The sequence below is a fragment of the Panicum virgatum genome, chromosome 9K (assembly GCF_016808335.1).
Source record: "Panicum virgatum strain AP13 chromosome 9K, P.virgatum_v5, whole genome shotgun sequence".
Lineage (NCBI taxonomy): Eukaryota > Viridiplantae > Streptophyta > Magnoliopsida > Poales > Poaceae > Panicum > Panicum virgatum.
In genome coordinates, this window is record NC_053144.1 from 47,837,241 (window position 1) to 47,909,329 (window position 72,089).

The 72,089-nt window shown below is 46.4% G+C and overlaps 2 protein-coding genes, 1 long non-coding RNA gene and 1 pseudogene across 5 annotated transcripts; 3 read left to right on the top strand and 1 right to left on the bottom strand.

Moving 5' to 3' along the window:
- Positions 1-36,584: 36,584 nt before the first annotated feature.
- Positions 36,585-39,081, top strand: LOC120648740 (annotated as a pseudogene).
- A 2,558-nt stretch (positions 39,082-41,639) lies between these two features.
- Positions 41,640-42,310, bottom strand: LOC120648742 (defensin Tk-AMP-D6-like). The gene is made up of 2 exons (XM_039925416.1): positions 42,199-42,310; positions 41,640-41,924 (listed from the first exon to the last, which is right to left on the bottom strand). The coding sequence occupies exons 1-2, from the start codon at positions 42,266-42,268 to the stop codon at positions 41,740-41,742; spliced, it is 255 nt and encodes an 84-aa protein (XP_039781350.1). The 5' UTR covers positions 42,269-42,310; the 3' UTR covers positions 41,640-41,739.
- Positions 42,311-45,638: 3,328 nt separating this feature from the next.
- LOC120651825 lies at positions 45,639-52,108 on the top strand. Of its 2 annotated transcripts, XR_005666333.1 has the most exons (3): positions 45,639-46,000; positions 46,092-47,134; positions 47,611-52,108. It is a non-coding gene; the product is annotated as an uncharacterized LOC120651825 (long non-coding RNA). The 2 variants fall into 2 exon arrangements; XR_005666332.1 differs by having other exon boundaries at positions 45,643-46,000; positions 46,092-51,693.
- Positions 52,109-53,268: 1,160 nt separating this feature from the next.
- LOC120651826 lies at positions 53,269-55,618 on the top strand. Of its 2 annotated transcripts, none has more exons than XM_039929463.1 (6): positions 53,269-53,612; positions 53,750-53,826; positions 53,946-53,985; positions 54,185-54,338; positions 54,761-55,106; positions 55,193-55,618. In XM_039929463.1, the coding sequence occupies exons 1-6, from the start codon at positions 53,468-53,470 to the stop codon at positions 55,505-55,507; spliced, it is 1,077 nt and encodes a 358-aa protein (XP_039785397.1). In that variant the 5' UTR covers positions 53,269-53,467; the 3' UTR covers positions 55,508-55,618. The 2 variants fall into 2 exon arrangements, with proteins under 2 accessions (XP_039785397.1, XP_039785398.1); XM_039929464.1 differs by having other exon boundaries at positions 54,809-55,106.
- Positions 55,619-72,089: the final 16,471 nt, after the last annotated feature.

Sequence of the window (72,089 nt, forward strand, 5' to 3'; positions counted from 1 at the left end):
TTAATCAATCTAATACTCTAAAATACATGTATTTTGCCCCATGTGACCCTTTTGCCCTTCTATTTCTTATTCATCCCCCGTTCTTCCTTCCCTTCCGTCGAGACGCCTGGGCATGAGCGTCGCATGCTGGCCGCCGCTGGCTGCCCAAGCCTGGTCACATGGCGTCGCATGTTGGCCTTGGGTGGCTGGCCGGCCGCTGAGGATGGATTCGGATGTTTATTCGAATGTCAGATTTTTTGTCATTTTTCTTCGATTATGGACAAATAAGATATAGAATTTACTATGTAAATTCATAGCCTTATATTTAACATTGATCTTGTAAAGATTCATAAAAACTAAACCTCAAATTTACCATATATATTCTCAAATAATAGATATAAAAATTCGAATACGGATCGGATACGGATTCGAATCTTTTTTCACTTTTTTAATTGTAGGGAGCAAATAATACATAAAAAATCTATATAAAATTTTATTCTTATGTGTAATAATATGCTTGATAATATAAAAAAATTAGCATAAAATTTTAAACATATCTATTTTAAAATATCAAATTTGTTATAAGAATTCGAATGTCTAGATCCATTCTAAGCCGCCGCCTGCCCAAGTCTGGTCGCCACCTGGGCATGGCTGCGCATATTGTTCTTGGCTGGCGGCCGCCCGCCGCCCAAGCCTGCCAGACGCATGGGGCCGCCGCCCGCTAGGCACGCTGGTTTGCCGCCGCCTGGCCGTCTTGACGGAAGGGAAAGAGGAAACAGGAGATGAATCCGCCGCCTGGCCGTCTTGACAGAAGGGAAAGAGAAAACAGGAGATGAATCGATCCAACCCACGAGAAAACATTGCCAAGGGCAAAAGGGTCACATGGGGCAAAATACATGTATCTTAAAGTATTAGATTGAATAAAAGACCTCAAATGTCATGTATAACAAAGTGTCAATATTTCAAAGGTTATTTTAACAAAGTCAATATTTGGAATCTTATAATTGTGAAGCGCATTATTTCGAGTCCTATAATTATAATTTTCTCCTTTTCAGATGCCTTCACCTTCGGAGGGCCTTGAGAAGGTTTTCGCTTCTTTGAAGGTTGTTAGGGAACCTACTGTACCCCCGGATGGCAGGCAGCAACATCCGATCCCCTCTTTGCAGAGTTCGAAGGTCTCGTAAAGTTATTGTTGGTCTTGTTCAAGTTACTAGTGACCTCCGGTCCTCAACATAAAGCTAACCCTGCACGGAGAAACACGGAAAAAGTAGCCTTCGACAGGCCTTCACCGCCGATCAAAGGTTAACCTGTTGATGTTAAGGCACTTAAGAAGTCTAGTGTAACCTCCGACTTGTGCTAATCGGAGGTGGCAATCCCTAATGCCTCTCGTGGGCGAGAGCTGACTCCGACGGTCTCGAACCCTTGAAAAGTGATTGGCAGTCATCCTAAAAAATGTCTCCCCGAACGTCAGAGTTTAGCGCGAGGCCATTGTACCCTTTACCCCCTATATATGCGGGGGGGGGGGGGGGGGGTGTCATTTTCATGCTTCCACCTGTTGGGAACTTTCGGTTTTTGCATCCACGCTTGAGGTGTACGAGAATCAGATGAAAGCAGCCAGGAAGTCTGGTAGCATGGCTGCTAAACAGACCGCCAAGAACAAGGTTTCACAAATTCAAACGTGAGCTCACTCGAACAAAACTGGGCGAAAAATTGAATTGTTCGAAACAATTTACTGCTAGCTCAACCGGATCCTCCCGGTCCCGGACGGTGGTGATTGACATTTTCCCCGCTGATTTGCGTGCTCAACTGAAGGGAAGCTGAAGAATGTCCTGTGCGGCGCACCTTGTTTAGTGAACCGCATCAAGCTGTGCCGCGCGAGCACTAGCAGCTGCCGCAACAGTGCTCCGCCACTATCCAGGAAAGCGACGACGAAGAGGAGGGCGAAGCGCACGCGCGTCCTCTTGCTCTGCGCCGAGTCCGATCCAGAGGTGCGGGATAGCGGCCGACAGGGCTCCGTACCGTCGCTGGGCATGGACTACCCACCAAGGACGTGGTTGGCTGCGTTCATTGCTTTGCTCCGCTGCTCTGTCCAGGACGATTGCGCTGCGGCACACGGGAGATCCTTCTCCCGTGTCGCGCAGGCGCGCAGATATTTTTGCTCTGTTGCTTCATGGCTCGTGCAACTGCTTACTCGTTCTGTTCCAACTCATGTCAAGTTGCAACAATCCAAGATGCTAGCGAACCGCCCAAACCACGGCCCACGGCTATGCGTGTAACCGGCCGGCCGGCCGTGTCCTGTGTTCTACTTCTCTTTTTGGCGCCTGAGTCTTACTGAAGAGAAACTCTGTAGCATCCCTGTGTTAATCGTGGTGCTAATTATGTGTTTAACTCGATAATCATGGGCCTAAGCTTGGCTTTAGCGCTGATTAAGTTGCATAGTGTACTTCACCTTTAGCTGAGTTCAATCCCATTGTTCTCCCTGATCCGAGTTTCAAATCAACTTTTGACCAACATCAAAGTTGTAGATCTTTTCATCCTCTACAACTTCTATTTTGACCAAATTTTAAGTTTCTATAAGAAATTTTGAGTTTTGGGCTGTCAAAATTTGGTCAAATTTGAGTCAAACAAGTTCAGACTGAAAACTTAATGCCAAGCAGCAAGTGTGGTGGATGGCGCCTCTCGCCTCTCGCGAGAGCGGCGACCCCGATGGCGACGCCCCTCGTGCCGCCACCACCACCCACCGCCACCACCACCCACCGCCGCCCCCCTCCAGCCGCTGGTCTCCGCCGCCCGCCATCGACGCGCCCTGCACTGCCACCCGCACGCCTCCCCGCCGGCCTGCCACCATCTCGTGGCCTGCCCAGGCCGGGAGCACTGATGCAGGAAGTCCTCCTCCGTGACTTCTACGTCACGGCTGTTCCAGGTGCTGTCGCCCCCGTTTGCCACTGCTCATCTATCTGGATCACCCCCCCCCCCCTTACATGCCAGTTGTTTCACCTCCTCTTACATCTCGGTGTTGTCCTTCTCTTTCACGGCTCCCCCTGATCTCGTTAGGGTTGTGGTCGTTAGGTGTTTGGTCTTCTGTGCTAGAGTGTCTAACTGCAACGTCGCTAACTTCCTGGTTGCGCGTGGATACCTTGAGTTCAACAAGTTCCGGTTCTGCCTGCATAGTACTGAAGCACAAGCTCTGGCCATGGTGAACAAACTCAAGGAGGAAGAAGCCTGCAGTTACGCCGAGCCACCAACCTGCTCGGCGTAGGCCCCCAGACAGAAAGTCGTTTCCCAAGGAGCTGACTCCCCCCACCTCCGCTTTCGTGATGGCCCACTGTGTGTGGCTCGGCTTCCCCCCCGGGGGCAGATCTTGCAAGATCACGTCTTTACTGCCTCCTCCAAACCTACGCTGCTCCCCCCGTCTGCCGCCTCTATTGCGACAAGACGCGGCGCAGCGCCGCCTGTCTTGTCCGCATTCACCCCGCCCCACCCACCAAGCACCACCCCCGAATCCCCCTACCTCTCTGCACTGATTTCCCCTGGCCGCCGCGCCTCTCCACCCAGACGCCGCCCCACTCCCATCCCCCTCCGCCACCCCGGCTGCTTCCGCTGCCTCACTCTTGACCACAAGGTACGCGACTGCCGTGACCCTGTCCGCTGCCGCATCTGTCGCGGCTCCGGTCACCGCGGCTACTCGTGCCCCATGGCGTCCCGTCGGGAGCAAACCCCCTACCCCAAACGCCGCCCCACTATTCCCCTACCCACCTCCCGTGCGACGGTCAATGCCGTCCCTTTCACACCACGCAGCTCGCCGCCGCCGTCCGTGTGACGGAACCGCCAAATTAAAACTCTAATTAAGCGTAATGGCCGTCATTTGAACACATCGGGCGCATTAGCTTAACGGCTTAATTTGGCGATCCTTTCGCAACCCACGGCCCGATCGAAAAAACACCGGAAGTCCCACGCGAAGGAGGGCGCAGATGGTACAAGCACAACGTAATACTTAAAAATATGAACACCATATGAGTACCAAACATTAGGTTTTACAACCCGAGTTCAAATATACGAATAATCTACAAACTTTGCATAGTTTACAAACTTTACAGCCAATGTCCGGAAGTTTTAATAGACTATATCCTACAACTACACAAGCCTGCATAAGCCCTGATTAACCATGACCGGTCAAAAATTGAGGAGCTGCACACTTTGCCCTAAGGTGTGCAACCGACCACTCCCTAACCTATGGGTCTCAGTCTCGCTCCACCACCTCCCACCCCTCTGCATCCCGGCGGATGAACTTGATACAGCAGGGGCAGAAGTCAACTTCTGTCTGTCCTGAAAAATAATGGTGGCAACAAACCCTGAGTATACTAATACTCAGCAAGACTTACCCGACCATTGGGTATACTTAGCCCACATAACTAGACATGCAAAGCTTTTTGGCCGGTGGTTGGTTTTGCGGAAAAATGCAACTACAAGTGAGTCCTTATTTCCATGTTTTAGTTTCAATATAAAGTAATCAATTTACTAAGCTCCAATGTTTTGCAAATCTACAACAATCATGGTGAGCAAACCATTAGTTTAGATAATAGCAATCCACATCTCATCTCAATTTATTCCAATTCCTTACTACGATGTGACCAAGAGATCAAGGCCCTCATGACCGCGAGACACGGCGAATCGATCCGATTTAACCTTGCAAGGCGAACCTAACCAACACGGCACGCAAAAGCCCCGTCGGACCCCACGCACCAACCTTTCCCCTCCCCGCCTCGAACTACAGAACCGCCCCACCTACATATAGTCAGTCGAGCTCAACATGAGACCACCAAAAGTAAACATATGCATCCCATTTCTCCGCGACTACTCGACTCACCCTAAGGGGTGGTGATGAAGTTCTGTACTTTCGAAGCAAGACAGTACTCGGCTTGCCGGTTTCGACTACCTCCTACTCCCGGCATGCGGTTAGTATAATTCAATCCCTGATCAGCACAGCCGACAACGGAACGGTCCTTAATCAACACAGATGGGGCTATACCTTCCCCCATCCGGGCTCCCATCCCTTACCTTCCATCTTGGATATAATAAAGCACATACTGTAATATAAGGACATCCTATATCTCGCGAGTGACAGAATTATCACTCGACTTCTATCGAGCCCTATTAAGCATAGCAGTGCTAACGACCTATTCATACTAGTATGAGGCCTAGGAAAAACTAGGAATCATGCAACTAGGTTTCAACCAATTCCTAAACCTAATGCACAATATTAGAGACATATATATAGATGACATAATTTAAAATAGTAGGATGTGCACCGGGGATTGCCTTGGGTCTGCGGCTCAGTGCTAGGGTGAGATGGGCCTTGGACTTGCTCCCCACGATCCTCCTGCTGTGGGGCTTGCCCCTGCGGCTCCTGTGGCTCCGCAACCACCTCGTATACGACTCCTTCAGTGGCGGCGTCTATACGTATGCATATGATATGAGAATGTATGCAATATACTTTGAAACTTTGAAATAAACCTTAACCGATTACAAATACTACTAACCACACAACTCGACGTTCATAACTCTGCAAAACCGGAATATCCGGATTTAAATCCGGAATATCCGGATTCCCAAATCTGGAGTCTCCGGGCCTAAAACCGGAGTTTCCGGGACGACATTTCTGGAGTATCCGGAATAATACTCGGAGTTTCCGGGTTTGACACAACTTTTGCCCCCAAAACTGAAACTTTGATTGAGGCAAAACCAACCCACAAAATTCGAAATCCTTCTAGACCCTAGTAGAGTGATTCATAAGAAGATGATTGACCCAAAGGAAATCGCTTAACACATCCTAAAATGATCAAACCACTTAGCCCTAGCTTGGGTACGTTGAGGAAGCTTCCCTTGCAAGAAAAACTCGAAAACGAAACCGCCCCAAGGTGGAATACCTGGAGGAGATGATTCCCCACGCCGATAGAGGTTCCCTTTGCCTTGGAATCAACTTGAAATGGAAGATCTTGGGGTCTAGGGCTTAGGGAGGAAGGAGGACTAGTGAGGGAGAGAGAGAGCACGGGAGAGAGTGAGTAATGTTTTGTAACGTTTGGGAACAGCAAAAGGACCAAAACATGAGATATAAAGTTCCAGGTCCGGAGTATCCGGAAGAATATCCGGAGTATCCGGGTAAATCCGGAATTTCCGGATTCATACCCGGAGTATCCGGGTTCCGTTGGTTCCAGGATTTGAAATCGAGTTTTGAGTCGATTTGTGACTCAACTTGTAACCGAGAGAATTTGGTCACTAGTTAGCTAGTTAAACCCAAGTTTAACACATGGGTGTTACAATCTTCCCCCCAAAAAGAAATCTCGTCCCGAGATTTAATGGATGTGCTAAATTGAGGAAATGGAACTTGGTGAGTACCTTGATACATTTGTAACAATTCCGGATATTTAGACCAAATGAAGTCCTCCGTCTCCCAAGTAGCCTCTCGCTCGGAGTGATTACTCCAATGGACCTTATAAAAATTGCTGGTTTGATTCCGAGTAACCCGGGTCTTGTGATCAACAATCTTTACCGGATGCTCTGGATAAATAAGATCGGGCTCCAGCTGCAAATTTTCCGTATCAACAACCTCAGTTGGAACTCGGAGGCACTTCATGAGCTGGGATACATGGAAGATATTTTGGACCGCCGATAAATGTGGTGGAAGCTCCACTCGATATGCCACCGGCCCACAACGCTCAACGATAGGAAACGGCCCAACATAGCGGGGTGCTAGCTTTCCCCGTACTCTGAATCGTTGAACGCCCTTCATTGGAGACACCCGAAGGTAAACACGATCACCAACTTCAAATATCAGAGGCCATCATCTCTTATCTGCATAACATTTTGGCGGTATTGAGCGGCTATCAAATTTGCCTGTATAAGACGAACCTGGTCCTCAGCTTCGCTAACCATATCGGGTCCAAAGAAGTTCCGTTCACCGGCTACCGACCAGTTCAATGGAGTTCTACACGTCCGTCCATACAAGGCTTCAAAGGGTGCCATTTTGATACTTTCCTGATAGCTGTTGTTGTAAGAGAATTCAGCGAGGGGCAGGCACTCATCCCATTTCTTACTATAAGAGAGTACACAGGCCCGCAGCATATCTTCCAAAATCTGATTAATCCTCTCGGTTTGGCCATTGGTCTGAGGATGATATGCCGAACTGTGGATCAATTGTGTACCTAAAGCGGCATGGAACTGTTCCCAGAACCGTGCAATGAATTGTGCCCCACGATCTGAAATAATAGTCTTAGGAATCCCATGGAGACTCACAATACGGTCCAGATACAGTTGAGCATATTGCCTCGCCGTATAAGAAGTCTTTACCGGAAGGAAATGGGCTACCTTTGTGAGTCGATCAACGATTACCCAAATGGAATCATACCCTTTAGAGGTGTTGGGTAGACCGACAATAAAATCCATACTGATGTCTTCCCACTTTCCTGAAGGAATATTCAGAGGTTGAAGCATTCCGGCAGGTTTCAAATGGCTTGCTTTCACCCTCCGGCAAATGTCACATTCCGATACATACTTAGCAATTTCTCGCTTCATCCTCGTCCACCAAAACCTCTGTTTCAAATCTTGGTACATTTTATTGTTGCCCGGGTGGATAGAATACCTAGAGAGGTGAGCCTCATTAAGAATCTGCTTTCGAAGCTCTAAATCTTTAGGTACCACCAATCGATTTTTAAACCAGAGAACTCCCTCACTATCCTGATGGAAACATTGAACCCGATGATCATTTTTGCTAAGCCTCTGTCTGATCTTGCTCATGCCCACATCGTTTCTCTGAGCAGCAATAATTTGATCTCGAAGGGTTGGAGTGAGGGTAATGTTGGTAAGCGTACCCTTAGCTACCATAACTAGATTCAACTTCTCCATTTATTGGCATAGAGTTGCATGCACAGGTATTGCTGAGGTGCAGTTGCAATTCACTTTTCTACTTAATGCGTCTGCAACAACGTTGGCTTTGCCCGGGTGATAATGAATTTCCAGATCATAATCTTTAATCAGCTCTAACCACCGCCTCTGGCGCAAATTTAGCTCACTCTGGGTAAAGATGTACTTGAGACTCTTATGGTCGGAGTAGATATGTACTGGATTACCCAAGAGATAGTGACGCCAGATCTTCAAAGCGTGAACCACTGCGGCTAACTCCAAATCATGGGTGGCATAATTCTCTTCATGTCGCCTAAGGGCTCTGGAGGCATAGGCAATCACTCGTTGATCCTGCATAAGGACGCAGCCTAGGCCCGTACCTGATGCATTACAACAAGTATTAATGGCCGAATAATATCCGGCCAAGACAACCAGGGATGAGAACACAGCCGAGACCCATACCTGATGCATCACAATACACATCAAAAGGCCGGGTGATATCTGGCTGAGCGAGGACAGGGGCAGACGTCAGAAGCCTTCTCAAGGTCTGAAAGGCCTGCTCACAATTATTGTCCCAACTAAATCTCACCCCTTTCTTGAGTAACTCAGTCATGAGCCTAGCAATTTTAGAGAACTCTGGTACAAACTGGCGATAATATCCTGCTAGCCCAAGGAAACTCCGGATCTCTGAAACAGACTCTGGAGTCTTCCAATTCAGGACATCCTGAATCTTGCTAGGATCAACAGAAATCCTCTTGTCTGAGATGATGTGGCCCAAGAACTGGACTTCCGTGAGCCAGAAATCACATTTGCTGAATTTAGCGTACATCTTGTGTTCCCGCAGGCACTGAAGCACAATGCGGAGATGTTCTGCATGCTCCTCCTCATTCTTGGAAAACACAAGAATGTCGTCAATGAATACCACGACAAACTTATCTAGCTCGGGCATGAACACCGAGTTCATGAGATACATGAAATGAGCAGGGGCATTTGTCAGCCCGAAAGACATAACCAGATATTCATACAGCCCGTATCTGGTAGAAAAGGCCGTCTTAGGAATATCTTCTACTCGGATTTTGATCTGATGATAACCCGAGCGGAGATCAATCTTGGAAAACACCTTGGCCCCGAACAATTGATCAAACAGGATGTCAATTCGGGGAAGTGGATATTTATTCTTAATTGTGACGGCATTTAGAAGTCTATAGTCCACGCACAACCTGAGGCTTTGATCTTTCTTTTTAACGAAGAGTGCTGGACAGCCCCAGGGCGAAGTGCTAGGACGGATATAACCTTTATCGAGCATCTCTTGCAACTGCTTCTTTAATTCCGCCAGTTCATTGGGTGGCATCCGATAGGGTCTTCTAGAGATGGGTGCCGTGCCCGGTTGCAACTCAATGGTAAACTCCACATTTCGATCCGGTGGCATGCCAGGCAAATCATCCGGAAAAACATCCGGGTATTCACACACCACTGGTATATCGGCTAGGCTCTTGCCCTCGGTGTGGTGCACAACAGGAGTCATCGACTTATGATTCATCAAAGATAGTGTCATGGAACCATGAAGAGGAGAGTTTACGTACACCACATATGATGACGTATCTAGGAGAATCCCATGAAATTTCATCCAATTCATTCCAATAATAATGTCCACTTTCTGAGTTGGCAACATAATCAGATGAGTGTCAAAGATTTTTCCTTGGAATTGCAAAGGTACTTGTTTAACTGTTTGATTGGTTATTAATTGCCCTCCAGGTGAATGGATATTGTATGGAATCGACATATTTTCTATTTCCAATCCAAGTCTAGTAGCACAATCCTTGCTAATGAATGTGTGAGATGCCCCAGAATCAAATAATACCGTAACGGGTTGATCGTTTATGGAAAACGTACCCACCATCACTGGAGCTCCCTCTGGAATGCCCTCGAGGGTGGTGTAGTGCACTTGCCCGGGCTTGAAATGAGCCACGTTCTGCTTCTGGCTCAGCTGACTGGACTGCTGGCCCTGCTTTGGTGGCATCGGGCAGTTCCGTGCAAAGTGTCCCAGCTGCCCACAGTTGTAGCACGGGAATAAATTGGGGCGCATCCCCGGCTGCTGCATCCATACTTTCTGTTCATCCTGCTGAGGAACAGGAGTTCTGGTTGTCCCCTGTGATGATGTGTACTGAGGGGGGCCTGTATCCCCGCTGCTGCTGTGGCTGGTGATGAAAAGGGGCTCTATGTGGTCCCGACTGCACCAAGCGAAACCTCTGGGGAGTGCTGCTTGAAGATCCCGCTGTCGGCGCCTTTCTTTTCTTCTCTGCCTTGTGAGCTAGGTGGGCATCCTCCTGAATGATAGCCCCATTGACTAGCTCACTGAAAGTGTCAAACTTGACCATCGCCAGACGATCTTGGAGCTTACTGCTAAGCCCTTGCCGGAAACACGCCTGCTTCTTCTCATCAGTGTCTACATGGTACCCGGCATATTGTGACAAAGTGTTGAAGGCCTGAGAGTACTGTAGGACACTGCTGTTACCCTGTTTCAGGGCCAAGAACTCTGTGAGCTTCCTGCGAATGACCCCTGCAGGGATGTGATGTGCTCTAAAGGCGTTCTTGAACTCCGCCCAGCTGAATCGAGTGCCCGCCGGAAACATAGCCACATGATTGTCCCACCATGTGCGAGCAGGGCCCCTAAGCTGCTGAGCGGCAAATCCTGCCTTGTCCCCATCATTGTATGGGTGCAGGGTGAATTTGGACTCTATGGTCCGGAGCCCGCTGTCGGCTTCCAGCGGCTCATCAGCTTTGTGAAATAACGGAGGTTGGGTGCTCAGAAATTGCTCATATCCCGGAATAGGTGGCTGGTGGTGATGCTCGAGCTGCGGCGCTCTGCCCTGCGCCACAAGCTCACGGAGGAGTGCCGTCTGTTCATCGCGCCTAGTGAACATGGCCGCAATGGCCTGAGCCAACTCAGGAGGGTTCGGTGGCTCTCCCATTCTGCATTCAACCATGGTTGAATTAGTCCCAAAAATTTTGATTACAAACAATCAACCATGGAAGAAGGCAGAAAGCGCAATTTAAATCAAAAAGCCGAAAATCTTTTTGCAACTAAATCTGGACTATCCAGATTTTAACTCGGAATATCCGGTTACCCCTACCCGGAATATCCGAAACTATATCCAGAGTATCCGGATATTCATGTCACGTTTACATTGTTCCCACCCACTAAATGCAAGAATCCTTTTAAATCAATGAATGGCATGATGCACAATGCATGATCGTCCTACGGTAACCTCCCAGCCCCAACCCAACAATCTAGCTACAACTCTAACATTAGCTATATAGGGCTATTACGATTAACCCCCGCCCACACTACTAAATAACATTTTGCCTTAAGTCGAAGTTATATTTTTAAGTCGTAGAAACCCCAAAACTAGTCATGCTCGTACCACCCCCAGTGCGTTTCGGCTCTGATACCAGCTGTGACAGAACCGCCAAATTAAAACTCTAATTAAGCGTAATGGCCGTCTTTTGAACACATCGGGCGCATTAGCTTAACGGCTTAATTTGGCGATCCTTTCGCAACCCACGGCCCGGATCGAAACAACACCGGAAGTCCCACGCGAAGGAGGGCGCAGATGGTACAAGCACAACGTAATACTTAAAAATATGAACACCATATGAGTACCAAACATTAGGTTTTACAACCCGAGTTCAAATATACTGAATAATCTACAAACTTTGCATAGTTTACAAACTTTACAGCCAATGTCCGGAAGTTTTAATAGACTATATCCTACAACTACACTAGCCTGCATAAGCCCTGATTAACCATGACCGGTCAAAAATTGAGGAGCTGCACACTCTGCCCTAAGGTGTGCAACCGACCACTCCCTAACCTATGGGTCTCAGTCTCGCTCCACCACCTCCCACCCCTTTGCATCCCGGCGTATGAACTTGATACAGCAGGGGCAGAAGTCTACTTCTGTCTGTCCTGAAAAATAATGGTGGCAACAAACCCTGAGTATACTAATACTCAGCAAGGACTTACCCGACCATTGGGTATACTTAGCCCACATAACTAGACATGCAAAGCTTTTTGGCCGGTGGTTGGTTTTGCGGAAAAATGCAACTACAAGTGAGTCCTTATTTCCATGTTTTAGTTTCAATATAAAGTAATCAATTTACTAAGCTCCAATGTTTTGCAAATCTACAACAATCATGGTGAGCAAACCATTAGTTTAGATAATAGCAATCCACATCTCATCTCAATTTATTCCAATTCCTTACTACGATGTGACCAAGAGATCAAGGCCCTCATGACCGCGAGACCTGGCGAATCGATCCGATTTAACCTTGCAAGGGGAACCTAACCAACACGGCACGCAAAAGCCCCGTCGGACCCCACGCACCAACCTTTCCCCTCCCCGCCTCGAACTACAGAACCGCCCCACCTACATATAGTCAGTCGAGCTCAACGTGAGACCACCAAAAGTAAACATATGCATCTCATTTCTCCGCGACTACTCGACTCGCCCTAAGGGGTGGTGATGAAGTTCTGTTCTTTCGAAGCAAGGCAGTACTCGGCTTGCCGGTTTCGACTACCTCCTACTCCCGGCATGCGGTTAGTACAATTCAATCCCTGATCAGCACAGCCGACAACGGAACGGTCCTTAATCAACACAGATGGGGCTATACCTTCCCCCATCCGGGCTCCCATCCCTTACCTTCCATCTTGGATATAATAAAGCACATACTGTAATATAAGGACATCCTATATCTTGCGAGTGACAGAATTATCACTCGACTTCTATCGAGCCCTATTAAGCATAGCAGTGCTAACGACCTATTCATACTAGTATGAGGCCCAGGAAAAACTAGGAATCATGCAACTAGGTTTCAACCTAATTCCTAAACCTAATGCACAATATTAGAGACATATATATAGATGACATAATTTAAAATATTAGGATGTGCACCGGGGATTGCCTTGGGTCTGCGGCTCAGTGCTAGGGTGAGATGGGCCTTGGACTTGCTCCCCACGATCCTCCTGTTGTGGGGCTTGCCCTGCGGCTCCTGTGGCTCCGCAACCACCTCGTATACGACTCCTTCAGTGGCGGCGTCTATACGTATGCATATGATATGAGAATGTATGAAATATACTTTGAAACTTTGAAATAAACCTTAACCGATTACAAATACTACTAACCACACAACTCGACGTTCATAACTCTGCAAAACCGGAATATCCGGATTCCCAAATCCGGAGTCTCCGGGCCTAAAACCGGAGTTTCCGGGACGACATTTCCGGAGTATCCGGAATAATACTCGGAGTTTCCGGGTTTGACACAACTTTCGCCCCCAAAACTGAAACTTTGATTGAGGCAAAACCAACCCACAAAATTCGAAACCCTTCTAGACCCTAGTAGAGTGATTCATAAGAAGATGATTGACCCAAAGGAAATTGCTTAACACATCCTAAAACGATCAAACCACTTAGCCCTAGCTTGGGTACCTTGAGGAAGCTTCCCTTGCAAGAAAAACTCGAAAACGAAACCACCCCAAGGTGGAATACCTGGAGGAGATGATTCCCCACGCCGATAGAGGTTCCCTTTGCCTTGGAATCAATTTGAAATGGAAGATCTTGGGGTCTAGGCCTTAGGGAGGAAGGAGGACTAGTGAGGGAGAGAGAGAGAGCACGGGAGAGAGTGAGTAATGTTTTGTAACGTTTGGGAACAGCAAAAGGACCAAAACATGAGATATAAAGTTCCAGGTCCGGAGTATCCGGAAGAATATTCGGAGTATCCGGGTAAATCTGGAATTTCCGGATTCATACCCGGAGTATCCGGGTTCTGTTGGCTCCAGGATTTGAAATCGAGTTTTGAGTCGATTTGTGACTCAACTTGTAACCGAGAGAATTTGGTCACTAGTTAGCTAGTTAAACCCAAGTTTAACACATGGGTGTTACAGTCCGCCACGCCCACGCCCCCGCCTACCCTACTCAACCTCCCACCCTTCACCACCTCCTTCGACCCCCTGCACATGCTTGCCACCTCAAGTGATGGACCTGTCATCGGCTTCCAGGTGAAGCGCGAGCCTGCTGATGATGAGGGCCTGTACTTTCTGGGAGATCATTTTCAGGAGCCGGTGGACGCCGCGAAGGGCGCCCTCAGCGCGTCCCCTCGGCGCTATGTGCACCCCAAGGCGCGCGACATCCGGATGGTGGGCAACCGCGACCCCCCCCCCCCCCCCCCGCTGAGCAAGGGGAGCAGCTCTGCGGGCCGCGGCTGCTCACCACCGTCCCCTCCCCCGGCGCCGGAAGTCATTCCCAACTCCGAGCCAGCCGCTGAGGAAGACGACGAAGGAGAGAGTGAGGATGAGGTGGAGAGCGACGCTGACGGTGGCCCGGAGTACATGGAAGTCTGGGTCCCCGAGGGGGACTGGTCGCGTGCGGCCAAGTGCGTCTTCGTGCACCTGGAGGCGCGGAGCGCTGTCGCATCCCCAGGCCCCTTCCTCCGCGCGGCCATGCACTCCCTGGTCCCTGGTCTGCATTTCGAGATGACCCCTTCCTACCGCGGCGTGTTCCTTCTCCGCTTCCTCACTTGCGCTGCGCGCGAGGCTACCGTGAGTCTCCAACCTTTTGTGCACGAAGGGGTGGAGGTCCGCCTAGAACGGGTGGAAGACATGGAAGATCGCTTCGTCGGGGTCCCCGGGTGGCTTGCCCACGTCGTGGTCTGGAACTTCCCTGAAGAACACTGGGATGCCGAGCAGATCCGCGCGGTCTTTGGCAGTTTGGGCACCGTCGTGGAGATCGACCCGCTCAGCTTCCCCGACCCGGATCGCTCCTCCCTCCACCTGGTACTGGAGCTCAACAACCCCCATGTCCCGTACCGCCTCGGTGTACACCCTCCCAGCATGCATGGCGTTCTGGCCGCGCTCCCAGCAGTTCGACGAGGCTGGGAAATGGATTCCGTTCTTTGGGCCTCCTCCGGCTAGCGGTAATGGGCCGCACCTTGGCCCAGGGGCTACTGGCTTGCTGCCGCCCGCCCCACAAGTTTTCGGCCCACAACGCCCCCTGCACCGGCGCAATAGGGCCAACCGCCGCCGCTCCTCCCCTCCGCCTTCCTTGGCGCCGCGATCCTCTGCCATGGCTACATCAACCCCCTGCTGCCGCGCCTGCCGCAATTCGCCATAGTTCTTGCATGCATACCGCCACCACATGTAACACCCTAATTTAATTTTCAGATTTAATAATAAATTTAAATTGGTATTATTTAATTTTCTAAAATATAATTTGCTTAGCTTGCATTTAATCTAATTTCGTTCCACAAGTAATTAAAAATTTGTCTAAGTTCAACATGCTTGTGCATTCATGCTGGTGCATTGTTTTATTTGTTTGAGTGCTAGGGTTGGATTCAAATAGTTTGAGTGTGGTTTGAGTTTGTTTGAAAAAGAAGAAAGAAAAAGGAAAGAAGAAATCCAGCCCAGCAATCCTAAGCGGCCCGGCCCTTTTCCCAGCCTTTTCCTCCTCCTTCCCTTCCCAGCGCTGGCCCAGCGCCGCGGCCCAGCTGGCTCCTCCCCACGCCGGCCCAGTCCGCTCTCCCCCCCCCCCCCCCGCACCGCAATGCCCCGTTCCAGCCCAGCACCATCGCTCCCCCCCTCTCCCGCACCACGCGCTTGCCCCTCCTCTGCCTGACCCGCCGGCCCCGCTTGCCAGCCAGCGCAGCCGAGCGCGCCTCCTACCATGACCCGCTGTCCCCACCTGGCAGCCGCAACACCACAGCGCAGCGACCTTCGCCCGTGCCTAGGCGCACACGTCGGCGCCGTTCACCCGCGCCATCCTTTCCTTCCCTGTCGCTGACTGGCCTGGCCCACCTGTCGGCTTCATCTTCTCCACCTTCCTTCCTCCCAGCGCCCGGACTCCACTGCTCGCTGGACCACCGCAGGCCCGCCTCCCCGCTGCGCCGTGGACCGCCCCGGTCCTACAGGACCCACCAACCAACCGCCCCGTGCTCGCCCGCCTTCTAGAAGCTGCGCGCCGAGCCCGGGATCTCGCAGGGCAGCGGCTCGATCCGCTATCCCCGCACGGCACCAATCCCGGCCGCGATCCTCGCCGGCCCTTCCATCCAAGGCACGCACGCCCAAAACCCTGGTAGTCTCCTTTATTTGGCATTCCGCACCTCTCGGGGCCCTCACTACGCCACGCCAAAGCCGCCAGCAAGCCCCAGAGCCACCTCCGCCTCGCCATTGCTGGCACGGAGCTCTACGCCACCGCGGACCTGCTGCTCCGCCGCGCCATAACCCCGGAGAGCTACTGCAATCGCTTCGCCCCGGCGTCAGGAGCCTCCCCGATCCCTCTTTCTCCGACCCCGACCCCTGCAACGACCTTTTCGTGTGCAGCGTCGATCTCTGCCGCCGGAGCTCGACGCCTACGACTCTACGCGTCACCCCGACCAGATTCAAGCCTCGGTGAGCATCATGTCGGCCCCTCCTTTCTTTTTGTGCTGGATATCTAGGTTTGTAGCCCACGTCTGGCCTAAACTCGTGCACACCGGCGAGTCTCGCCATGCAGAGCCGTCGCCGCGGTTGGATCCGCCGCCCTAAGCAATGCCAGCCCCCGCCTTTGCCCTAGGTGGTTTACGCGTGTCGTATACTCCATTCCAGACCCCAGACCCGCTCGAATCCGCCTCGGGAAAGCAGAGCTCCGGCGGTGTTCCGCCGCCGCTCCCGCGCGCAAAGCCTCTGAGCCACCCGATTCAAGACCGACGGCCATGATTAGATCTAGATCCAGCTTATCTCTGAGCCACTAGATCTCGATCCAACGGCCTGGATCCAAGGATATCGGTTCGGCCTGGCTCTTTTTCTAAAGAGACCCCCGGTTTTGTCATTATCAACCCGCAGTCCACAATAGTGTAAAAGTATTTCCAGATAAGCCCTGAATTTATCGTTTTGAACCCTGAGCTTTTTAGATTTCAAACCCACCGTCCAGCCCTTGTTCTTTTGCGCGTTAGACCCCAGATTTAATGTTTAATTATGTTTTAGTCCTCGGTTTTGCCCAGAAACCCCCTGGAACTCCAGTTTTCTTACAAATAGGTCCCTGGAGCTTGTTTTTTTGCCTAGATTATGTGTTTTAGCTCCGTTTTAGGCGTTCTTTATGTCCACGCGATCGTTGTAACACGTAGAATAGTTTTAGACTAGTTTAGTGTGCTGTTTTTATGTATTGATGTACTGTTTCTTAGTGTTAGCCTTTGTTTGCATGTATGTTTATGTTGTGTGTTATTTTCGGCCATGTGTTCACGAGTAGACGTTGAACCATCTGAGGAGCCCCAGTACCAGTACCCAGAGCAGCATTCATTTTCAGATCAGTTTGAGCAGCAACAGGAACAGTTTGAGGAAGGCAAGTATAACATGAACAGCACCTATCACTTTAAACACTATTTCATATTGTATTTTAATATTGTATGCCTATAAGGACTTTCCTAGTCACTTTATATCTTTTATATATATCCTTTGGGTTGCATTTTAGTTAGTTGTGCTAGGTGCCGTGCTATAACACATAATGGTCCTTTTTAATTAATTTGATTAATGGTTTATGCAACTTAATTCTGAGAGTGGCCCGTTTGAGGGGTTCACGTCTCGTTAAAATTTGTTTTGTTAGAAACATGGTTTAGGGGGGCCAGCACGGTGCTTACTGCCTGGTTGGCCACTCTCCATAAGGACCGGTTCATAGAGCGACAACCTGGGACAACAGCGCTACCACAAGACTGGAATGGGACGGTCTTGGCTTACTAATTAGGTTATTTTGGTTCGGGAGTAACTTACCGACGGGGCATGGGGGTGGTGAGCTGCAATGGTGCCCAGGCTACGAGGCTTGGTCTGCGTACCCCTCGAGGTGGTTACCATCGTTGCGGAGCCTGATTCCTTAGCGGTTACACCTTACCAACGTGTCCTTTGTAACGGCCTCGTAGTGAGTTTGCTAGTCATCTCACCTAAGGAAGTGTGATGAACAACTAGCATAGCTCACGACTTGTGGGTAAAGATGTGCAACCTCTGCAGAGTGTAAAACTGGTATACTAGCCGTGCTCACGGTCATGAGCGGCCCAGATCCTCCTTTTGATTAGTGGGGATATCTCCTTCCGACGAGGGGGTGCCTCTCGGGGTTTTTTTTGAGCCTGGAACCTAAGTATACAAGTTGTAGTATCTGAACTCAACTCAACACAACACACTCACACCACACACACGCACACCTCTAGAGCCTACAACCTATACACACAACCAGCGTCCTTCTGGAGATCACCAAAGCCGCACAGAGCTTTGTAGACGATGGGCACGTCGTAGTCCCATTGTGGCGCCACGCGAGATGTCCAGGACCTGCAAAAAACAAATACGGGGAATAAACCCCCAGTGCGACACCCGGTGCTCTCTAGGGGAGTCGAACCCGGGTGGGTGCGCTCCACAACCGGAGCCGCCACCATCGCGCCACTCGCGCGTTCGTGGTGCCTCTCGGGGTTACCTTGGCTTGGTTCGGTTTGGTTCTCAGTAGTTCATGATTAATTTTGATTAATTACTATGTAACTGGGTTTATGGTAATTCATCAACTTATAGTAAATAGCTTTAATAAAATTTTGCCAAGACTTAAAAGCTAATGCAGTCAGTCAGCCAACCTTAGAGACTCATAGTTTGTGTTATACTTGTTGAGTACAAGTTGTGTACTCACTCTTGCCTCTTCTCTACTTTTTCCTCTTGGATACGCTATTGCTGCTCAGTTCCTGCCGAGGCGAGGGAGTTCACCCAGAGCTACCAGGAGTACGAGGACTTCTAGGCATTCGTCTCCCAGTCGACGTCCCTGTGGCGCCCTGCTCAGCTTCGGACAGTTTTATCGTATTTGTACTTCGCTTCCAGCTGTATCAGACATTTTTGTCATTAATGTAATAAATAACATTCGTACTCGCTTTATTATATCTTTTTACGTGATATGTGCTGTGATATATTGTTCATTCTGTTGTATATACGTGTGACTTGATCCTGGCACGTATATGATTGCTCGGTTTATGTCCTTTTATAAACCGGGTGTTACAGAGTGTTATCAGAGCCGTATCGACTGTAGGACGAAAGCCTAGATAGAACTGGTCGAGTTTTAAGTCTTCTTCTCTCCCAGCCTTGTCTGCTGAAACTATTTTGCTATTATATTCCTTGAATTCCAAGATTCTTACTCGTCTTACCTTGATTTCTCTCTATAGAATAGTTTCCATAGATTCTGGCCTGGAGTAAGTCGTCTGACCATCATAGGTATAAGCAAGATGACCCCTTTATAATAATACGATAGCACGTTCTGCGACGCGTTGTGTTAGTCGAGTCGTGTGTTAAACTCGACTAAAGTATGAACTTTTGTATGCTTGTTATTATGCTACATGTTTGATTTGGATTTTTGGTTGATTGCATAGTTTAGCTGTTGAACTTGTTCAAATGTAAATCGACTCTTAAGTTAAATTTAAATTAAGTAATAAAATTGAGTTAGATCGTTGGGGGTAAAACCATCCACTCTATCCTCTCTACCTTATCCTGCCTTGGGTTTCTTCTGTCTTGCTTGTTGAAAAGAAGGATAGCGCGAAGAGAAGGTGATATCCAGAGATTCACCGACGAGGACGTCGGTTTCTGTAAGGGGGTAGGGATGTGACACCCCGGCCTACAGATAGTACAGGAGAATTTGAGAATCTCTCATATGAGGCAGAAGAGTTATGCTATAGTTCCTTTTTCTCGAATTTATGTAACACCTATCTGGAGTTATCAGCAGTAATGCCTGTGCAGTGTTGTCTAAATAGGATAGAACCTTAAATAATGGAGTTTTTCTCTCTTCCTTGACCTTACCAATCTGTGTTTCCTCTTTGCCCCAGCTCAGATGTCGGCAGAACAAAAAGACCTTGGAGACAGTGCAATGGGTGATTGTGAGAAAACTTGCCCGTGTTGCCAATTCTATGGCGTTCCTTGTCGTCAAGTTCGTGCGACTGAAGATGAAGCCACAACTAGGAGGAACCAGAGGTTGTTCTCTAGTACAAAGAGGAAGAGGTCTCATCAAGAGCAGCTAGCAGAGGATTCCCTTTTCCTCGACAGTCCATCGGTCGATGAGCTACAGACCATCCAGAAGAGAAAGGATCCTGAGTGCTCTAGAGATACACAGGTCGAGAATCAAGCTCTCTATGATTATGTTGATGGGTTGACTATCACTATGAAGGTGATTCAGCCACGTGGCCGCAAGGAACCCAAAAGGCAAGCAGCAGAAGTAATGCAAGAGGTGATGTTAAGTTCACAGGGAGGTCAACCAAGTAGCGTCTTTCACCTCCACCGTAAGTGCTACAAATGCGGACAAAAAGGTCATTATGCCAAAAGTTGTCCACAGAAGCGCCTGTCACCGGTAGCACCAGTCCAGGACCTTTCACCAGTTCCGCGTACCAGTGGTGACGAGACCCACCTTATTTCCGGGAACTGCTCCAAGCAAGATGCCCAGAATGATCAGGATAAGCAACAGGTGATACCAGTGTGCAGTGATCTTACAAAGCATGAGCAATCCAAGAAGGGGCCAAAAGAGTACCTTCAGGGTAGAGTTCACCATGTGTCAGCAGAAACCATTCGAGATGATATTCCAGTCATTCTTGGCATGCTTCTAGTCAACTCATTCACAGCCTCAGTGTTGATAGACCCTCGTGCTACACATTCATTCATCAGCACGCAGTTTACTGCTAAGCATGGGATATTGAAGCTTCCCATGAAGAAGAGAATGGTCATCAAATCATCAGGGGCGGAACAGATCTCCAGTTACTTATGTCCTCGAGTCAGCATAAGGATAGGCGAGGCAACCTTCCCTGAGAACCTTATTGTAATGGAGTCAACAGGAATCGACATCATTCTTGGTCAAGATTGGTCAGATCGAAACAAACTTGTAATGCAGCCTACCAAAAGACGGGTAAAGGTCCAGACCTCGTCAGGAGAGCAGATTGAGCATGAGATTCAACATACTTCCAACTCAAGTCACGTGGGTATGAGAATCCAACTCTGAAGTGAGTAGAACTTAATTCCATCCTTGTTTCTCTTTGCTAGCCAGCCCAGAATCTCGGGATGAGATTCCTGTAAGGGGGTAGGATTTGTAACACCCTAATTTAATTTTCAGATTTAATAATAAATTTAAATTGGTTTTATTTAATTTTCTAGAATATAATTTGCTTAGCTTGCATTTAATCTAATTTCGTTCCACAAGTAATTAAAAATTTGTCTAAGTTCAACATGCTTGTGCATTCGTGCTGCTGCATTGTTTTATTTGTTTGAGTGCTAGGGTTGAATTCAAATAGTTTGAGTGTGGTTTGAGTTTGTTTGAAAAAGAAGAAAGAAAAAGGAAAGAAGAAATCCAGCCCAGCAATCCTAAGCGGCCCGGCCCTTTTCCCAGCCTTTTCCTCCTCCTTCCCTTCCAAGCGCTGGCCCAGCGCCGCGGCCCAGCTGGCTCCTCCCTACGCCGGCCCAGTCCGCTCTCCCCCCCTTACCGCAATGCCCCGCTCCAGCCATGCACCGTCGCTCCCCCCTCTCCCGCACCGCGCGCTTGCCCCTCCTCTGCCTGACCCGTCGGCCCCGCTTACCAGCCAGCGCAGCCGCGCGCGCCTCCTACCATGACCCGCTATCCCCACCTGGCAGCCGCAACAACACAGCGCCGCGACCTTCGCCCGCGCCCAGGCCCACACGTCGGCGCCGTTCACCCGCGCCATCCTTTCCTTCCCTGTCGCTGACTGGCCTGGCCCACCTATTGGCTTCATCTTCTCCACCTTCCTTCCTCCCAGTGCCCTGACTCCTCTGCTCGCTGGACCACCGCAGGCCCGCCTCCCCGCTGCGCCGTGGACCGCCCCGGTCCTACAGGACCCACCAACCAACCGCCCCGTGCTCGCCCGCCTTCTAGAAGCTGCGCGCCGAGCCCGGGATCTCGCAGGGCAGCGGCTCGATCCGCTATCCCCGCACGGCACCAATCTCGGCCGTGATCCTCGCCAGCCCTTCCATCCAAGGCACGCACGCCCAAAACCCCAGCAGCCTCCTTTATTTGGCGTTCCGCACCTCTCGGGGCCCTCACTACGCCACGCCGAAGCCGCCAGCAAGCCCCAGAGCCACCTCCGCCTCGCCATTGCTGGCACGGAGCTCTACGCCACCGCGGACCTGCTGCTCCACCGCGCCACAACCCCGGAGAGCTACTACAATCGCTTCGCCCCGGCGTCAGGAGCCTCCCCGATCCCTCTTTCTTCGACCCCGACCCCTGCAACGACCTTTTCGTGTGCAGCGTCGATCTCTGCCGCCGGAGCTCGACGCCTACGACTCTACGCGTCACCCCGACCAGATTCAAGCCTCGGTGAGCATCACGTCGGCCCCTCCTTTCTTTTTGTGCTGGATATCTAGGTTTGTAGCCCACGTCTGGCCTGACCTCGTGCACACCGGCGATTCTCGCCATGCAGAGCCGCCGCCGCGGTTGGATCCGCCGCCCTAAGCAACGCCAGCCCCCGCCTTTGCCCTAGGTGGTTTACGCGTGTCGTATACTCCATTCCAGACCCCAGCCCCGCTCGAATCTGCCTCGGGAAAGCAGAGCTCCGGCGGTGTTCCGCCGCCGCTCCCGCGCGCAAAGCCTCTCAGCCACCCGATTCAAGACCGACGGCCACGATTAGATCTAGATCCAGCTTATCTCTGAGCCACTAGATCTCGATCCAATGGCCTGGATCCAAGGATACCGGTTCGGCCTGGCTCTTTTTCTAAAGAGACCCCCGGTTTTGTCATTATCAACCCGCAGTCCACAATAGTGTAAAAGTATTTCCAGATAAGCCCAGAATTTATCATTTTGAACCCTGAGCTTTTTAGATTTCAAACCCGCCGTCCAGCCCCTGTTCTTTTGCGTGTTAGGCCCCAAATTTAATGTTTAATTATGTTTTAGTCCTCGGTTTTGCCCAGAAACCCCATGGAACTCTAGTTTTCTTACAAATAGGTCCCTGGAACTTGTTTTTGGCCTAGATTATGCGTTTTAGCTCCGTTTTAGGCGTTCATTATGTCCACGCGATCGTTGTAACGCATAGAATAGTTTTAGACTAGTTTAGTGTGCTGTTTTGATGTATTGATGTACTGTTTCTTAGTGTTAGCCTTTGTTTGCATGTATGTTTATGTTGTGTATTATTTTCGGCCATGTATTCGCGAGTAGACGTTGAACCATCTGAGGAGCCCCAGTACCAGTACCCGGAGCAGCATTCATTTTCAGATTAGTTTGAGCAGCAGTAGGAACAGTTTGAGGAAGGCAAGTATAACATGAACACCACCTATCACTTTAAACACTATTTCATACTGTATTTTAATATTGTATGCCTATAAGGACTTTACTAGCCACTTTATATCCTTTATATATATCCTTTGGATTGCATTTTGGTTAGTTGTGCTAGGTGCCGCGCTATTACACATAATGGTCCTTTTTAATTAATTTGATTAATGGTTTATACAACTTAATTCTGAGAGTGGCCCGTTTGAGGGGCTCACGTCTCGTTAAAATTTGTTTTGTTAGAAACATGGTTTAGGGGGGCCAGCACGGTGCTTACTGCCTAGTTGGCCACTCTCCATAAGGACCGATTCATAGAACGACAACCTGGGATAACAGCGCTACCACAAGACTGGAATGAGACGGTCTTGGCTTACTAATTAAGTCATTTTGGTTCGGGAGTAATTTACCGACGGGGCATGGGGGGTGGTGAGCTTCAATGGTGCCCAGGCTACGAGGCTTGGTTTGCGTACCCCTCGAGGTGGTTACCATCGTTGCGGGGCCTGATTCCTTAGCGGTTACACCTTACCAACGTGTCCTTTGTAACGGCCTCGTAGTGAGTTTGCTAGTCATCTCACCTAATGAAGTGTGATGAACAACTAGCGTAGCTCACGACTTGTGGGTAAAGATGTGCAACCTCTGCAGAGTGTAAAACTGGTATACTAGCCGTGCTCACGGTCATGAGCGGCCCAGATCCTCCTTTTGATTAGTGGGGTTATCTCCTTCCGACGAGGGGGGTGCCTCTCGGGGTTACCTTGGCTTGGTTCGGTTTGGTTCTCAGTAGTTCATGATTAATTTTGATTAATTACTATGTAACTGGGTTTATGGTAATTCATCAACTTGTAGTAAATAGTTTTAATAAAATTTTGCCAATACTTAAAAGCTAATGCAGTCAGTCAGCCAACCTTAGAGCCTCATAGTTTGTGTTATACTTGTTGAGTACAAGTTGTGTACTCACTCTTGCCTCTTCTCTACTTTTTCCTCTTGGATACGCTACTGCTGCTCAGTTCCTGCCGAGGCGAGGGAGTTCACCCAGAGCTACCAGGAGTACGAGGACTTCTAGGCATTCGTCTCCCAGTCGACGTCCCTGTGGCGCCCTGCTCAGCTTCGGACAGTTTTATCGTATTTGTACTTCGCTTCCGCTGTATCAGACATTTTTGTCATTAATGTAATAAATAACATTCGTACTCGCTTTATTATATCTTTTTACGTGATATGTGCTGTGATATATTATTCATTCTGTTGTATATACGTGTGACTTGATCCTGGCACGTATATGATTGCTCGGTTTATGTCCTTTTATAAACCGGGTGTTACACCACACCACCCCGCCGCCACCTACCGCGCCTCACCAGCGCTGCTGCTCACCGGGCACGCACCGCCGCCTGCGAGCTTCGGCCCACCAACACCTGTGGCGGCGCCATCACCCACCCCCACGCCTTCGTCCCCGCCGCATCACCCTGACGCCAACCTCCCACCCCAACCACCAAAAGTCCCTCGTGCTGCTGGCGGGGCCAGAAAGGGCCTGGTCGCCACACGCAGCAGCAAACACCTCACCACCAAAGACACTGGGCTTTACGTGCACTCATATGAGAAAGCATCTAAGCTCAAGGCGCTCCAGAACAGCCTTGCTCTGTGCTCCAAGCCCGTGCAGCTCCACGTCACCAAGAAGAACCTCCTTAAGAAGACCAAGAAACCGATCTCAGCTTCCGACCTGCTCAAGCTTGCTGATGCAGTTGGTCTGGGGGCGGCTACGGCAAATGCCCTGGACAGTGTGTTGGCCATCAGTGCTCGGATAAGCGCTGTGCTGGACGAGGTGCTTGCTGACAAGGAATGATTGAACTCAAGGTTCCTCGCGCGCGGACTGCTTTGACCACTAATGTTAGCAGTAGCGCTTGCCTCGCTTGGGACTTTTGGTTTCTTAGTAAGCTTATTTGTGTTGTCTGTAGCCTGTTGCTCCCGTGGAGCATGTCTATCGTGTTAGCTTTCCGGTGTCATGTTTGTCTGTTTACGTCTTCTCTGTTCTGTGCGCCCGCTGCGATGGGTAGCCTGTGGTCGTGCTCTCGGTGTACTCTCTGTTTCTATGGCTTCTAGCTCTATCAACTGGTCTTTTATCTCCTAGAATGTTAGAGGTTTAGGTGACGTTGACAAATGCAAGCTTGTCCGTGATACGCTTGCCTCTTCCAAACTGACGGTTGCCTGTATTCAGGAAACCAAACTCCGGGTGATCCCGGCTCACAAATCCCGTAGCTTCCTCCCCGCTAACCTCACCAACTTTCATGTAGCTGAATCCATTGGCTCTCGTGGGGGCATGGTGACGGCCTGGGACGCCAGGTCTCTAACTGCGTCCTCGTACATTGCTTGCCGGCACACGCTGACGACCTTCTTCTCGTCTGCTACCACCGACCACCGCTTTACCATCACGAATGTGTACACCCCCGCTGACCATAGGGACTCCCTCCTCTTTCTTGACGATCTGCGACATATCGCTGGTCAAGTTCAGGGGGATTGGCTTCTTGCAGGCGACTTTAACTTAACCAGGGGGAGTGAGGACAATAACAATGGGTCACTGAACCAACCTCTTGCCCAAGCCTTTAACGATCTGATCGATGAACTTGGCCTTCTCGACATCCTGCTGCTGGACCGACTCTTCACCTGGTCCAACCACCGGGCTTCTCCCACCCTTGCACGCCTTGATCACGTGTTCTTCAACAACTCTATGAGCCTAAGCTTCCCGAACTCCTCACTCACCTCCCTCCCAAAACCCACCTCTGATCATACACCAATCCTACTTACTATCAGCACCACTATTCCTAAACCAATCATCTTCTATTTTGAGAACAGGTGGCTCAAAGATCGTGACTTCCTGACTTCAGTCCTCCCAGCCTGGCATGGGCACGGGCGAGGTAACGTGGCCGGTGACATGGCATGTGCGCTAAAAGCAGTCCGGGGCGCGTCCAAGGCCTGGGCGCGGAGTAAGCGTGCACCACCCTCTCTCCACCAAAACTGCAAATTTGTCATCTATTTGTTTGATGTGCTCGAAGAGCCCCGTGTTCTATCTGTAGGGGAACAGCTCCTACGCTAAGAATGTCAGGAGAGGCTTGACCTCTCCCTGCGCGTACGCGCCGCATACTGGAAGCAGCGTGGCAAGCAACGTGCTGTACGTGAGGGCGACCCCAACACCCAGTTCTTCCACGCGCACGCCAGTCAACGCTTGCGCCGGAATCAAATCAAGGCGCTGTAAGTCGACGGCGTCGCGGTCACATCTCATGCAGCAAAGACGGCGGCGCTGACCACGCACCTCCGAGCCCTGCTTGGTGAGGAGCAAGCTACCACCTGGACCTTCTCCTTGGATGTCCTCTATGCTACGGCGGCCACTGTCAACGGCGAGCCTCTTGTTGCAGGCTTCACGGAGGCTGAGGCGCGCGCGGCTATGCGCGCGATGAACAAGAACAGCTCCCCTGGTCCGGATGGCTTTGGTCCCAGTTTCTACCTTGCAGCCTGGGACACAGTTGCCGGCACTGTTATGGAACTTGCACATGCCTTCCACAGAGAAGAGGCGGAGCTTGAACGGTTGAACCGTTCCTTTGTGGTCATGATCCCCAAGCACAACTCTGCCTATCGGGCAGGCGATTATCGCCCCATCTGTCTTCAAAACTGCTCACTGGAGATCATAGCAAAGATGCTGACAACCAGGCTGCAGGTAGAAATTCCGAGGATCATTGAAGTAGACCAGACTGGCTTCATCAAGGGGTGCTCCATCTCGGAGAACTTCATCTACGCCATGGAATTGGTGCAATGCTGCAACAAACGGAAGCTGCCGACCTTGGTCCTGAAACTCAACTTCGCCAAAGCCTTTGACTCAGTTAATTGGGATAGCCTGCAAAGGGTCATGGCGGTGCGCGGCTTCCCGCAGCTCTGGTGCCGATGGATTGCGGCATTCCTTTCTTCGTCCAAGTCAGCTGTGCTGGTCAATGGAACACCTGGGCCTTGGTTTCCCTGCAAGAGAGCCGTCCGACAGGGGGATCCACTCTCCCCATACCTATTTCTGCTTGTGGCTGATGTGCTGCAGCAGATGGTCAAACAGAATGCAGGCATCAGGCACCCTGCGGGAGACAATCTCCCTTACCCAGTGTTGCAATACGTCGACGACACCCTTGTGGTTCTACAGTCTGATCTTGCAAGCGCGTCTCGGCTGAAGGAAGTCCTGGACACTTTCTCAGTGGCAACTGGCCTCAAAATCAACTACAACAAGAGCACGATTGTGCCCATGCACACTGCACCTGGTGAAGTTGCAGACTTGGCCGCGCTACTTGGATGTCAGATTGGCAGCTTCCCCCAGGCTACAGCTCAATGCTTTCGCCCCGCTGATCAGCAAGTCCGACCAGTATTTGGCTGCATGGCAGTGCACACTACCGAACCTGATGGGCCGCGCGGTGTTGGTCAACAGCGTGTTGGACAGCCAACTGATCCATGCCATGTCGTCGCTTCTTCTCCCACAAGGCACACTTGACGCTCTGGACCGTCGCCGCCGAGCCTTCCTTTGGTCGGGCGAGGATCACGTCTCTGGTGCGCAGTGTCTGGTGTCCTGGGAACAAGCTTGCCAGCCAAAAGAGCAGGGAGGGTTGGGGATCAAGGATCTCGCCATGAACAACAAGTGTCTCTTCCTGAAATTACTCCATCGCCTGCACAACCCTAGAGACTCTGCCTGGGCAGCTTGGGTTCGGGGGAAAATTGACATTGTCACAATGCAAGGCGAGCTGGCGGGCGCGCACTGGCATGACATGGAGCAGCTACTTCCGATGTACCGAACTATCACAGTTTGCAAGGTTGGGGATGGTGCAGCCACGAACTTCTGGGGTGACCGATGGCTCTCAATCGGGCACCTGGCAGAACAGTTCCCCCTCCTCTTCTCGCATACTACCTCCACCGATGCGTCAGTTGCAAGCGTGCTCGGCGCTGGCATTGAGCACTTTCTTGTCCCACGTCTCACCACTGGAGCGCGGACGGAGCTTGCGGCCCTCGGAAACATTCTGCAAGAGGTGCAACTGAGCTCGGATGAGGACAGAAGACTGTCACCTATGCCCGGCATGGAAAATGGACTGCGTGCTGGGCCAGTCTACCAGCTCACTATGCAAGCAACTGGGGCTGATCAATGTGATTATGCCACTTTTGTTTGGAGGAACCGTGCCCTGCCGCGGGTGCAATTCTTCGCGTGGCTCCTGAAGCGTCAACGATTGAACTGCCGGACCAACCTGCGGGAAAAAAATATGCTTGATGACACCTCTTGCGAACTGTGTGCTTCTGGAGAGGAGGACTGTCATCACCTGATCCTCTCATGCCCATTTGCGAACCAGGCATGGCAAGCGCTAGGCATGGACGCAACGCTTGGCGATGTGGCGAAGCTCTAGGCCCTTCCTCGCCCGGCAACTATACCGACAAGGCACTTTGACAGCTTTGTTCTCCTAATCTGCTGGAACCTATGGAAGCATAGGAATGATGTGAACTTCAGGATTCTTCCCCCCTCACACAACAGACTCTGGGATGCCTGCCGGAATGAGGCCCGTGAGTGGAGCTGGAGATGGAGAAGAGAAGATTATACTATTTGTGATGCCTAGTGCACTGTGTTTTCTAATATGTAAACACCGAACTACAAATATGCTCCCCTAGTTTTTTCCCCTAACATTGCTATAACCAATCTGTAATAGCTGTTTGGCTTGCCAAAAGCCCATTAATGAAAATTCAGGTGGGGGATGCTCTCCTCCCCGGTGACCCTAAAAAAACAAGTTCAGACTTGCTTCCTCTGCTACCTGCTTCCACTGTGCTCGTACGCCGCCCATGCCGGCGACCGCCACACGTCGGCCGTCGGTGATCCTCGCACGCCGTGCGGACGCGTCCTTATCCGCTCACGATGCCAATCATTGCTCCCCCTCCCCTTCTTCTTCCTCGTGCTCGCGTCGCCGAGCCGAGCAGAGCTGCCGCCGGTGCCGCGCCGGCCACCCCACTCGCCGCTTCGCCTCGATTCAGTGCGCCCCTACCTTCCTCGCCTCACCCCGAAGCTCCGCTGCCCCTTCCCGAGCCCGTTTGAGCCGTTCCCCGGCCGAATCAGCCCCGGTGCCGCCGACCGTCATTGCAGCTCCGCAGGAGCTCCGTCCCCGCCCGTCGAGCCCCTCCCTCCGGTCCTCCTCCCCCCAAATTGACACCGTGGTGAGTTTCCCCACATCCCCCTCGACCTCCCCAGCCCCTTGACCGACCTCCACAGGCCACCCCCTCGCCGGAGACCGAGCTGCACCACCGCTTCCACCACTGCTCCGCCGCCGGGCCTCCTCCGGCCATCTCAGCCCCAACTGAGCCCACCTACAGGTAGCTCTCGCTTCCCTCATGCTTCTCCATCACTCCCCGGCCGCCGGCATGGCTTCCTCTCGCCGAATCGAGCTCCCGAGCACCTCCTCTGTTCCAACTCGCGTCAAGGACCTCGGTCTGGAATTCAAGCGAGTGTAGGAGGTTTTCTGCAATGTCACAGACTCATAGGAATAGTGTTTTAGGGACCAAATCGCTTGAAACTTGGAAAATCAGTAGAAAACAGTAGGAAAATGCAAAACCAATTTTGTTAGATTCATATTTTTATGCTCTATAAGATAGAACCATGAAATATATTGTTTGACAACTTTTTGGGTACAGTTTTATTTATGCTAGATAAATACTTTTGTAGCTTGTTAAATGCCCTAAATGGAGTTAGGAGCATGAGAAAAATATAAAACCAGTTGGGTTAGCTTTGTTTTGGTGTGTAGTGCTTAAGAAAAATATTTAACCTGCTGTTTGTTTAATGTTTCTATGATGTATTGATTTAATCATGAGTAATGCTTGTTTTAGCTTGTTTATTTAATATCTGCAGTTCTGGAAATCCAAAAATTATGAAATTTATGTAGTAGATTACTCTTTACATGCTTAGTTCATTGTAAAAATTTAGTGCCCAGAAGCTATGTGCATGTTTTAAATCTATTTTTGTTCTATTTGTCTTACTGGGGCTAAATTAAATGCTTCCTGTTATCAATAAATGTTGGTAAATTTCTGTTGCATGATTTATCAATGCCTTAACCTGCTGGTAAAGTTTTGCTACCAGGTTATGGATGCATGTCTAGTTTTTGCATTTGTTTAGCTACTAGCTCTAGCTTTTCCTTTTATGTTTATTGCTAAATAGTTCTTTTCTGCTTGGTTAATTTCAGCAATTTGTGTTGATCATATGTATATCATGTTAACCTGGTTAGAATATGGTTCATTTTATTTAACTTGCTTATGCATGCTTGTTAGTTAAACAAAGTCTCTAGTTAATAGTTATTGCTTTATAGGGTTGCTTGACTTTTCTAAATAAGTTTAGTAATGCTTTTGGAAATGAAACACTTTATTTATATATGCCACCTGCTGGCTGTGGTTTGTTGAGCTAATTAATTCTTGAAAATTTAATGTCTTGGTAGTAGATTAAGCAATTGAATCGGTGTGCCATGCTTGATGTGCTTGCTATCTTTTTATGGTACGCTGCTACCCAACTCTAGGTGCTTGTGTCTTTTCATGTGACCCTATACTTGCCATGTATGCCTTTAAATGCCTCATGCGTTGTTTTCCTTATGTTCATGCACTGGCATCGTTGCATATCATTTAGGTACGCTAGACGTACAATGTGTGGATGTGGAGCACGTGCTGACGGGACCGATCCACAAGACGGTGTTTGGTGAACGCATCCCGAAGAGGGAAGGACCAACTGGAGCAACCGAAGACCCGGCCTAAGGTCGGAAGGGCCCAAGGCCTTGTTAGTACTAACACTAGCTTAGTGTTGCTCCCAGGCAAGCTCCGAAGCATAACCCCTAATTTCAGTATTCATTGTTTATTTAAGTATTTGTGCATTTACGTTTCTAGGAGTTGATTGGAACCCTAGATGCATGATCCCTAGGTTCCCTCAGTTACTCTACTAGTATGTGAAGGTCGTTAGTACTGTCATGCTTAACTAGGATTCGGTAGAAGTCGAGTGATTTTCTGTCACTCGCGAGATATAGATTCTGGTTACTTATTGCAATGTTACTTAAGAATGAATCAATGAGGCAGGAAAAATAGAGACCAGGCGGAGATGAGTTTGGTTATGGATATGAAATGGATGGAAAGTAAGCCTCCCCCTGTGTCGATTGAGGACCGTACCATTGTTGGTCGTGCTGACCAAGTTTGAATAGTATTAACCATATGCCGGGAGTAGGAGGTAGTTGAAACCGGTAAACTAATTACCTGAATTGCAACGATACTTTGAATCGCGACCTGGTACTCTGGGAGTGGGATGATGGCGGGTGTTGGAGTGTATGTCGCCTCCGGGTTCTCTGGGAGTTCACCGTGAGGGACCCTTCACCCGGATTTTGGCAGGCGTGGTTCAGACGTCGGGTGATGATGGGAACAGTTGACATGTGTGGTCCGGTGTGGCTGCACGTGTCGTATGTGTTAGGTCCACCTTGTAAGGTTAAATCAGATCGATTCGCCGTCTCTCTCGGTTAAGAGAATCTTGGTCACTCTGTCGCATCGTAGTAACGAAATGGGAATGAGCATGGAATGAAAATGATTTGTTTGCGATATCATCGGAGGATTGCTCTGATCTTCTTCCCAAGATGCGCACCTGCGATCGTAATGTCTGATTAAGAACCGGAGCCCATGTAAGTAGTACATATATTTCCTTGCATCGCCGAGGCCTACGGCAAGACGACCCATTGTCACCAATATTATTCATCATTGCCATGGACCCTCTCCAACGAGTTCTTGACTTGGCGACGGCACAGGGATTGCTCCACCCAATCGGGGCCGATCCCATCAAACCTAGAACCAGCCAGCTATCTTTGTCCGGCCTCTTACACAAGATATGGTCAATCTCCAGAGTATCTTGCAATCCTTTGGGGAGGCAACTGGGCTATTCACAAACATGCAGAAATCCGAGTTATATCCGATACAGTGTGAGGCTACTGAACTGGCCGCAGTCACTTCAGCTTTCCCTGGAAGGATCTGTCAGTTTCCCTGCCGTTACCTAGGCCTTCCACTACGGATTGGCCGTACAAGGCGAGCCGATGAACAAATCCTCATTGACAAAATTGGGGCAAGACTGTCAGGATGGAAAGGAAGACTACTCACCAAGGCCGGCCGTATGACTCTGGTATCATCTGTCCTTTCATCCATCCCGACCTACCACCTCACAGTTTTCCCTCTATCCAAATGGGCAATCAAGCGTATTGACAGGATACGACGTAATTTCCTTTGGAGAGAAGATTCTGCAAGAGGTGGCCACTGCAAGGTTAATTGGATACGCGTCTGTCGGCCCAAAAAGCTAGGGGCCTTGGTATTCCAGACCTCGCCAATTTCGCAAGAGCACTCAGACTTCATTGGTTATGGCTAAAATGGACAGACAACCAAAGACAATGGTCAGGGTTCCCAGTTACAGTCACACAGACGGAGCTCGAGCTCTTCAGAACGTGCACCTCCATCACAATCGGCAATGGTGAGAGCACAAGTTTTTGGAAAGATAGATGGCTCAATGGACAAGCACCCAAGGATATTGCGCCTCTGTGTTATGCTTTGGCGTGGAGGAAAAATCAGAATGCTGCTCGTAGCTTGCAGCACAAAACCTGGATGCGGGGCTTACAACGCATCAATACTACCGAAGCTCTCCACCAGTTCATAACCCTTTGGGAGAAACTTCGCCTTATTCAGCTGACCCAACAACCTGATCAAATCAAGTGGCGTTTCACGGCGGACAGCAACTACTCATCCGGCTCAGCATATGCAGTCCAATTTAAGGGATCCCATCCGGACTTCACTTGGTCCAGGATCTGGAAACTGAAGGTGGAGAACAAATGCAAGTTTTTCCTCTGGTTGCTCCTCCAATGGAAAATCATGACAGCAGACCGCATCATCAGTAGAGGTGGACAAGCAAATCCCATCTGCCAACTGTGCAGAATAAGACCCGAGACTATATTACACCTTGCTGCCAATTGCTCTCACACACAGTCAATTTGGTCAATGGTCTTGCAGCAAACAGGACACCAAATCCTCATGGGGACAACCTCAGATATCAAGACCTGGTGGTCCAATCTGATATCCGACTCATCCGACCGGAATCAAACCATCACATACACCATCTGGAACATTTGGAAAGAAAGATGCCGGCGCTTCTACGACAACAAGGCCCTAACAGCTCCACAATTGACCGGCCTGATACGCCAAGATGTTGCTGCGCTTCAATTAGCGCTTCAAGCTCCTGCTGTAAATTAATCATGTACATGGGTGTGCAGCCTCCTTTGGGCTGCCGTTTTTCCTTTTCCTTTTACCTTTTGCAACCTGGCACGCCTAGGTTTCTCTTGTAAATACTAATGCTGCTTTCTACTATAATGAAAAGGCAGAACACCTGCTATTGTCCTCAAAAAATATATTTCCTTTTTTTCAACCTGGTCTTCATCCTTTTTAATGGCTCTTATTTTTTGATGGAATTTCTATTGGCACTAGCATAGACACACGTGCGATGTACACGTGATTTAAAAAAATCTAATTAGCTTTTAATTCAAAAATATATTCAATTGCATATTAACTAAACTAATATTCAAACTAAATCTCAAAAATATGTATCACGATAGATGTCACTGCTATCTGGTAGCTTAAGTCGATACGAACCAATTGCAACAAAAACAGAGCTAAAACAATTAAGTGGTTGAGGTTTAAATAAAGATATTGGAATAGGGATTTAAATGTTATTAACTCTATACATTAGAGGTCAGCTGGAGATTTCACAAGACACATTGAATAATGCTCGCGAATTAGGAAAAATCTTGAGTTACTTATGCAAACAGTCCTGGATTGGATCTCAAGCTTTTACATCTTTATAGGGGTTTTGTAAAACTACCAAGACTCACACTATAGGATTCTATTTTAGATTTTTTTAGGGGCCTATTTGCAAGGCCTCCTCCCGCACCACTATAGAAAAAATATAGTTAAAGTAACCACCTAAATATGTGTCTAAATTATCCACCTCTGTCATTATAAAAAAGAATCTAAAGTGACCCCCTAATTTTCATGTAAATTACCCACCTATGTCACTATAAAAATAATGCAAATTCCTTAAATTTATATATAAATTATCCATTTATGTCACTATTAAAGTTGAAGTAACATCTAAATCTGAATTTAAATTATGTAATTACAACAAAATATTAAAATGCACCAATATAAAATTCTAAATTACTATTTCTATCATTATAAATATATTATTTATGTTATTATTTATATAAAATACTACCCACAATATGTGTCGCCATGTATTCATGTATGATGCAAGAGATAAAGAATATCAATCTATAAACAAATAGTTCAATTAAATATATATCAAACACACATGGAGGTGAGAGGTGAGATGAAAAATGAAATCTACTGCAACTTGATAATGATAAATATTTATTTAAGAGTATGTGTCAAAATATTTAATACATGAAAGATGACTTGAGGTAGATAATTATAATCATTAGCTATGATCTTTATTTCTATATTATTTCTAATTAGCCTATGCGGGAGCATGGGTTGATAGGCTAGTGTAAACTAATGTACACCACTCCTAAATATTTAGAATGATATTGACCATATATGCCTCTATATGAATATATTATTTCCCAATTTCGTACATTCCACAATATATATTTACCCTCCTATGTTTGTCTGATCCCTTCAGGATGACAGTGATCGATGAGAAGGGGAGATTGCCTAGGTTTTAGAGATTTACTCTGGCCAAGAATCATTCTGCAATCCTGCAATACTGTCATATATATTGTACACTTCAAACTTGACCCATTTCCACTTCGGGCACTTTGTGCCATCCAGCAATGCTGTCATGCTGGAACACTATGTGCCTTTCAACAGTTCTTCTATTCTTAAACATCAAATTTGGACAATTTCCACTTCCACCTGTTCCTTTTTTATTATGTCTAGGTCACTGAGAAACTAGTGAATACTGTGAACGGTGGCCTCGTGGCTTACAAAGAGTTTCACTCAGTTAAGCGTTGGAGCTGTCAGACTCAGATGAACATGGACTCGATGTCAGAGATCACAACTCGGCCAAAAACGTTTTCACGATGATAACAGCTATCCACTGTTCTCAATCTTACAATACAAGTGCAAATGTCACCTATGGCTGAGACTACAACGTAAACTTCTAACGGCGACAAGATGACCGCAATTCGCAAGAGACTAACAAGATCACAACTTTTGTCACTGCTACATGCAGCGGGACCGCTAGACCGGACGATCGACCAGAACTGGCAATAGTCATCACATACACGGCGTTGAATCTCTGGAAAGAGAGAAATCGCCAGCGTCTTCGATCACCACTGCAAGGATGCTGTTTTGTCAGTCAAGCGATCGAGCGAGAAGTGGAAATGGCCCTAATGGCCATGGAAGCCACCCATCAGTCAGAGTAAAAAATTTTTGTTGCTAGGCGATTCGTCATTTTACCGATGCTGCGATTAGTCAATTTTTTATTAATCTTAGACCTGGGTTTCATGTCTGCTTCTTTCCTTGGATGGTCTGTAACTTTATGCTTCTCGGTGCAGTTTGCAGTTGATGTAATATTCCATTGCGATGACCACTCGATATGCTGGTTGGATCGTGGATGCTTCTGCTGCGTCCTTACTCCTATAGTATTACGTTATCTTTGGTTTTGTAGCTATCGGAGACCTAGCTTTTGTATTACATGATAAAAATGTCCTTCTCAGATGATGATGCCTTGAGGCATAATGCCTTCTTGATACTCTCTTTCAGTTCGAGTTGTTTATTATTGCGTCATCCTATGAGATGCACAGATGAAGTGCTAGTCACTCTCAACGCAGTAACACTAGATAAGCTATTTGCAGATTGCAGTTGATAGTCTTCAGGTTTTTACCCGGTCACAGTCAAGATATACCAGCATCTGATTGCACCAGACTTGGCTGAAAAATTCAGCTCGATGTAACCTTGGACAGTTCGTCGGTACATCCATGTTTTTTAGTCAATATGATTTTCACAGTTATTTCTATGCGTAGCTTTATATAGATTATAGAACAAAAAAAATGCATTGATCTTCTGGACTGGATTATGATCAATAACTAAAGTTTGAGTCATTTTCACAATGCATTTTCCCCCTCTTAGTAACACTGAGAAACTAAAAAAAATTCCTTTGCTGAATAAGGCATATAATCAGTCGAGGCACGAAACTCATGAGAACAAAGCGATCAAAGAAAAGTTCAAGCCGGCCAAGGATGATCTTCTTGTCACTACTCCCTACGCAACGCTTCAGTACATACTATAAATACTGAACCCTCGTCCCTTACGTTCTCGCAACGGCACGTACAGGAAACCTTGAACGATGAAGGTTTACACCTTATCCTGCTTCCTCCTCAGCACTCTTGCACTGGCACTGGCAGCACGGCCTGACGCAGGCAGCCTCGATGCAGCCACGATAGCCGTGCAAGAGCTCGACCGTGTTCTGTCTCTGCCGGGGCAGCCGACGTACTCGCCTGCATTATTCAAGCAGTACTCCGGGTACGTCACGACGGATGAGTACCTAGGCAAGGCACTGTTCTACTGGTTCTTCGAGGCCACGGAAAAGCCTGACGAGAAGCCACTGGTCCTGTGGCTGAATGGAGGTTACTGACATCTGATTTGTTTCTTTTAAAATAGTGAAAATTCAGACTCTGTAATTTGAAGATTTTCAAGTGATATGTGTTCTTGCTTTGTTCAGGGCCTGGCTGCTCTTCCATTGGGTTTGGACAGTCGCAGGAGCTTGGGCCATTCCTGGTGAAGAAAGATGTGCCTGAGCTTGAGCTAAACCCGTATGCTTGGAATCAAGGCATGTCAGAATTGACGGAACTAACCTGTGTCATAGTCTTGTCTTTGATTGTAACAATGGAAGTGTAACTGTCTGATGGTATTTCAGCTGCAAATATGCTGTTCCTGGACTCCCCAGCGGGCGTTGGATTTTCGTACACGAACACGCCCTTTGAAAAAGATCCACCGGGAGACAATTCCACAGGTATGTTTCTGATTCTGACTGATTTTTCTGTTAACTGTAAAACACACAAGAAAGCAAGAAACACGACCGATGACTGAATCGCTGTCTGCACCTACTGCAGCACACGGTTCGTACACTTTCCTTGTCAGGTGGTTCCAGAGGTTCCCCCAGCACAAAGCGAAGGAATTCTACATAGCCGGAGAGAGCTACGCAGGTGCAGCTAACTCATTATATCATACTTAACTGAACGATTTCTATTTGCTCGCAGGGGTCCTTCAGGACTTCAGCTCTTGCGCATTTGGTTGGTTTCATTTGCTTTTCTGCTTTGTAGGACACTACATTCCCCAGCTGGCAAACGTCATCCTGGAGGAGAACAAGAAGGCCTCCAAGGAAAATTACATCAACTTCAAAGGCATCCTGGTATGCACTACGCAGTGTCTGAGGCTTCTGAACCACTTAGAAATCCCTGGATTTTTTCTTCAGAAGCAAAATGCTGACCGCTAGCATTCATCTGCCTGAACTCGGGTACCAGATCGGGAACGCCTACATGGACGGGGACACTGACCTCTGGGGCATCGTTGACTCCGCGTGGCACCACGCCATCATCTCGGACAACCTCTACAGCGACTTCAAGAAGAACTGCGACTTCAGCTTGGTCGAGCTGTCCCCGGAGTGCGACGCGGCCATCGGCCAGTTCACCGCCCTCTACAAGATCATCGACATCTACAGCTTGTACACCGATTGGTGCGAGCTCGGGTACCCGGATTTCAACACGTCGTCCTCGGCGCAGATCCGGCGGACCAGCGGCGGCCGTGTAAGCGCCCTGGCCTTCAGCACCAGCTTGAGTTGCAGTCCCTGTTTTTTTTATAAAAAAAATCATCTCAGTACCCTGTGTCTGATTGATCTATGGTTTCCTTTCGTGCTGTGCGAATGATCAGCTCGATCTTATGAAGATGCCGATGGGGTACGACCCGTGCACGCAGACGTACGCGACCGAGTATTTCAATCGCAAGGATGTGCAGAAGGCTCTGCACGCAGATATCAGAGGCGCGCCGCATCCCTTCTCGCTTTGCCGGTATCTGTTACTGCAGAGGGTTTACCTGGATTCAGAAGCATGTTTTATGGTGACAGCTCGATCGTAATGAATCTTTTGTTTTCTTTCAGTAACTCGATCAGCAACGCATGGAAAGACTCCGACCTGACAGTGGTTCCAGTAGTCAAGAAGCTGGTGGAGGCAGGGCTCCGGATATGGATTTTCAGGTAAAATTTCTCTGTATCTGAAACACAACCCGGAGTAGTGTTTAGCCAATGAAAATAAGCACTTGTCTGGAACATGATCTAGATCCGCTGTAGTTTAACTCTCTCTCTCTCTCTCTCTCTTGTTCCTTTGTGACGAGCAGCGGCGACACGGACGCGAGAATCCCTACGACGTCGACCCGGTACACTCTGAAGAAGCTCGGCCTGCCCGTCGAAGAGGACTGGTCGCCGTGGTTCCATCGCAAGCAGGTAAAAACTAACACTCGCAGATCCTCTGAACAGGTCCAGCACCTTCTGATGACTCGGTCCCTAAAATAGAAAACACGCATGCGTTTCGCAATTTGAAAGTGACAAGATGATGTTTGCCAAATCATTCCATGTCACTGTCTCGCACATCACTGATCCGGTATGCTGCTGTTCTGATCCGGCGTTGTGTCTTTTGTAGGTTGGCGGGTGGAGCGTGGTGTACGACGGCCTGACATTTGTCACCGTGAGAGGGGCCGGACACATGGTCCCGTCCACGCAGCCTGCGCAGGCGCTCGAGCTCTTCAGGCACTTCCTGGCCAACACCAACCTGCCCTCCAAGCCGTTCTAGAAAATGTTACTAGTTATTTTTCAAAAAAAAAAATGTTACTAGTTGTTTTTCCTCAAGGAACACGTACGCTCCTGAATAAACAAACAACGGTGATCATCGGTGCGTGGGTATCGTGAAGATTGAAATCTCAAATCTCTGTTATGTACACTGTATCTCTGTGTGTGTTCTTGGAAATTGGAATGAAACAGTGCTGTGATAGTGTGCCTTGAAAGAAAAAGACATCCTTTTCAGTCGTTCGAACACGACCGAAGTCCCAGATTTTACCAAGAAGAGCTGTCACGCAAACGTTACAGAAGGCCTGCTGCAGCCCACGTTTTCTTACGGTACATTGTACACCGTTCCGGCGAAGAAAAAAAATGCAGAGCAAAATATCCCGCTGCAAATACAAAATCCAGAATGTTTTCATTGTCATCGCACAAGCTGTATAGCTATGGGGTGCGCTTTTATCAGTAGATCCAGTTTCGAGATTTAACAGTATTTCTCGTTGCACGTCGAGTTTCAGTTGTTTAATTTTGTTTTCTTTTAGTCGAAATATATGGTTATTACGGCTTAACAAATCAGTTTCAGCAGAGACCAAGCCAACATTTCACCAAATGTTAGATCTTCTCTCATTATAGAAATCTAATCACACAAGCTGTCAAGCAGCAAATGGCCTCTCACTTGGCCTTTTATTCGTTCTAACCCCGGCCGGAGGCCGCCGCGGGCCCTCCGGCCTCCGTTCAGGCCGCGGTCGTCGCGCACGGCTTCCGGCAGAAGCAGCGGCGGATGAAGCCGCGGCACCTGCCGCCGCCGGTGAAGCCGTCCTTCCGGCACACGCTCGCGCAGCGGCTGGACCTGAAGCACAGCCCCGGAACCCCCTGGTCCGCGCCAAGCACACTCCTTCGCCTGAACCGGCGCCGCCATCTCTGGACGCACGGCAACAACACGCGACAACGTTAGCCACCAAGACAATGGCACCGTGCGATTGGTGCTGATGCAGCTTTCTTAGCTAGAGCCTCAGAGAATGCGCTTACCGGCGGCCATGACGATCAGGAGCAGGAGCAGGAGGAAGCTGGCGGTGGGAAGATTCTCCCGTGAAGGCGCCATCGATCGATAGATGTGTTCAGGCGCTAAAGAAGAATTGTTAAACAGATAATATGAGTGAAAGCCGATCGAAGGCGCAGGCGCGGCCGGGCGAGTGTGATTGATGGCAATATATTGGATCTGATGGAGAGAAGTATTAATGACGAAAACCACTGAGGAGGATTCCCCAAATCTTTTTAAACATTTATTTATCAATAATTAATCTTTTTCCCTTTGAGGAATGGTATTTCAGATCTTCCGGGGACAGGAAAATTAAATTAGCTCCCAAACCTCAATTAAAAACATGCAAACTTTATACCAGCATATATAGCATGATTTTAAATGCACGCACCATACTCCCTCCGTCCTAAAATGTAGGGCATTCTAGAGTTTAAATTTTGTACTCAAATGTAAGACATTCTATGTTGAGAATGGATTAAACCATATTAATTGTGCATCGTTTTCAGGTATTTTCCAATAGAAATACGTGATACAGCCATGTGGGGGGAGGTGCATGGGAAAGAGCATTCTACTTTAGTTAGCACATATTTAGTTATCGAAATAGAGTCTCAATGCTTAATAATTAGGGGTAGAAGAGTCTTTTCTTCATCTCCATAATGTGTTGGAAAAATCCTAGAATGACCTACATTTCAAGACGGAGGGAATAGATATTTTTTTATTGCACAGCTCTCTTAAATTACAGATATTTTTTAGATAAAGGATAGAGTGTCTATCCGGCTTCATTCATCTCAAGAGATGAAATCAAGCCACATTATTACAAGACTCAAGTTCTCGTCATGTCACACGCGCCATAGACCGAAGTCGTAGCACAAAGCAAACCAACAAGCACACTAAAGTTCACATCTTTGAGAAAGTAAATCAAGCTGACAAAATCCCAAGAGAGAAACCAATTTCCACGGGAAAATCGCAAATTGGATTGGATTCTCTGAGCTTGACTTGGCTGGTGCCATAGAACGTTGAACCGGTCTTAATGAGAGTTTTAAAATGAGTTTTATGGATATTAAATATTATGTTGTATCAACAATTTTGCTAACATGATAGAATAATTATAAGGATAGAGAGGTGGAATAGTTTTATACGACGAAAAAATAGTTTCATTCCCATGACAATCATTGCCTCGGTTGCCAAATTCATACTTTTGGTAACTTTACAATTTATAATAAAATTTTACATTGAGACTGACCTTAGAAGTAGAGCTTTTGATGACGTGTCACGCACAAAATCGGCGGTGGATGAGCATGCTGCCGCCCCGACCACGGGCGTTGGTGAGAATAGAAAACTGTTACAAGCAGAATTTGATCTCTCCATGACCGATTGACTGCGCACATGACGCGTGTTCTGCATCAACAGGCTAGATCATAGAGCTCTACACTTGCATCAACCGGTGAAAATGGAATTCAATTCTGATATTTAATTTGCGAGTTACCTTTTTCCGGTTTAGATCGCAGTCTTTTTTAGAAATGTTTAGATTGCAGTTTGAGTCAACTAAAATTTAGCGCTTCCCTTTATTACCACGACCGGATTTTCTGCAAGAAAACCCGTGGGCACAAGACCCCAATAATACATTTCTTGTGTTCATTCTAACGAGGCCGCGCACGGCGTGATGCAAAAGCATAGAAAATAGAGGCCGCGGCACTTGCCGCCGGAGTAGGCGCTGCTCTCCTTGAGGCACTTGTCGTTGCAGCGATCCGAGTTGAAGCACCACCCCTTGAACGTCTTGCTCTGTGACAGGCACTCCCCCGCCTGAACCGGCCCCATCTCTGCAGGCACGATGCGAGCACACGATTCGAGCACATCAACGGTTAGCTAAACCTTGGGATGGACGATGACCTCTTACATTATACTTCCTCCGTTTGAATTGTAGGTTATTTTGATAAAATTAGATACATAGTTTCTGCTATCAAGATGTGTAGTAAAAATTCAACAGTTTTTTTATCTAGATGTGTAGTAAAAATTATGTATTTATATTTATCAAAACGATCGGCATTGTAGTACATTTTGAAATGGAGGAAGGTATCTAAGAAGTGCACGTACCGGCAGCCACGATGAGCAGAAGGAGGAGGACGACGGCTGCCGAGAGCTTCCTCTGTGAAGCCTCCATCATCGATTGGTTGTGCGTCCAATGGGGGGAAGAAAAGAATGTGCAGAGGAGATGGGTGAAAAAGCCTCCGTGTTACAGTGTGGGGAGAGGTATTTATTCCTCCATCTCATAATTACAAACTACCGAGAATACCCCTAGCCATTCAGAATATACCCGAAATATTTTATATTCTAAGGTCATTTTACAGTTTTGAGTGTACTAATACAAATTGAACTTTTCCTTGTACCTGACACTTTCCTTGTAACCCGACAAGGCCTTCACGCATTCCTTGTAGTTGTAGGTGCTATGACCTTTGGCCACAGCCAGATCCCACATGCCTTCTTTAGCTTCGGAGGTGAAAGCCTCGACGGGTAGTCGTCTTAGTCTTTCATCCACCACGACGGCCGGCACAATGTGTCACCTTTCAACCTGCGAACAGCAGTACAGAGAAAAGCATACGTTTACGGTTATCCTTCAGCCCGGAGATTACGCCTAGCCTCCTTCAGACTTTAGAAGACCATCATAACCGTACCTTGAACACAATCACATCTGGAACCGGAAGATGAGGAATTAAATAAAGTGAAGAGAATGAAACGCTTAATCATCTGAGAGGGCACTCCAAATATCTACCGATCTATTTTAGTGTTTCCACTAGAGCAACTCCAGCAGACTCTCTAAATAAACCCCGTCTTAAATTTAGAGGTGGAATAAAAAAAACTCTAGCATACTCTCTACTAAAGCCCCCATTTTGCGGAGGCTTCCAAATCTCTTCATCCACCCTGTATTCTTGAAGGGTCTCTATGGAGTCTCTATCCACAGACAAATGGGCCTCACTCTTTAGATTAAAAGAAGAGAGTGAGATTTAGAGGTCACTGCTGGAGTTTTGGTTAAAAAACTAGCCCTAAAAAATAGAGGAAGCCTTTACTCAGAAAGTAGGGAGTCTGATTTGAGGCCCATTGTTGGTATGCTCTTACTGCTTAAAATGCAAGGTAACAAATAAGTTTTAGCTTTTTATTTTTATTCCATCTCTCAATTGCTGCTACGGATATATGCCAGTTTTCCTGGTTATAACTGATCGACACATGATCTTACTGTTACTTCCCTTGTTCTTTTACAAGACGTATTTCGTGTCATTAGGACAAGATTTCCCAAAGGTTACCTTTTTGTGTGTTTATTTATGTGATATAAAAATATATTCACAAGAAACTATTTTCAAGTATGAATCTAATGGTATTCATTTTGTTTCCCAAGAATTATTATGTCCTAACAAATTAAAATAAACCTCACAATTCCATAGCATGGGTGGACGGATATAGTGGCGTCAGATGTTGTGTCGAAAAATCTCATGACAACGTTAGATTTGGGTCAACTCAGAGTGGTTCTCGGTGAGAGGTTGAAAGATATTCATGGACAACGATATCAGGACGATCTTTAGGGGCACGTCTATGGCCACACAACTGCTCATGGATGAAGTTCATGGATCTAAAAATACACATTCAGATTTTATGGACCTAAGTGACAAATTACAAGTTTATAGACCCAAAAATGCACTTTTGGAATTTATGGACTTATACTTTCAAAGTTTATGGACCAAGTGATACAAATTCCAAGTTGATGGACCTAAAAAATGCACGAGTTTGTGGAACTAAAAGACACACCATTATAAGTTTATGGACCTCTGCTGCATTTTACTCATTAAAGATTTGTATGGAGACTGCATGTCATATCCTTTCATGGCTCGCGAGAAAAAGAAAGATGAATCCTTGAAATTCTAAAACAAATCATAAACATTACCATCTTTAACAACCATTAAATCTTTAATGACATACTCTAATCATCATTGATAATATAATAACCATTAAATCTGATATATTTTTCTAAAAAGTTAGCCATACCTGCCATTATGAATAATTATATAAAGTAATCATCTAAATTTGCATGTAAATTACTCATCTTTAACATTACTAAAAATAATGCAATCCCTAAATATGTGCAGACTTTTAGGTGGTTTTTAGTGTCTTTATAGACGAGTTAAACCAATTCATTAAGTTACGGTACAGTTGTGGCCTCGTTATTTCCATCTATTTGAATTCTGATTATACAAGTATCTTTCAATTGTTTTCAACAACAATGAAGGAATAAGAATGCAAAAATGAATTATAGTCCATTACATCAACAAGAACAGCGAGGGTTTTGTGAAACAACTGGTCATGTTCTTTACTTACCACTCCTTGAAACAATTAAAAAAATTCACCAAGATTAGGCCCACCATTACTCTCACAAAGGTCCACTTACCAGGTCAAAGGTTTGACAAATAAAAAGAAGATGTGGTCCCACAAAATTGATAGAAGGAAAATATTTTCACCAAAATCCTAATACTTTTTACACCAAGCACTTTCATCTATCCATACCTTATACCCATATATATTGCACATTGGCACACAATTTACTTTCCTTTGTGTGTGCATTCACCCATAATTCGCGTCATTATTTATTTTGGAAGGATAAGAATAGATATCATTGTTTTATGGAAGGAAAAGAAACACATGTATTGTTTCTGGAAGGAAAAATAAATTACATCGTTGCTTGATGGAAAAAAATTAAATGTGTCAGAAATAATATAATTAACTACAAATTAAGCCATTGCGTGGGCTGCTGGCGCGACCAGCCTCTTGGCCCCTCTTCCCTCTCCGCGCCTCTGGTGATCCAGCCAATGGCCTATGGGAGCGGGTACCTGCCTCCTTAGTGGTAGTGCTATAGATCGAGTTATTCTTCTAGACTCTAGAGTTTAGGTCTTCTCGTGCTGAGGTTTTCGGTGTGTGGGTTTTGGTGCTCCCTTCACTTCTACGGCGGTAGTGAGGGTGTAGGATGGCTTTGGTTTCTCAGTGGCAGACCCATCCAACAAAGATGGTGGTAACTGTAGCAATGTTAACAACTTCCATAGTAATTCAGCATGGATATTTATGTGTCATGACATGACGGCAACAGAGAGGCCAAGGCTGTGTTGCCGTCGTGGGATAAGGTTCTATAGACTTTTCCCTGTTTGTCTTGGCTCGATCGTTTGCGATGAATGTGACCATCGTGTGAGACTTCTAATATTTGTTTTGACAGTTGAATTGGTTGAAAGCAGTCTGTCAATTTAGACCGTTAATTAAATGTTTATGCCAGATATATTCAAATGACAGTCATTACATTTAATTTGAGTTGTAAATTATCAATTTTGCCACAACAATAGCCTAGTGAGACGGGACCTTCACATTCCTGTTCTTCCTCCTGTGGGGGTGAAGTTTTGGCCAATCCTCATTCACGGGCTTAGATTCAGATCTCTATCTCTTCTCTATCTCTATCACCATCGTACGTCCCACCCTTCGTACGTCGCCTCTCACGTCGAACGTCCCCCCCCCCCCCCCCCCCCCCCTCCCCGGCCGCCGCTACGTCCCTGCAGCCAGCCACGCTGTCCCGGCTGCCGATCCGCGTCCCCGGCCGCGACGCCGCTTCGTTCCCGGCTGCTGGTCTGCCCCATCCCCGGCGGATCCGAGCCGTCCGCGCCGTCTCGGCCGCTCCGTCCCCGGCGCTGTCCTCGCCTGGCTGCCGCTCCATCCCCGGCGCCGCACCACTGCTCCGTCCAAGCCGCCGATCCGCATCCCCGACCACCGTCACTGCCGTCCATGCCGCGCTGCCGCTCCATCCCTGGTGGATCCACGCCGGCCCGGCCGCCGATCTGCGTCCCCGGATCACCACTGCGTGCCGCCAATGGTACACCCCTCTGCACTCCAGCAAACCCCGACAGATTTTGGTCTTGAGATGATGGATTCGGATTTGTTTTGATTCTTGTTGGCGTGTGTAGGTCGAGGCTTCTGGCGATGGTCCAACGACCTCAACGTGCAGCTGGCACAAGTTAGTAAGCTGCTATCCGTCAATGATGAGTTTCAGATCGATGGTACGATTTTTCCAGAAATGCTTTGCTTCTGAGCAACTTGATTCATTTAGTTTCTCATGTGCAAGGACCATCCGTCATTTGTGTTGTATGAATATTTGAATTGTAAGTCCTGCTGATAGTAGTAGAGGCAAGTGGATCTTTTGTAAGTGATCAATTAGCTTTGCATTAGACCTGTTATTATTTCGCTGAAAAATTGCTATAACAATTATTAAATTATGAATCAGTTGGCTCATATCAGTTAAACTAGCAAGGTGGCCCGCGCAAATAGCGCGGGTAGCTAGTTTTTTTTTTCTAATCTCTATATTTTTCGATAATGTCGTTGTAATTCGTTTTCCAAATAGTTCAAATTGAGGGTCATCTATATCATTTTACATCATTTATATTTTATGAAATATTTTTGGAACATGAATTTAAGAGAAAATAGAATCTCTTATGTACAAACATATATTTTTATATTTTCATTCTCAAGCTTTAATATTATATGTATGAATATTTTTAAAATTTTTGATTGGCGGTGTATACCAGTAAAAGCAAGTAGTCTTCTTTCTTTTCTTTATTCTTCAATTGCTGATTCCAAAAGCTCGATGTATATGACTATTTCATCTTTTTTGCGTCACTTGTCGTCCATACGCGGTCTACAAATTTAGTATTACTGCTGGTAAGGTACAAACTTCTCCTTTATGCTCACCACTCTTACACTGTTCGGCCGACTGCAAGCTGTTTGGGCTGAATTCGGCTGGGCTGACACAGCCCAGCTGTTCGGCTGGAAGACAGCAGCCGTTCGGCTGGCCAACTTGCCAATTAGTAGCCTCGATCGCCGTCCGTCGCTCGCTCACTCAGTCCGGATCCAAAATGGAGTTCACGGCTCGCTCACACAGTCCACGGCGGAATCAGCAAGCTGACTGCTCATTGACTACGACGGGCTACAACACCTCCAATCCAGACCAGTCGTAAGTTGACCAGCCGAACGCAGAGTCTGTATATTCGTCATCACCCTCTTAGAATTCGAGAAATTTTAAATTTTTTTCTCCTTTGTTCTCATCATAGTTGTTCCATATAAGATACTACTGTTAAGCTGTGCTTCTCCACAGCCACTCCAATGATTTTTCATGGTTGTTATTAGCACGCTCTCTAAATTGCACAATGATGGTCTGTATGGTAGGTTTCAAAACCTTCAAAAATAGTTTTAGCTTTGGTTTCATTTATAAAACTACTTTTTTGAGTCGAAGTTATTTTTTTAAAAAATATTTAGCAAATCAGCTTCTTAATGATAATTTGGTAATTCTAAGAATATTTTAGAGCTAAAGGAAAGAGGATAAGTGGATGAAGCCGCTTTTTAGCTGTTTCGCTCTTTTGTAAGTTATTTTTGGCAATCCATGTGGGCTTATTGTGTGAAGCCGTTTAATCTTTTTAACTTATTTGGTAGGATTTCATCTGATGTTAAAGAAGTCCAGTCAAATACACCCTAACAATCACAAGGATTACTTGTGATATCATCAACAGCACTGGTGTTTGAGACATTACCAATATGAACGCCATGGTTGAGCCTCGACTTAGCTACTGATCTATGACGATTGATTCGTAATGTATTTCAAACTATATTGTAGAGTAAAGCTTGATGTTAGAAGGTAGTAATTACTATAGCGTAGTTGATGTACTCCACGATACTGGACAATTGGTGAAGCAAGCAGTACACATACACAAATGGACATGTGCTTTTATTTAACTAATTTGCTTCCAAATATTAATGGAAATAAAACATCATTTTTCATTATATATTTTGTAATATAATCATATATTCATTTGATATTTACATGGAATTTATATTTTTAATTCCTTTCAAATTCAAGTAAAATAGTACAATTTTTCTATTTTTAGTTTTCAAGTTAACCCATATATTAAATATATTTATAGAACTTTTTGCATTAACCTAAACCATTAGATGATTATAAAAGTAACATTGTAAATATTTATCTATTATCTTGACGATTCAACCCATACTTTTGAATGTAGCTTAAATAAATTTTCTCTATATGGATTATTCACACATGTCATTTTCTTTCCCAACTTAAAATAAATCAAAATATCTATTTTTATTATTTTATTTCCAAATCTAGTTCTTTATTAATTGTAGTTCACAAATACTTTTATGTAGACATTTTTTCCTAAAATTCATATACAAATTAACTGCTTTTTTATTATTTTTATTCTAGATTTAACTATTTATAAATTAAATTTGATATGAAGTATTTAGTGAATTTGTAGTTTCTTCTTAACTTTAAATTTGTTATTTATTAGTTATATTTGACATATACAATTTATTAAACTATTTTCCTTCCTAATCGGTATACAAACTAACTACTGATATATTATTTTTTAAAATACAAAATTTACTCATTAGTCATATTAAAGATGGTCTCTTCAGTCAATTGCTAATATTTTTATATTTTTTGTTTGTACTCTTTTGTCAATTGCTATTTTCATTTTTTAGTTCCTAATTTAGCTATTGGATATTCTAATATTATTTTTCATGGACTCTTTGGTCAAGCTGTTTCTATTTTTTAATTTTCGAATTTAGCTATTTAGTAAACATATTTGGCAATTATTATGGTATTTGATATAGATTATTTGTGTTAGCCTAAACAGGTAGATCTTTATAAATGCAATGGTATAAATTTTTAGTTTTCTAGAATAACATGCGAGTTTTAATACATTTTAGCAAATGTGGTGGCTTTCTTTTAACGGTCCATCGGTCCCTCGGCACTGTAGCCGAGAAGGACAGACGATCTTGGGCGGGATGGCTGGGTCAACCTTGACGACCTGCGGTGGCTTTCTTTTAACGGTCCCTCGGCACCACAACCGAGGAGGATAGACGATCTTGGGCGGGATGGTTGGGTCGACCTTGAAGACTTGTGGTGGCTTTCTTGTAACGGTCCCTCAGTCCCTCGGCACCGTAGCCGAGGAGGACAGACGATCTTGGACGGGATGGCCGGGTCGACCTTAACGACCTGTGGTGGCTTTCTTTTAACGGATCCTCAGTCCCTCGGCATCATGGCCGAGGAGGACAGACGATCTTGGGCGGGATGGCCGGGTCAACCATAACGACCTGGGTCAGATCGACAATAATGCTCGCTAAAGCTGGACACACCTAAGAGGTCACGCAGCGGGTTACCGGATGGTGCCTTCATGCCGCATCCCGGGGGCCAAGGTCACTGGCATTGAGCTGCACATGTTGTTGTGCTTGAATGCGCAGTAGCAACGTCAGCACCACCATGTCGTGGGCGGCGAAGCCCTCTACCGCTCTACGTGCTTGCCAACTTTCTCCATCCTGCTGCATCTCTGTGGACGCAGAGATGCCATCGTCAGCAGCCGTTTTGCAGCACGCGATTATTGTTTTTCAATGAACAAATAACACATTGGTTTACGTACCCATACATAGGTCTCGTGGCCTAAGATTATTCTCCGAATGCTGGCGCCACCTATATTTTTTTTTAACTTGCTGGCACCACCTAGGGATAAGGTGAGAATGAAGAAAACTCGGATTGATCATGAGCTGCGGCCACTGGGAATTGGGCACCATCTTTACATTAGCCTGCCAGTGCCAGAGGTGATGCAGGTGTGGCAAAGCGTGGTGAAGATGATCCTAATGCATACTCCTGTCTCGTACGCTCTCGGTGGATGGACGACGATCTCCTCAATGGGTGCTAATTATTTTTATTTTTAAATTCCGAATTTAGCTATTAGCTATTCTAATCGTATTCATTATGGACTCTTTGGTCAAGTATTTTTTTTAAATCCCGAATTTAGATAGTTACTTGTCATATTTGTTAAGGACTCTTTAGGTTAGTCTATACTGTTAGATCTTCATAAAATCCAATGGTCCAATTTTTTCTTTTTTCTAGATTAATGTGGGAATTTCTAACCTCTCTCGGCGAACGTGGTGATGAGAATGAAGAAAACTCGGATTGATCATGAGCTGCGGCCACTGGGAATTGGGCACCATCTTTACATTAGCCTGCCAGTGCCAGAGGTGATGCAGGTGTGGCAAAGCGTGGTGAAGATGATCCTAATGCATACTCCTATCTCGTACGCTCTCGGTGGATGGACGATGATCTCCTCAATGGGAGCTAATTATTTTTATTTTTAAATTCCGAATTTAGCTATTAGCTATTCTAATCATATTCATTATGGACTCTTTGGTCAAGTATTTTTTTAAAATTCCGAATTTAGATAGTTACTTGTCATATTTGTTAAGGACTCTTTAGGTTAGTCTAGACCGTTAGATCTTCATAAAATCCAATGGTCCAATTTTTTCTCTTTTCTAGATTAATGTAGCAATTTCTAACCTCTCTCGGCGAATGTGGTGACTTCTTCTAACACTCAAATATTTATATAATAGATACATTTTCTTCACCATGAGCATGACTGGGAACATGGAGCCTTGGTTTTTGACAATGCATGTCTTAGAATTCAGATAGTTGACTTCCATCATTTGATTTGTCGAACTACTTTTGGAATGCAAGTCCCGCTCATAGTAGAGACAACTTGATCTTTATTGCATTCAGTCAGCAATCAATTAGCTTTGCATTTCAGATTTCAGATTGTATGTCAACATTCTTATTCAATTCCTACTGGTGTGCTGAAACAAGCATGGGTCATGGGTGTCATGCCCATAGCTACAAGCTAAGATTCAGGTGGGATTATTGATGTTTACTGCACCTACATGGCTTGCGCTTCCGTTGTAATATATAATAATTGGCATTTGAATGTCGTTTACTTCTATACTATTATTATGCACCTACATATGGCTTGTGCTTTCATTTGAATGTCATTTTTAGAATGGAGCAGTAATCAGCTACTTCAATACTATAATTGGCATTCTTACTCTGATTCAGTTGAAGGGAGTGACATAATTTATTAACATATCCTTTCTTATATTGATTTGCTGACATGATATGCCAATCAATGTTTGCATGTAGGCACCACATCTTTACGGCTACATAATACATAATTTTGTTGCTGGACAACACCTCACTGTTTAATTGTGGTTATATTTCATATCCTCGATACTGAATTATTCCAGAGGGGAGCGAGCTTTCAGTTGAGGGATAAACATGCCAAGATGCAGGAAGTGGTCTCGGTGCTAGAACCTATGTAAGTCAACAAGTAACGTCCACTTATGTCATCTCCCAGTCTTAGATTTTTGGTATTGATCATCCTGGGAGATTTCTGGTGATCCCCTTTAGTTGTTAAGTTTGACCGCAACTACACAGTTCAATTGAATATGAAGAGGGAACTATAGGATTTAGGGAACAATCTGTAACTGACTTTGATCGAAGCCTTTGCAAAATATAAAAGCCTTGGAACTTGGAAGAGTCGGGTTCAGTTTAGTTCAAAATCCAATATAAATGTACATGTTTGTGGAATTCTATGTATGTGTGAGATGTGTACAATATCCTATTTGTAATGTAGGAGATTTCAATAGATGGAGACTATATGGTTGAGCCCAGGTATGCATGCTTGCCTTCTTACCTATCAAACCAAGTAACAATGAGAATTATAGAAGCATGCATTTATGTCACTTAGATTGAATAAGATTACCATGTTAGGCTCTTTTGTGTAATTTGATTGGTCAAGGTTGTTATATATTTTGCCCGTTGCAACGCACGGGCACGAACCTAGTGAGTTCAAAGGCTTCAACGTAACAAAGTTTGGTGTCTCTCACTGGTGGTTGAGGACTTGGCTCCGATCTGATTCTTGCTTTCCATGGCATCAATTGGAGAAGTGATGGTGAAGATGAGTAAAAGATTTAGATGTATTTCCTATGCATTTTACTTAGTCTTTTGAAGTTATTCATGTAAGAAGTATGTACTTCACCAAGTTTTAATATAAGTCTCCATTCGTGAAAAATACTATTTGAATTACCAAGGGATGCTATACATAACTTTTCTCCGGTTTCAAGTAATGTTTGCTTGAAATTAACCGAAATGATGATGTCACACTCTAATAAATAGCACTCTGTGTATGACGAAGTCTTACAAGACAGCTATTTTATTGCTCAGTGTTATACAACGGATGTAGACACAATTTCATCTTCTAGGTACTAAAATGAGTTTTTAAAGTTGGAAGATTTTGTTTGAAACCGACTGTCAAATCTTTGTCTCATACTTGTTGGAACAGTTGCATAAAGAGTGTGCGGCCTATCTAATTTTTTCGTTTTTTTATAGTACCGATATTTCTCATCAAGAATTAAAAACATGCATTGCAAACTAACTCTTACTGGTAGTTCAAATGTAAGAAAGTACTAAGCCTATTAAAGGCCGATATTTATACTCGCAAAAAAAGGCCGATATTTCGAGTTCGTTCTAGGACCCTTCAAACTGTAGAGCCGACACTGACGACAAGGCCAGGAGCATAAAGAATCGCAGGGCCGTATAGGCCGCAGGCCATGATGCGCCGCATGATCCGTTCGCTTTGCCCTCTGCCTGACTGCATGCCATGATGATGACAAAGAGAAACGAACTGGCGCCGTACCGGCTCTACCCATCGTGCTGCGTGTGGACTGTGGAGACGTTGGACTCAATTCAGGAACTCAACACGTACGTGCACACATACTCGAGCCCTCGCAGCACTGTACTGGTTTTCGGACTCGACCAAGCCATCACCGCTGCACCATGCTATTGGTTTGTTACTTTGTTCCTGACAGAACATCTGAACATGTACTTAATTGCTTTCTTCAGTAAAAGTACATTTGCGTCCGTCTAGTTTATTTGACCTTAGTTCACAAAATTCGTTATGGATAGCCAGATAGGCAGGATAGATTATCCAGAGGTATCGTTTAGTGATTAGCTAATCTCGGACCACTACTACTAATGCAAACTGTGCTACAAAAAGCCGGACAGGCCAGGTGAGTGTCAGTGAGGCAGTGCGCGCAGGGCTTTCCTCCCGTTCTTCGTGTCCTGTCCTCGCTTGGGGTCAACGCCCCTGCTCCAGCTCCATGATCACACCTGGCCTCCTCCGGCAAACGGCATGATCGCCTCTGAGGACGCCTGCGCAGCTCCTTTGTCCCCAACCTCTTGTCTCTTCCTGCACTGGCGCCGCATGCCTCCTCCCAGCTCTCACCTCGTCGTGCTCCCAAGAACGAATTGCGCGATGCAGAGCCGGCTATTTATTGGCCGCCGCCGTATCTCGTGGATAGTTGGGGTAGCCACCAAGCAGCAAGCACATTCAGTCAGTCATCGGTCATCTGTAGTGTGCAGCTGCTGCTGTTCTGAAGGCTGACGATGGAGAGAGCAATGGCGCCCGGGAGGGAGAGGGTTGAGGGCGCGGTGAGGCCGTACAACCGGTCCAAGGTGCCTCGCCTGAGATGGACGCCTGACCTCCACCGCCGCTTTGTCCACGCCATACACAGGCTTGGAGGCCAACACAGTACTGCATTTCCTCTTCGATCTTTATTTGCTATGTTTCGACTCTGCATGCAGTTTGGCACAGCTACCTGTTTTCTGAATTCTGATAGTAACTTCGTTTGCATTTTGCGTGTGATCGATTCGCGTGCTTCAATTCAGAGGCCACGCCCAAGCGAGTCCTGCAGCTGATGGGCGTGGGAGGCCTCACCATATCCCATGTCAAGAGCCATCTGCAGGTATCCAAGACACTTCAATTTGTGCCTTTTACCGAGCTTAGTTCGCAGATTTCAGTTCTTCACTGATAGGGTGATACACTAGTTTTTTTCACTGATACCTCGACCTTGCACTTGGACAGATGTACAGGAACATGAGAACTGACTATCTGGACATAAAAGGTTCTCTGACGAGAGCTCCACTTTTATCTAATCATGCATACTACATACGAATGAATACGATTAATCATTGTCAAGCAAAGAAATGGAAGTCATATTTAAAAGGAGTCCGGCACTTCTCTTTTCCTTTCCAGGCATGCATGCAGCAACGAGCTCAAGTCTTACCATTTTGTTTTCTCCCATGAATTATTCTTGTGGCCAGAGATGCAGCAAGTAGTGGATCCGGCGCAAATGTTTGCCGGAGGCGTTCGAGTTTGGACAGATATGGCGGAGCAAGATCATCAGGGCTACTATTGCTGGTGCTGCTGCTATTCTCAAAAGGAATCGCTGCTGCTGCACGACCTGCAACTGAAAAGGTCGCACCCTTTTCCCTTTTATTGTTGTGTACTCATGCATGTTTGTTTCGGCCATCTCTCCCAGGCTCATTTCATTAGTCACGTCAGGAACTATTTCATTGGCTTTTCACATGGTGATAGGCTGGTAGCATTATGCAGTAGCAGTTCACGTTGGCACGTTGCGAAAACAGTGCATTCCTTTTGCATGCTCAGAGAGGTTCCTGCAATCCTACCTAGGTTAGGTTAGTTTAAAAGCTTCATGCAAATCTTGGTGGCTTGCATAGTTCCAAGTGAGAAACTTCAGAGATGCGTATGCGTATGTAACGAGTTATTTTGGTCACATCATAGTAAAATCTTCCTTGGGGCCTGCTGGTAAGTAAAAGCTTGAGAACATATCTTCCTTGGAGCCATCGAGCAACGAGAGCTAATACCATTTCGAACAGGGTTATCACTAAGCCTGAAGCCCCTGAAGAAACATGTCCCCCCTGCAGATCTATATCTCAGATGGACACCACACAGAAGGCACGCCTTCAGGTCCAACTCCAAGGAACACGTCGTGATGGGGACGTGTCGTCCTTCGGCATGCGCGGCGGTCTTTCAGATTACCACCACCAAGCAGGCGTAGGCTACCACTGCTGCGCGCGTGCCATGGTGCACGGCGGGCAGCAGCTTCGCTCCCGGGCATGGCGGTGCCCCACTCCCACTCCCACAGTCGCCGCAGATAATGGTGGCGAACAGCACGCCGCCCCTGCTCCCGGCACGCTGCCCGGACCGCTGCGCTTCCTGCAGGTGAGGCGCGGTGCCACCCCGGAAAAGAACTGGGCCAGGAGTTCGCTCTAATTTGTGTTTACTCTTCATTTTTTTTTCGGGAACAGGAAGGAGAATCGATGTGCGCCCACAGTTCGACCGCGCCGAACAACAGATGGCCGACGGCCGTGAAGAAACGCGGCGGCGAGGGCCGCGAGTCCTCGCCGCCGCTCTCCTTGACGCTGGACTCTGGGTTTTGCGGCAGCAGGGACGAAGACGGCAGCGGCCGGCGCGACAGCCAAGGCAGCAGCTCCGCTTCCTCCGCGCCGACGGGTTCTGCTGGCCGCGGTTGCTCGGGACAGCACAGCGGGCGGGGTAGGATCAGCTTGGACCTCTCGCTGTCCATGCCCATGTACACCCAGACTCGGAACCAGAGCTACTAGTATGGGGGAGGGGGGAGAACGTGCGGGTAAAGAAAGGGAGTTTTGTTACGGTGCTTGAGAGGAACCAGTGGTTCTTTCCCGCAAAAAAAATATCTGGATCGTTAATTTTAACAACGCATATTTTATTTTAATTAGGGTAGTTTAGTCATTAGCATGTCGACCTTGTAGACCCGTTGCCCCGCCGGCCATGGCGTAGCGGCATGCCGGCATCGTCTCGCCCACCAGCACCCTCGTCGACTCCTCCGCGCTGCACGGGGACGCCCGGTGCGCTGCTGCGGTCACGAGGGAGTGGAACAGGGAAGCAGAGCGGATCAAGGCAGGGGGAGGAGGGTCAGACCAGTGGCGGAGCCAGGATTAAAATCTACTTGTGGCGAACCTACCACTACTCATTTGTATAAAAAAACATAACCACCAACTTTGCAAATATGGTACAGCAACATATGCAAGTAGGATTTAATTAATATATTGTTCGATCCCATAATCCAACTCTCACCTTTTAATCTTTTCCCAATCCTGCTGCTATTTGAAATTGGGTGTCGCCGACGGTTACCAGTGACTGCAGCACCATCAGGATCAGGGTCTTGAGGATTAGTCGGCTCCCCATCTGGCTCCATAACGCGCTGCGGCGCTGGCCGCTGGCCCTGCTCGGCCGTCTGTGCAGGCGACCAGGCGGCGCTAACGGAGATGTGGGCGTGTGGGCGAGAGGAGGAACCGAGGCGATCAGGATCTGGCGACTGGACTGGTGACGAGCGCAGGCGGAAAAGAAGATCGAGGGGCGCGGCGTCGGCCGTCGCCTCCGATGTTCAGTCTTGAGGCCGCGATTCATCTCCAGGCTTGTGATGGGCTGAATTGCTGAAGCGGGGCCCGACTGGTTAAAGGCCCAAAAACTGAATCGTTATCTTCTTGGACGGACGAACTCACGAACAGAAAAGCTCCATCCTCCGTGGCGTCCATGGCGCAGGTGCCTCTGGCCGCCGGTTGGGGGGGGGGGGGGGGGGGTCGTCGCCGGCCAGGTATGGCGGCCGCCATGGCTCGCCATACTGGTGGCTCCGCCACTGGGTCAGACCTGTGCGTGGCAGCAGAGAGGAGGAGCAGCGCCGGGACGAGAAGGACGGACCCGGCCACGGCATGGCGAGGCGATGTCTCTGTGCGTGCGCAGACGGCCAGCAAAGATGAGCCGGATGGAGAGAGTTGAGAGATGCGTTGGGACGCCCTTGGGATCAATTGCGGCAGGGAGTCCCGTGCCACTTGCTCTGCGCCTCCTCGGTCTCGCCCCTGTCCGTCGTCTTCTCGTCATTGATGCTATTGTGCTCGGTCGTCGATGACGACGAGCTCGCCATGGGCGCGGGCGCGGCCTGCTGCTGCGGCGGCAGATCGTCGAAGAACATTTACAGGAGCTGGTCATTGTCGAAGCGGCAGGGGCCTAGCCGAGTAGTCGGCGGCTGCGGAGGTGAAGAAGATGATGCCAGCGCTGTGCTGCTAAGCCAGCCCCGCGCACCGTCCATGTCGCGCCGCAATCCCCGGACCAGGGACATACGACACCAGGACCTAGCCACCACCGGCGTCGGCAGCGATGAACATACTGGATTTCAATCCATGGTATTTTATTCTCCAAAGCGATGTTTGTTTATTGACCGATAGGATAGGAAAAATACTAAAATACATTTAAGATTATTTTTATAAGTAGTTCCTGGCCTACAAAATATTAATTCCTGGTCCACGTTTTTAGTTCTTCGTAGATGGTTCCTCTTCTTTTTTTAACCATTGACTCTGGACCCTCAACGGATCATAAAATCTCCAAACACCGTAAAATTTCTCAAAGAAGGATGAGAACATTAGGAGATTTGGGTGTTTGGGTTTGGGGCCCGGAATCCCTCTTGTTGTAGGTACCGGCCCAGACCATGCACGACTTAAGTTGGGCTTGGGGCGTGCGCCTGAACGAGATTTGGGGCGGAAAGATAAGCGTAGTAGAGTCTGTAAAATTTAGCAGCACATCTACCGGCATCCGACCTTCCTAGCTTCCCAGCAGAAAACTGTTGTAAATAAACTTGTGAATGTAATGAACACAAGTATGTAGAGTGAATCGGCAGGCTTCTTTCATTGATCTTTGGGGGTATTTATAGTTTTCAAAACTCAGTGGGAAAAATTAAGGAGAAAATGATATGGCATATATGGCCATTGCTCGATCACAAACCCATAAGATTTAGAGAGCAAATATGTGTATCTTAATTTAAAACCCCTATGGGGAAAAATAAGAGATACGACATATATTATTGCATTGATATTATCTCATTAAAAAATTTATATGAGAAACCCTGAGGGGAAAAACTCATAAAAGAAAAGAGTGCAATATGATACTTTAACAGGTTATAATCATGAGGAGACTCCCCCTGAATCTTGCAAATTAGAAAGTCATCAAATACCAATTCGATGAACAAAATGTGGTAGAGACTTTGTGAAGTAATCACATATTTAATTTGCAAGAGGTTTGTTCCTCGAATGTATCACAATACATGAGGGTAAACCATTTTGTGAGTAATAGTGTGATATTACTTTCACATAACCTATTTGCATCCAAGCAATACAAGTGATCTTATCTTGATAGATAAGGTTAGTGATATGATGAAATCATAATTAACCACTCGACGAAATCTTACATGCACATGTTCGATTTCGGAATGGTACGTGGTAATATTCATTAGAGTCTATGACAACTCCTATGAGAATTTTACCACAAAAATATCAGTCTATGATATGCATTAATGGGGATTAGTTGAGCAGTATCTTCATATCCCTCTATGATCATGTTTAACTCATCCAATGACAAGTTAAAAGTCTTTAGTACCATATAGATATCCATTGATATCCCTGACTCCCGTCGATAAGACGTTACTGGAGTAGTGCTGTTTGGGCTTGCAAGTATCTGCAAATGCAATATCAGGCCTGTTGCAACTTGCATAATACATGAGCTCTTTATCGGTACTAGGGTTTAATCCCAGGGTCAAAATACATGTTTTGGGAATAAACAATCATAAGAGTTGATGGATACGATTATCCAATATCATTTGATATTGGACTATTGTGAATGCTTAAGTTGTAGACTTAAGCGTGACTTGGTTTTACCCAAATCTTCATCTCATAATCCGTCATAAAATGATTGCATGATTAACAGTGTGATCGGAGATGATACAAAATCCATTTAGGATTTTTAATACGAACACACATATGCAACCATCGTTGTTGGGAGTAAACTTTCTGAGGAAAGAACTCAACCAATCAGTATACCACAAACACTGACTATATTGAGTCATGCATTGACTTGGCTTGTACACGATGTATGTTGCGATTTTGATTCCTTAACACAAAACTAATTGAATTGTGTATCTGAATCCATCAAATTTTCAATATCTGCCAGTAATTGATTGTAGGAACATAATTTTCACACATACTGAGAGTATGTTAGTTAGGTTTCTATGTGAAACCATATGCTACAAACTCTTGCCATTTCACCACCATGCTTTTATAAAGGAAGCATTATGAGAGTAAGACATTACTCAATCATTGTTTTAGCAAGAGCGATTCTCCTTAATTGCCACCTTTGATTTGACCCGAAGTGAGCGTTGAGACGCTCTTGCCTAGGACTTTTGGTCTAGATCCAGTAGGTGTAAGACAATTTAAGATGGAGGAATGTCGACATTGTAGACTTTATATGATTGGTTCGATATGACCAATATTACTTGTGAAAATATTAACCCTTGAACTCCATGTCATTTCCCATAATAACAGAGTTAGGGCATTCCAATGACTCAGTGCGTGAAATATGTGTACACAGTGCTGGTCTTTTGGATGGTAAACATCCATAGGCTTTGGATAGTGAATATCCATAAGGTGTCGATTCTCTATTCTTCTTGTGATCATACTTCTCCCCCTCTTATTTGGGAGTTGAGTGGTTTTGAAAAATGGTACCTCCACTCTTTCTGGCACAATAAGACTAAGAAATAGATAACACCATTCGTAAATATATTTGGCAGATTATTTGCAAAAGATTGCAAATATGCTTCTGAACTAGTAGTCCAGATTTTTCTTGTACATGGAAATAATTGAGGGAGAATATCAAGTTGTGACATTCACTCCTGATTCCTGGCATTCCTTGTGTGGTATAAATCTCCCCCTAATGCCTGGAATACTCCTCAATAGAATCAGCATACTGTGGCGGCACCACCCAAATTAATCCGGCTCAAGTGCGCTAACCATCACCCTAAAGGTAATCCCGATTAACACGCACTTCAAACGGAGTAATCCGGCAGTGCTGTCGGGTAAAGTCCCGAAGAATCCACCTGAGCGTCGATCGAACCCAAAGCTTACATGCAACCCACACGAAGGTGAGTCCAGAGAGTACAACACTTCACCAATACATTACATTACAGAGTCTTAATTTAATTATAACAAACCAAGTTCGAAATCTCATAGAGGTACTTGAAGTTAAAATTAAAAGTAGTTCAGAGTTCAACTGCAGCGGAAATAAAGCGAGTTCTAAACGACGATACAAGATGTCATGATGAAGCCCGTACATGACATCACTCGGCATTGTCATCGTTGGCCGGAGTCGTATCCCACTCCACCGACCAACCAGGAGGTAAAGTACACGGTCAAGTCAAGCTAGCTACCTGATCTTCAAACGTATCACCTGAAAACAAAGTTGAGCCACAAGAAAGGCTGAATATACTAATACTCAGCAAGGCTTACCCAACTATGGGTATACTTAGCCCACTACCTAGACATACAAGGCTTTTGGCTAGAGGGGTTTGTTTCGCCGAAAAGCAACTAAGAGTGAATCCTTAATTTCAAATTTTAGCTCCAAAATTCTAGTTCAATTAACCATTCTAAGTGAGCATCTATCCAATAGCATACATAGTGAAAACAATTATTTTTCATCATTCAATCATATTCCTCATCATCATTGTTCCACTTCTTACTCTATGTGGCAAAAGGGTTAAGCAATCCCAATATCCGTGAGAGGCGGACGATTCGAATCGAATTTGTTAACCTGGCCAGGCAGACCTAAACACACGCATGGGAACTAAGTCCCCACGCAATATTTCCCCTTTCTTTCCGGCTCGTGGATCAGGGTCACCCCCTTCGACTACAAGAGCCCCACGCCACGGTCGACGCCGGGTCGTGACCACGCTTGCACCCGCATGTGGCCGCATGAGAAACAACGTTCAAAGAGGGTGAGAGAAAAGTCCACTCCCCGGGCCGATCAGGTACTTAAGCTTACCGATTACCATATTTCTCGGCATGTGGTTAGTACGTTCAAACGCTTAACCACCACTACCACACACCGCGGCCTTATCCATTTCACTAAACAGACGGGGTATCACAAGTACAACAACCCCGCCCGTAAACCTTATGATTGCAGCATGTAGTAGACATTCAACTCCTATGAGCTCGCGAGTGACAGGAAATCACTCGACTTCTACCGAACCATTAGCATAGCCAACTAGCGACCTACACATACTAGTGTTCAAGCATAGGTACCTAGGATCATGCAACTAAAGTTCCAATCAACCCCTGTAAACTTAAATGCACAAGTCAATAGGAATAACAATAAGTTGCATAAATTTAAAATAGACGGGACATGCTCCGGGGCTTGCCTTGGTAAGCAAAGTTAGCCTTGGGCTCTTCCGAACTTTGGTTCGGGTCTTCGGCAGCTTCAGTTAGATTAGCTTGGGCTTCACGCTGCTCACTCTCGGACTCCGGCACCAGCTCGTACGTACCGTCGGCGAGAGTAGGCGTATCTATATGAAATGCGCATGCATGAGTTGTGTGACCGTAACAACTTTTATTTACTTCACTATAAAGCTATAAAATATTTCATTTACATCTACTTGGGCAATCATTTATAGAGTATTATCTAGATTAACTATTTCTCATTAAGTAAGTGAGGGTTTTGCCTTTTCGTAAAAGCTATTTTTCAATAGCAAACATGGATTATTCATAACTGCTGTTAAATATAGTTTCTGGTGCTGAGATTTTTATAAAGAGTACTTTGCTTAGACACAAATCTACTGTCAAAATTTCAGACATTTTTGTCAAGCAGATTAATCACTCAAAATAGCGTAATCTGCTACTACTAGAATCAAGATTAAATTGTACAGGTGAAACCATGCGAGTAATAGTAACAAAACTTTAACTAAGTGTTGAGAATCTGATGATTAACCTACTATAATTTTTTCAGCTTTAAAAGAGAAACATACAAGGAATGAAAAATAAAGCAATATATAGAGGCATAGATCAAGATTAATTTATACAGACAATTATACTTAGATACTGAGCCTCAAATTTTTACATAGTGATTAGGTGAACATAATAGATCTATGGTCAAAATATCATGTTTTACCAGACATAGGAACTATTTTCCTTGATTTAATTTATTTCTCCTTACCAAAAATCATTTGGTCCAGTTGGATTTAACTAAAAATTCTCAAAGTTTTTTTTGTAGAATCTGGGAACGAAACTACATGTACTGTAAAAGTTTGAACCCATGAATCATATCATAACAACTTGGATAAATAAAACTATTTATCCTAGGCATACATCAAGTCCTAAATAAAACATATATCTAGGTGTGTCAAATGGACCTCAAATTATTACAGAGTCCTACACTTGAAGTCTACAACAATTTATCCAAAACTAACCTACAGATAATTGCTAGAACTTGAGATCTAAATAAAGGACTAATAAAATTGTATTTAATCAAGAACAAAAACCAGTGAGCAAATAAAAAAGTGCATGTAATTAAAGTTGTATATCTAGTAACAAGGAACTCAGATCAATTTAGTTTGAATTTTTACGATTTTTCTTCGAATTTATATCGATTTTTCAAGTTTGCTGTTTTTGAAAATAAAAGAAAATGAAAATGAAATCTTGCATCTAGGCCCCTGGAATGATTTGGGGGCTCGCAGATATGCCCCTGGCCGGAGCCAGGAACAGAGGAGGCGGAGGCGGTCCGGTTCCCGGCGAGTGAGCTCGCCGGTGGCGAGGGGGAAGTGGGGGGAAAGGCTAGAGGAGATCGAGAGCTACTCAAAGGTGGTCTTGGACGGCGTCGGGGATGACCGGACGGAGCTCGCTGCGGTAGCAGTAGGGGCGGCGGCAGGAGTCGACGGCGGCGGCGGCGCTCCGGTGCGGGAGGGAGGGTGAGGACCGGCCGGGGAGGTTCATTGGACCACGAGGAAGCTATCTTGGGGGTCGATTTGGGTCGAGGAGGGGCGGAGCAGGGGGTTCCACGGCGAGCGGGCGGCCGCCGGCGGCGCGCCGGCGGCGATGGGGATGACCGGCCGGGTCGGCCGTGAAGCTTCGCGTGGGTACGGGGAAGGTGATGGGGAGGCTAACTCGGGGAGTGCAAGGCCGGTAATGGGAGTTCCACAGCGAGCGGGGCTTGGCGGGGTTCATGGCGGCGGCGAGGGCGTTCTGCGGCTCCGGCGAGGTTGGGGTGGAAATGGGCGGGCTTGGGAGCTGCGTGGGGGTGAATGGAAGCTCGATGTGTGCTCGGTGTGGGTGGAGTAGCGGTGAGCTGGGCTCTCCACAAGAGCCGTGGCTCGGTGGAGCGGGAATGGGGGCACGGCGGCGCTAGCGGTTCTGGGCGATCGGGTTGGGCGCAGGCGTGAGGAATGGAGTGCGTGCGTGTGTGCACAAGTGCTGCACAAGCTAAAGGGTGGAGTGAGGGCGTGAGGGGAAGACTGGTCACGTGCGCGAGGGAAGTAGGGCGTCGGCGGCGAGGGTTGCCGTGGCGCGTGCGCACACGTTTATGGTGCGATGGCGTGGCCGAGCGGCGAGGCAGCAGCGCAGCGATGGCAAGATGATGATGGCGGGGTAGCGTGCGGGCAGGCGGCGAGGCAGCAGCGCGGCGTCGCTTAGCAGCGCACTCATGGTGGGGTGCCGTACGGGCGAGCGGCGCAGCGAGGGCGGCCATGCGCGCTCGAGTGGGGTGGTGATGGTGCTCGGCAGGGCAGCAGCGGGGCGACAGCGGGCTCGGCAAGCGCGCGCAGCAGCGGCGCAGCAAGCGAGCGACAGCGGCGCAGCGAGCGCGAGCGTGCACACTCGAGCGCTCTGCGCGCGCGGCGTCAACGCAGAGAGGAGGAAGGGGGAGAGAGAAAGGGTACTTTGGTCAATGATTTTGACTCGATTCAAAATCAAAATTTTCAATTGAAACTCGAAAAACTTTGAATACGAAAGTTGTTCAAAATGTTGAAAGCTACAACTTTTGTTTCAGGCATTTTCCCATTTGAGGTTTCGTTTGAAAGTTACACATTCAAATTTAAATGCAAAAGAAATTACCCTATACACATTGTTTTTCGAATTTTTCTCCAAATTTTGTGTGCTAACTTGAAAAACTTTGAACATGAAAGTTGTTTGTTATATGAAACTCTACAACTTTTGTTTTGGGCAAAAATTAATTTAAGCTATGGTTTGCACTTTGTATTTTCGGATCTTTTCAGCATTTTCTGAAATTAATTATGAGAGAAAATGTAATGTGGATCGACTTATCATTTCATGTGCAAAAACTCACTTTCTTCCCATGGCTTCAACTAGACTTTGGTTTATTATGATTTTAGTGAGGTGCCTATGAAATTTCATAAGCAAACTTGCATCAGTTTAAAAACTATTTAAAATTTTCGACCTATGCACATATACACCTGGACACATAGACATTCAGGCATTTGTTTCAAAGTTTTCTGATTAATAATGCATAATTTGGTGGTAACAACCTTAGATTAGCTAATTAAAAACCTGGGCTGTCACACATACGGGCTATAAAATTCCCTTTGGATAATCTGAGGTATATAATGGATGACGGATCCTTATACCTCCAAGATTTCCATGCCCATAAGTGTATGCTGAGGTGGTGATATCAATATGTTCAAGACATAACTGACATGTTGATGGGAAATATTTGATTATCAAATATCCATGTACTCACTGCAAACGGAGGGAGCCGTATGACTGCAGTTTAATAAATTTGAATGTATGTGGTGTGTACATCCACATCCACCAACAGATGTTGGCAATTTTCAATTCGTCTTTGATCACATAAAATAGGTGCATTCTCTTAATTGGAGATTCAACTAGATCATCATGGATGTAAGGTACTTAATATTATTCCCAAAGACCAAACAATTCCATGTACATGGATGTGATCTCGCGTCGAGGATCACATGCTCAAATGAATGATTTGAGCAATGAGTTTAGTTCAAATTGTATCACCCGAAGGGACACAAATGGGATGCATTAACATGCTCTTTAAGGTACCTAGTTGACCCACATGATGATTGAATAGAGCCACATGAATATTCTTGAATGTAATCAAGAAATTGTGATGCTCATTTTTGAAATTTAAGGTAAGAGGTCCTTAAATTAGTTCCCTTATCATGCGCATGATGCACATCAAATCTGATGATTTTGGGAATTGATGTTGTGACCAACAAAATTGATGATAATTCTCATCATCCTGGATAGAATGACCAGGCAGTCATGCCAAATCTTGATGTAATCAAGAGAGAATTATTTTGTACGCAACAAGTATTACGGGTTAAATGTAAGTTTAGTACAATCGAGATGGGAGAGAGGACACATTTTCAAGTGTCTCTTTGCGTTGTCCAATATCCTTTATAAAAGAAGAAATTCTTCTTTCTTTTCTTCATATGTTTCCATATGAATTCCATTTTCCCCATCGCTATAACTTAGTAGGGTATGAGTTAAATCAGGATACAATAATGCCTCCACGATATTTATTTGTGTACCCATTGGAAGTGTGATAGTGGCCTTTTTAGGTCCTACTAACATAGCATCGCATAAAGTGATGATTAGAACTATTCCTTCCCTCTTTGTAAAAGTTTGAAAATACCTCACTTCCCTAAGTATAGTGTTAGTGGTACAGCAGTCCACTAGGTACACCTCTTACTCCATTAGATTGACTCCCACAAAAGTCTATATAATTCAGAATTTAAATAGCAACTCATGAAAAATATAGAGCATATCGATGATATTAATCAAATGAGTAATTAAGTACAATCCAGCAAAGCAAATAGCAACATCATGTTCAAATTACAATACTGCATGCAAATTAAGTGAGAAATGACTAAGTTGTGATGGAGTCTAAATGAGATCTCCAAACACATCTGTGGAGTTGTCCACGATCATGTCATAGATGTTTAGAGGTTCATCCTCAGCTGTTGGTGAAGTCGTGGCGTTGCTTGGTCCAGTTCTATGTGGAACTTGGTCCGAAGTGCCCGTTTCCATCTCGAGGGAGGTGAAGTGTGCTTCAAACTTCTGATCATCTTGTGCACGATCTGCGGACTTCATGTAGAGATCCACTAGATGTTTCGGGGTCCGACACTTCTTTGCCACATGATTGTAACAACCACACTTGTATCAAGCGGTTTTGTTGTTTTTATCATTTTTGGGCTTAGAGACACCTTTCCCTTTCTGGAATTTGCCACGTGGCTTGCGGGTTCTCTTGCGCTTGCCTTTGCCAGATGAACCTCCAGACTGGGCTTTCCCATTCTGAGCAGATTGCTTAATGTTCGCATGTACCTCAGGCAGAGGCGCAGTTCCCATAGGGCACTGCTGAGAGTTCCAGATGGTTATCTCATGGTTCTTCTCTGTCTGACGCAATGTCTGAATCAGTAAAGCATAATCTGTAAAGTTCTTCTCACGGTATGATTGTTTCAGATGGAAGCATTGTTGACAATGTCTTCTCAATCTTTTCTGCCTCAGTAGGCTCCTTTCCACAAAACCGGAGTTTCTGACTGTCTCTATGAACATCATGGTTGTATTCATCCACAGTCTTAAAGTCCTGTAGGCGCAGATAGTTCCACTCATGAGATGCCTCAGGTAGAACTATTGCTTTCTGCTATTCATAGCGCTACTTGAGATTGTTCCACAATGCACGTGGGTTTTCCTCCATACTGTATTCAGACTTTTAAGTCTGGGTGGATATGATTCCTTATGATGTATAAGGCCTCATATTTGTTTTTCTCTGTCAGTGCTTGAGTACTCGTTGAAGAGTCTGACAAGCACCCATATAGTCTGCATCGTGACAGACTCACTTTGATGTCCGTCGCCCATGTCGGGAAATTGTGTCCCTCAAGAGCGAGAACCTCAAACTCTTTGTTGGCCATCTCACCTACATTCTAATTTGCCGATAATTTTGAGAAATTTGGCAAACTTGATGCAATATTGTGAATTCAATGAAATTGAACTCCAACAATTAAATAATCTCAATATTTTGGTATGAAACCGAGGCTTATTTGTATTTGATTAAGCTCGATATTCATCCTTTTATTCCAAAAAAAATTGAAAATCATATGTTGGGATAGTCACTAGTTATAGTGTAGATCCCTTAGTGATTTTGGAGTATCACTTTGCATATGACCAATTTCGGAAAGTTAGATAGAATAGAGCTATTTTAAATTAAATGTGCGCCATAATTTTATTCCGAGTTTGAGGAGATTGTCACAATACTGTTGTATGCGTAGATCTCGTGTTTTCTCAAACTTCAAGAAAAATTGATTCTGAGTTGAGGAGATACTCACTATGTATGTGTAGATCTCATGTTATCTCAACATCGAGTTGAGGAGATAGTCACTATACATTTTTTGTGTAGATCTCATGTTGTCTCAACTTTAAAGAATTTATTCCAAAATAGAGATTGCATTTTGTATGTAAAATGCATAATTTAAAGGGAAATAATAGTAATTTGCAAGAGTAAATGTAAAGAAATGACATGGTAATGCTAAAGAGTGTTGAACAAACACATATATACATTAACATGGAATGTAAGGGGTCTAAATGTCCTAAGGTTGGGCGGCCAACTGGCTAGCCCAGCCCGATGGCACTCCCACTCGAGGTCGCTGGTTCGATTCCCAGCCGGGACGAACTTTCTCGTGGGCAAAAAAAATCCCCCTCGATGTGCTCACCGCAAAGCTTGGCCCTCTCGGGCATGGGCCAGGGTTCAGGGGGTTTTTGTGCGGCCGGATGAAGCCGTGTTGCTTGCTGGAATATAAATGGTAGAAAGCCTGAGGGCTTATATACAAATTTCTGAATTAAAAAGCATAATGAAAAAAAAAGAAAATGGCAGTGCGGCGGGCCGAAACAACTTCAGTTTCAGCCCGTCGCCACTTCCGGCCCGGGAGCCGGGGGAAGGGCGCGCGCGGGTGGGCGAGCTGGCCTGGTCCGAGTTGGGCCGCTCCTTAGCCCACCTCAGCCCAAGGCGTGGGAGGGCGAGCTGCGGTTTTTTTATTTTTATATTTTTTATTTCCGTTTTTTACAAAAATATATTTTTTATTCGGAAAATTACAGAAATATACCCCGGCCGCCCCGCTGCCGGGCGGCCGGGACCTGGCCGCCCCGCTGCCGGGCGGCCGGCTCTCCTGGGGCCTGGGGCCGGTCGCCCGGCAGCGGGGCGGCCGGCCCCCCTGGCCGCCCGGCAGCTGGGCGGGCGGCTCTCCCACCCTTATATAAGGGTTGGCTGGTCCCCCCACCCCTCATTTGCATCACTACAATTCCAGAAACCAAGAAAAAAGAGAGAGGGAGGGAGAGAGGCGAAGCCCTGCCAGATTTTCGAGCCGGCGACTGCAGGTAACCAAAATTCTTCTATGCTTTACAAATAGCATGATTGTGTGTCCAGATATGTCGAGTAATTATTTTTGTTGTAATTATTTTTGTTGAAACAGTAGATTAGCAATCAATTTAATATCATGATTCTGTGTCCAGATATGTCGAGCAAGCTTCGTTTTCAAGTTCATTATGGTGACGGATATATTTCTCATGATGCGTATGGAGTAGATCTATCAACTTTTGAACGAAGAGAGTGCAGAATAGATAAACCCTTAGAGAGGAGTTTTGGTTCCATACGCAAATGGCTTCACGAGATATTCAATGTGAATCCAAAGACTCATTTCCTAACCGTTCAGACTGTGACAAATTGGGGAACTGAAGGGGATTTCTGGGAGTTGATGCTTATAGCAAACACCGAAGAATGGCGGACTTACATGCAAGCAGCTCTTGACCGCGGGTGGCCTCTTGCAATGCTAATTCAGATTCACCAGAAGGCAGCCCATTTCGGTGAAGGATCAACAAGTACATCATCTCATATGAACCAAGCAGTGGAACAAGAAAATGAAGATCAAAACATGCATGTCACAGAACCTGAGCCGCAAGGTATAGCTGATCAGGTAGGAGAAAAAGAAGATCAGAACGTGCATGTCATTCAACCTGAGCCGCAAGGTTTAGCTGATGAGGGTGAGCGGATACCTGAAATTGTGGAAGCTGTACAGAATGAAGACTAAGAGGCTCGAATGATGGAAGAATGTGGGGACTCATCAGACGATGAGGACTACCCGTTGCTAGGTGAATGGAGAGGCAAGGGTTTTGGAAATCCAGTGATACAGGATATTAGGAGTAATGAGTATGAATACAGAGAGAATGAGGTTGTGCAGGGGGCAAAGTATCCTAGCATTGAAGCTGTGAAAGATGCTGTGAAGCTTTGGGCTATATCGTTGAGGAAGGAATTCAGAGTTGTGAAGTCTAGCAGCAAAGAATATGAGGTAAAGTGTGTCAATGGCGATTGTACATGGCGAGTACATGCCTACAAGGGCAAGTACAAGATGCACTGGGAGTGTTCAATTGTTACACCACATACATGTAGATTAACTGTTGTTGCTCAAACTCACCGTAACATCACATCCACTTTCGTTGCCAAGAAGATGTATGGGGTGATTCTGGACAAAATTAATTATGAGCCAAAATTGATAATTAGGGACATCGACGACCGTTTTCAATACAAAATCAGCTATGCAAAGGCTTGGCGGGCAAAACAAAAGGTGTTTGAGATGAGATTTGGCACATATGAGGCATCATATGATAACTTGCCTCACATGCTGTCAGCATTTGTGTAGAGAAATCCTGGAAGCGTGGCTGATACCTACATTGTACCGAGTTTAGATGGGGGACCTGAGTTTATGCTTCGTGCTTTCTTCTGTCTTGGTGCATGTGTGAGGGCATTTATGTATTGTCTTCCTGTTCTATGTATTGACGGCACATTCTTGACAGGAAGATATAAGGGGACAATACTGACAGCGATTGGAGTTGATTGCAACAAGCAGGTGGTTCCCATCGCCTTTGCTTTTGTTGAGAATGAGAACACAGAGAGCTGGTACTGGTTCCTTGAACGTGTGAAGATTCACGTTGTTGCAGGAAGGCCTGATGTTTGCCTCATCAGTGATAGAGATGCTGGTCTTCTAGCAGCAATAAGGCAACTACATGAAGGAAGTCGAGGACAGCCTCCTCTATGGCCAGATGTTGTGAGTAGGTGGTGCATAAGGCATATGGGTGCAAACTTTTATGAGCGCTTCAAGAATAAGGAACTTATGAATTTGTTCAAGAGATTGTGCACTCAGAATCAGCAGCGGAAGTTTGATGCATTGTGGCAGGTGCTAGATAACATGTGCGCCGAGCTGCTAAAGGAACAGGCCCCAACCTCCAGCCGGAGACGTTCCGGCGGCGGACATTTCACATAGTGGATTAAGGATGCACCTAATGAGAAGTGGTCAATTCTATACGACACTAGTGGTCGTCGATATGGGATCGAGACAACCAACCACGCAGAGTGTTACAATATGGTAATGCGTCATGTTTGTGGATTTCCTCTTGTTGGCATAGTTGAATTCATCATATACGGATGCACAAGGTACTTCAGAGAGCGGTACCAGGCAGTTGTTGTCTTACTTAATGATCCAGGTGTGATTTTTTGTAATAGGGTCACTAGCTACATGAAAGAAAATATTGAAAAGGCTCAATATCACATAGTGGTCTCCATGGGCACAAAGGATCAAAGGTTTGAGGTTTCATGAAAGGACAGGACAGGGCAGGGTGTCCGCAGACAAAGAGTCGTTCAGGATTGCTTGATAACGCCGGAAGGCAAGGTTTTTTGCAGATGCAAGAAGCCACAGCTTCTTCACTTACCATGCTCCCATGTCATTGCGGCATGTTCAGAATCTGGGTTGGATCCTGGGGTTTTTGTTTCACAATATTACAAAAAAGAAACCGCTGTGCACACTTGGGGCCATGAGATATATGGCATAGGTAGTCTGGGCTCATTCACTACACCAAATATCTCTCCAATGTACATTCTCAATCCAGATGCTAGGAGAGGGGTAGGTCGACGGCAGACACTTCATATCCATAACGGAATGGATGAGTCTGAGGCAGGAAAGAAGAAAAAAAGATGCAACCTGTGTGGAGCAGATGGTCACACTTACAAGAAGTGCCCTAAAATGCAAGAAGATAATGCTGGTGCTGAGGTTGGACCATCTGAAAATCCCACCGATGGATTGCCTCCGGATTTTGGAGCCCGTCGCGTCTAGATTTCGCTATGTGTGCATATGTATTTGAACCAGATGTATGGATATGTATTCCGACCTGTATGTGATAATTACATTTCATTATGTATGGATATGTATTTGCACCAGATTGTAGCATGTAATATTACGAAGGTATTTGTGTAGTAACATTTCTTGGTTGTAGTTCTAAATGTGTAGCATGTAATATGTATTCCGGCCTGTATGTGATAATTTCTGATGTTTCTATCAATATTTTCAAAGCTTTATTTGAATTGTTCTGTGTTTTGCTTGATGGTCTGTTACTGGTTGACCAGATGGGATTGCAGAAAAGAAAATCAAGATAAGAGCATCCGTAAAGGAGAAAGGCATCATCATCTGAAGGAAAGTTCCTTCGGTAGCAAAAGGAAAAGTTTATGTAATTAATATTCCTTAGAGTTGTTCTGTACTTTTCAACCCTCCTTTAAGAATTATGAACAGAAAAATCAAAGACTCCGCTTGTACAAGATGATAAGTGTGCAAGTATTTAATAGAGTTTCCACTGTACGCTCCCTGATTATATATATGATGGCTGGAAGAACAATCCAAGAACATAGAAGAGAGTGGTAACTCAAAATTCATATCTCACTGGAAAAACTGGAAAGTGTACTGAAAATAGAAGGGTAGTTACTTGAACAATGAAAACCATGGCATGTGCAACACGATAACCTCGTGTTGTGAGTAAACCTAACATGCCTTAGGAAATGTAAAATACCGGGATTATATGGTGGTGCTTTACTGAGTGCACCGGGGATATTTTCCCTTCCTAATAGCTTCAGACCCTGCTTCCTTAGCACGGCGGGCCCTCTCTCGCTTTCTCTCCCTATCAGCTTCACGTTCCTCTGCCTTCTGACGTTCCACTTCTGCAATCCTCTTCTGAATCTCTTCCTGGTTTTTCTTGCGCTTCTCCTCCATCTGTTCTTCATGCAGCATTCGTTGCCACCTTTGTGCAGCCCACCTTGCTTGACGCTCCACGTGGTTCTTATCCTGCTGAGATTGCTCGGTGTCTAACCACTGCACGAAATCACATAGAGGCGGTGGAGTCTTTCCCTAAATCATGTTAGAAGTCATTACTAGATCTCAAAGTGACAAACTCTGATAGTGTTTTGTAGTACATTTGCTCGGTTCTTGCCGTAATGCTTGGG

Bases quoted from the DNA above. Each gene is read 5' to 3' on its own strand.
- LOC120648742 (XM_039925416.1), bottom strand. From the start codon at position 42,268: ATGATGGAGGCTTCACAGAGGAAGCTCTCGGCAGCCGTCGTCCTCCTC. The intron at 41,925-42,198 runs GTACGTGCACTT...TCGTGCCTGCAG, and splicing joins TCTGCTCATCGTGGCTGCCG to AGATGGGGCCGGTTCAGGCG.
- LOC120651826 (XM_039929463.1), top strand. From the start codon at position 53,468: ATGGAGAGAGCAATGGCGCCCGGGAGGGAGAGGGTTGAGGGCGCGGTG. The intron at 53,986-54,184 runs GTTCTCTGACGA...TCTTGTGGCCAG, and splicing joins TGACTATCTGGACATAAAAG to AGATGCAGCAAGTAGTGGAT. The intron at 55,107-55,192 runs GTGAGGCGCGGT...TTTCGGGAACAG, and splicing joins GACCGCTGCGCTTCCTGCAG to GAAGGAGAATCGATGTGCGC.